Here is a 55,631-nt window from a genome sequence, read left to right as displayed (position 1 = left end):
CTGCCTGTCTTCTATTTCATTTGGACGATTATTGCATAATGAGTCCCACAACAGAGATCATTATTCATGCTCCAAGATCTGAATTAAATTGATGTAACCAAAGAGTAGAGGAGAAATGCAGTAAATACTACATAATCTCTTATTACTTCAGTCAGCCATTTTGTTACATGTTGATCTTCCCCCATAAACACATACACTACTGTACTATTTAGGAAATGACAACGGTTCTGTTCAGGTCTCAAACAATCCTTTCCTACTCTGACACAAATACATTTATAATCACTCACCATTAGAATACTACAGAGCACTTACTGTTAATTTTAATGCAAATGTTAGGCTTTGTAGAATTTCAGTAGTCTAAACCAGAGGCACTAACCCAACAGACATGTACTGTACATTTGTAAGTACTTGTTCATTCCTATTTCCATCAAACCCGAGGGTTACAATATTTTTTGATGGGTGTACAGTCGGGGACAATAGTTCTCTCTCCGTGGTGAAAGTCACGGAAACGAGTTTCCGAACTTACTAACCCTTACTGTCATCTGGTGAAGGTGTGGTTTCATCCTTTAGGGTCAGTGCTGCTTCATTTTGGGAAGGTCGAAGTCTGGTCTTGAAACAGTACAAACTCCGTGCCATGATAAAGCTGTCTGGCAGGTTGTCCAGCCATTTTCTCAAATGGCAGTTCATGCCCTTTTTCAGGAAGTCTTTTAGATTATTGAATACTATTTTTGGCTTAACCTATTCTTGATTTTATTTCTTTTGCACATCTACCATAATTTATAAAGATGTGTATTGGTACTGCAGTCCCATATCCTGCTCTTGCATGAATGCACACAGCACAAGACTTTTTTTTGGATGATATCTCATGTTACGTAGGGACTACTTGTATGAAGAAAACCCATCCTTACCTGTAAAATCAAAGCAATTATAACCCAATAGTAACAAAACCAAATTATATAAATAATGTACAGAGGTGCTGAACAAAGTATTGCCACATTCATAAGTATCAGCGAACATTCGTAAGTTGAGGCAGATTTTTATTATGGATATAAAATACCCTGTAGGAGCACGTTAGTAAGTATGGGTGTTCGTAACACAAGCATTTGTAACTTGGCGATCCTCTGTATGGAGATTGTGGTTGAGTGTTGACACTTTGAAAGTTTATTTGTAGACAAATAACATGAAGTGTTGGGGAACAATGAAGTAAGTTAGTGTACAGGTATCTGCAGTAACTAATATTATAACCAAACTGACAAGTACTCAGGATTATTATATGATTTCTTTGGACACGTTCACAAATGTACCCACTTTATGTAATTATCCATTTTACAGAAGCCTCTTGGCTCCAAACTTTTTGGTTAGCAGATACTTTACTGTACGTATTCACTTAGGGAATCTGCAGTCAGATTATCCTCCTCCAAAGCCAGCCTGTTTTCATCCTTTACAGGGTCAACCTGGATGTATGTGGGGTCTAGGATGAAATAAATGTTGTTAAGATCTTCAATACTGTACATACAGTACATTCATTTCATATACAAGATATGTTTTACAAGGATATTTTAATAATTAACAATTAGGATTTTTGAATGTGCCACTACTATATCGTAATATCACAAATTACTGTACACTGTAATAGAAAATTTAAAATAATATACAGCACAGGGATATTTTAAATTTTCTTAAAACTGAACTTCAACCAGCAAGGCTCTTGAACAGTGTGAGAGACAGGTGTTACAAGTGAGCTACCCAGTGCTTTAAAGGACTAACCAATTCAATTATGAATTAAATACCTGATCATCTTATTAAGCACTGTGGGTATTTCAATGGGGCCAGTCTTACATCAAGTGACCCTGAAAGGTCTTTTTACCAAGACCACAGGTACACTCGCAACAAAAAGTATCGGTGCATACTGTAGTGTGAACAATTTGAGACCAGTGACGATAGGTATTGGGAAAGGCGAGTTGTTCCAGCCGTATGTTGGCAGCCCTGATTGTCAGCCATATGGCAACACCTAGTGGAGGGGGGGTTTATGAGGATACACTTGCCAACATTCCCGACATATCAGTGTATATGTATCGTTTCGGAACTCGTCAATCTCACCCTGCACCGATACTTTTTGGTGCGAGTGTACATGCAGAGTATAGGTTTATACATTTCATGAAATGCGAATAACACCTGCACATCAGTAAAGCAGAACATACCAAACCTCAACCAGTAAAGCTTAAATTTAAGCTCACAGAATGGGCTTCATGATTTATCACTGAACTACTGCACCTGGCCAGTCCTTTAAACATGGCTCTTTGATAATGGACCATATATCCATTTACTGTATATTTTAGGCACTAGATCTCAATGAAGCCAGAGACCCATAATGCTTACTAGGACCCAGCACCCTTCCCTGTGTGACACATTTAGAAAAAATCAGTGCTATCATACTCTTCCATAAAGACAGAAGTACAACATGTCTTGTGAGAAAAATCCAAGTTAGCCATAACAAGCCAGCCTTGTCACTGAGAGCTATTGTACTGATGTTTGTAAACAATAGTGTTCTGATTCACAACTGTGCATAGCTTATTCAAAAAGGACATAATATACTGTATACAGCAAAATCACCACAAAAAAAAAGAAAGGGGCTGAACCATAAGCCCACATTGAATGGATTAGAGAACTGAATAGCCTAATGGTCATACTCCAGCCTCTCACACTGTAAGCAAATTGGGTTGGAGCCTGCAGGCCCCAAGCATCACTCATTAATATTTATTAATTATTATTTTATCAAATTTCTAAGAAAAGCGCAGAACAAAATTACCTGGCAATTTTCTAACATAATACTGGTGATTTTTTCCATTAGGAAGTCTGGCAACCCTGACTACAGGATCAGTATCAGCCCTAGAACAACCATTACCAGTCTGCAGCTACAGCAATCAAAACATTCCTATTAGATAAGATTAAAGTAAGTAAGGTGTTCTATGTCTGTGATCAGAGTAAATCATATCCAATCCTGTTTCAATAACAATATCAGTTCCACAATGTCATTACATAACTTTTATTAACACAAAAGGGTATCTGCTGTCGTAATGTTTTAAGTTTAAACGAATACAATCTCTTCAGTTGTTGATCATGCCAAGAAGAGCATTGATGGTCTTGGAAACACCGTCATGTATCTCATGAAACTTGCCCTCATACATGAAAGCTGGTGAAGTCACAACTTTATTGGCTTCATCAATTGTTACTTCATCAACTGCCTGTAATGGATAATAATCATTAATTCAATTATCATAATTAATCCAACTTGCAATATAGTATATCTTTAAGATATAAATTAATCTGAAATTAATTGAAAAAGTAGATTGAAACCTGAAATCCTATTTCATGACTGGGAGAAGCAAATGGCATGAGATTCACAGAATTTGTTAATCCACATGAGAACATCTCACATATAGGGGAAAAGCATTAATAAAACTGCTATCTTTCCAACCACATCTGGATTCATCCGTTCTGAAAGAAATGTCTCTCCAAATTATATCAATGCTAACACGAGAAGCAGAAAGCTAACTGAACCAAGACAACTACATCTGATCTGTGCAATAACACCTTTAACTCTCGTCTCATCACTACCAGATACCCTGTACATAAAACTATACAGTCCACTATCTTGATTCCAAGTTAATCTGCTACCTTGAAAAACAGTTCCAGGCTGACTATCTAGTCCAGCTGATAATCACAAATTTGAGGCTGTTGATCAGCTTATCACTCGTGCCTGGCAGTGTAGCAGCCATAAAAGGCGGCACATCATCTCCCTTATCATTATAGGCTGCCTTTTTATTACACATCTACCCCTCAGCTGTTAATGTTAATATAATTTTATTATAACCTGGTGTTGTTGAGGGATGTCTAAAAATTATCATTGGTAAAAGAAAAATGGCTGATAAGCTGCTTCCTCGACAGTGCTATCAAATCTTATTCTGCTTTATATAAATAGTTCCCTTATGGTGTTTCTACCCTTAGAAATAATTATCATTGAACTGAACATTTTTACCCAGCTATAAAAACTCACAAAATAATAATACACAATGATCACTGTTTATACTTAACAGTATGTTTTGTAACATCGGAACACTTGCTGTGGGTGTGACTGCAGCAGTAAAATATCAAGCTTCAAAATTTAGAACATATGTTTCATCACAACTATTCAATTTCCTGTATACAGTAATACCTCTTAATAATGAAAATCCTGGATACAGTCCCAGAAATCTCTGATAACTAGAATTGATAATGTGTTTCAGTATTTTTCCTGAAATCTTAATCATTTTCCAGTACTGTGCCGCCTTTATATCAACACGTGGTGTATTACATGTGTACAGGTATAATATAGAAGATGCCTGGGTAGTGTCTCCTGCACTCACAACAGCTGACGATATTTATGGGATAAAGACTAACACCACTCCTTGAGCTAACCTACAGTATATATCTATCCTGTTGAATAAACTTGACAATGACACTTGTCTGAGCTCCTGTGGCACTTATTGTTTGTCATAAAAGAAATAATACACCGAGATGATTAAGTTGTCAAACAGCAGAGACCTGTTGAGTGTAACAGTAATGAAAAGGTTACGTCCTTCACACTCTCTCTTTTAAACTTGTTTGCCAACCCCTCTTCAGCCCTTTAAATACATGTGCGAGAACTAGTTTTGTCAAAACATACAATTATCAACTTCAAAAATTTTTCATTGACACAAACAAGAGGATGACTTACCTTCTCAACTGTAGTAGCCCCCAAAGCTTTAGCTACCTCAATGGAACCTGCATATGGCCACTTTCCAGATCCATCATCTGTTAAAAAGATAATGCCTGTAATGTTTATATATTTCTCTTTAGACTCTCATTACAGGGTGGTCAGAATGAGGAACAAACAGTGATTACCCCTAAGTTGCCATCATCTGTTCACTCTTACTAGAGTGCAGTGGTTCCCAAACATGGGGGCATGCCCCCAAGGAGGTGGGTACAAGGAAGGTGTGAAGCCATCTGCCAAAATTTGCTATGTTTTGCTCAAAAAGAATATAATGAAGAAACTCTTTCAGGAGTAACTCTCTCTCTGTTTGAAGCTTCCACACATCCGTGAAAAACCAATGTATAGCAGTCACCCCTACCCATTTTCTATCATTTCATCTCTCTCTCCTTACGTGTCTTGTACATGTCATGGATACCATACTGACTCTCAAACTACTGTATCTTTCACAACACTACCAGCCACCAATCCTCCCTGGTATTTATGTTTTATTTGTTTTCATTCATGTTCACTATGCAAGGAGTTATCTGATCCTCAACAATACTAATACTGTATATAATTATAATAAAAAATAAAATCTATGTAGATTTTACATACAAAAATATAAGGGGGGGGGGGCGTGAGGACTTCGCAAAAAGCAAAAGTGGGCGTCATGTTAACAAGTTTGGGAACCGCTGCTCTAGTGTCATTCCCATAAGCCACTTGATTCCACAATCTATCACACACAGACTCAGCTGATTCCTGGCTGACCATCCCCCCTTACATCTATTGTATCCTGCACCCAATTCTTCCATGTACCTCGAGGTCTTCCTCTTCCATTTAACTCTAAGTAAAATATTCTTTTACCAATCTTACACTTCCATTTGGAATAACTAAAAATTCCACAGCACTGTGATTTTGCTGTGGGTTGGCTTCAAATGTTTAAAAAGTGATACCTTAGAACAATTACAGACAAAATGTCAGCACACTCAGGTTCAAAGCTTAATGTCTCAGCTTAGTCAACTGATGCTCCCCTCACTCTTACTCATGCCTTGTCAGCAATATTCACACCTCCAAACATTTCTTCATTTCCAAATTCCATGCTCTCGCTTGTACATAATTAGCATGTAAAAATTATAAAATACAGATTAATATTCTTTTACTTAATTTTTCTGATATTATATGACAGTAAATGAGGAGAAAGTGAACTGGCAGCTGGCTCAGTGACTGTGTGGTGGAGAGTGATGAGTCAACTTGTCCACAACAGTTTGAGGAATAAGTTATAGGGTGATTTTATGAAAATGACGACACATTGAAAACTTAATTGTAAACTTTACCCTAAATGTGCAGATATCTCCCACAGTTTATGGGAGAGTGAGTGTGTTTGTAGCAATAGCTGGCAAGGTTAAGTGACTGATCACATGCCTATTTATTGACTTACTACCTGACTGACTGAGTTATTTACAAACCCTTTTATTTGCTTTACAAAAATATTGGTACAACACATATTTTTAACAATTTACTCAAAAATTAATAATATTTTCCCACTCTACCTCACTTACTTACAGTGAGTGTACAGTATAATGTCTGTGTAGAAGTGTTGTGTAGCCTGTGAATGGAGGCAGAGTGTTGGGTCCTGGGAACCCTAGCTGCTGAACTACAGACTTGCTGATAGTATACGAGTTCCCAAATCATTGCACAATTTATAAAATGAAGTTTTGCAATTTATCCCCCATTTTCACAAAGCTTTGTGAAATCCCCTTTGAAATTCTTGAAATAGTTGATTTTACAAGTTATTGATTACCAACAGACACTCTTGTATTAGTGCTAATTAAGTGAAGAACAAAGCAACTTACCAGCCTTGCCAAGAGTAACAGTAACACCACTGCCACCGAGAACTTTAGCAGCTAATATTGGGGCAATACAACAGAAACCGAGGGGTTTCTTGGCACCGTGGAAATCCTTAATGACTCTTTCTACTTCACTGATGACAGTCATATCTGCTCCTTTAACTGCAAAGTCAGATCTGCAACAAAATATAGTAATCAATCTCAAAGTAACATGCAAGAAACGAATATCAAGCGAGAGTTCAAACCAGACAGTTATGAACTAATGACAGGGAAATGTTTACAGTAAAATCTCTCAATTTCAGTCAAATTAAGGTGGAAATCCTCTGAAAATGTAAATATTCCAAAATGAAGAGGATCCCCTCATCCAGAACCCAAAAACTCAACTTGTTCTATTTATCTAAGTCACCAAGGAAGAATTGCCCAAGCCCCAACAATCCTCACCCCAAAGGCAGAAAAACCCTCATCTCCACCTCAACACACGCTCTCATCACCAGCACTATATATTACATACAACAGTAAAGCTGCTATGCCTCACCTCTCCACTCATCTCAACATGCAGATTTTCTGCTACATTTTAGTTACTACCCTGTTGAGGGTTAATGTTTTTTTTAACAATTATTTATCTATTTTTATTATTTGTGTACTTTAATTTTTATTTCACTCCCAATTGAAATTTATGGAAAAAACTACTCGATTTATGAAATTTTTACAATTAAAAGATTAAATTAAGACAATTACTTTGCATGATTATAAAACCAATAGTAAGGGCATCTAACAAAGTTTCACCTCTTTCTCACAACACTTACAGATTTTTTGCAGCTCCAAATCCCCCTGGAAAGAAAACAGCATCTGCCGTCCCACTTGTCAATTCTGTAATTGGTTTAACATTTCCACGAGCAATACGGGCAGATTCTGTTAGTACATTGCGAGTTTCTGCTTCAGCTGGAGAGCCCTGAAAGGCAAAGGTTTATTTAATAAAAAAAAAAAAAATTATTTTTACCACAATACAGAGCAGTACAGTGCATTGAATTTAGAGGTATCATAGGTTAAAAGAATGATTCACATGGATAAAGAAAAGGTTCAGTTTAATAAATTGGAAAACTAATTTCTCAAAACCCATTTTATGACTGATGATATAGCAATGACTTGTGATTTACGGTCATTGCTAATTCTTTGCGAGAGCCACTTTACTATGTTTGCTTACTGCTATAAAATGTTGCTGAAACAGCTACCCTTAACCAGATCTCACTATGTTCTGTATTTCTAAAGTGAAGGTTCTCTCACAAAAGTCTATTCCATTTGGTCCCTCAGAGGTGTAGCACTAAGTGACATTTCACTAGGGAGGGAATAAAGACTAATCTTCTTCACCATATACCCTGTACATTATTGATTTCCCTGACTGCATGTCCTCCAATGTGTACATTTTTTAAGAGGATATAAAACATTTCAAAATACTGTATGGATTAACAGTTGATAAGATTCCAAAATTAACTTAAATATTAATTTGCAAGTTAATTTTACCAACCCTGCTGTACATCATGATAATAATATGGAACAGTAATGATTTATATAACAAAACCAAAACCAACCTTATGCTCACCTTAGTATGGTCAATAACATGCATCTGTGGAGCATCAGGAGCATAACAGATGACATCTGCTCCACTGCGTGTCAAGCTCACAAGAGCAGCAGAAGCTTCATGAATTTCTGAACCATCATAAACTCCTGATCCAGACAGTACCTGTCAAAACAATGTATTAATAAAGTTACCCAACTTCAAGAATAACTCGAATCAGGTGAATTAGTGCTTTGCCCTTTTCTTTGTCACCAGAAAATGCCATTGTTACACTTCAACTGTTTACAGGGGCAGGAATGTTTCACCTGATTTGGGTTCTGCCCCCGCATGTAAACTTAACCTAACCCAACAGGAAAAAACAACAACAAAAGAACCAAAAGAAACCAAAACTGAAATGTAAGTAAAAAAACCTAAAAATATAAATTGTTGACCAAAACACGAGTAAGTGCATGTGCACGAGTATTAAATGTCATTCACACTTCTGCTGATTGGCTGAGTAAGACATTAACAATTTATAAATATATTATACTGCATATATAATAATCAATATAAAGTTCTGTGGAGTCACTACGAAATATGAACTGATGAATATCCTTAAGGGTAAACGTTTACTTAAGTGCTGCGAGCGATTTCACCAGCAAAAACATTTTTTTCCTCCATAAATTTTGCTGCTTTTTTTATTGGATAGTTTTTTTTTTCTAGGGACAAAACAAAAAACTATTGTTTTCCTTGTTTTACCTAACTTAACCCCCTAGCAGGGGGAGGTTCGCCCCCCCCCCCCTGCTTGGTTATATAATGTCAATATTTAACCTAACAAAACGTATTCCCATATTGGGGAAAAGCTATTTTTTCAGAGTTGGATCATGTATTATATAGAATGGTAATGCGATTCAGACGACCCATGCACTACACACTCCCCCTCCCATGGCTCACCGACGGTATTATAGTATAAACTATAAAAAAGAAACACTTCCTCAAAAGAGAACACTGTCACTAGCAATTAACAATAAAAATTATGGTGAAAAATCAGTGTTCTTGCTAGAATCGTTGCCAGCATTAATCTTCACGTTAACCTCCTTAAGTAGCTGGTTCAGGCACCCAACCATCCCTCAGTCTTATCTGAATATGTATTTAAGTTAACAAAATTCTTGATAAATATCAGGGTAAAACCAGAAGACAAACATTCCAGACATGACAATGCTCTATGCTCCCCGTCTAATATCCTATACCCCAAAAATAATTGAGCAACAGAACTTGGCCTTTAGTTGCAGCTTGGAATTATATCTGGGGTAAGCACTTCATTTACATTTGCCAAATCAATAATTTGACAATATTACAGCAATAACTTCAGGTTAACATGTCAAAACTGCCGTCCGGCCACGCCAAACATTAAATTCCCTTTACTTCTTTAAATAACTTACTACGGCCACAGTTGGTGCCTGCAACGAAGCACTGTTGTTAAACAGACGTGCATAAATGTTCCTAGACGCTGTCCTTGCCACATTAAACATTGTAGCAACGATTAAATTCTTGTGGTGTTCTAGTAGACTCTCTGCACACTGACTGGCCACCAGCTGATGGTCTGAGTGACAGTGTCCGTTTGCTATACGTGACTGCATTGGCTTCCAGTAACTTGGATTTTCATCAGGTCTTATTCCTTAATGGTCTCTATTTTTTGTGATTTTCTGGTCAATTTCCTTAAAAGCAATATTTCCGGAAGAATATAATAAGCAAAAGGATGATGTGAGATGAATATGGTAATGCAAACGTTGTCTGCCTAATCGGACACATGATAGCCAAATAAGTTGGGAGAAAAGGAACTTCAAAGATAAATATTGGCTGTTTCACAGGATCTACATACCGTACTATTTAACTTCTTTTAATTATATGACTATAATTCTTCAGCGGAAATCCCCCGCCGTATAACACAATAGCAAACTTTAAACACATGTATTCATCCTGAGCATAGAGTTTTCGATTTATCGGCCACCAAGCCGTTTATTGTTTAACATGAACATACTTAATCCCCTAAAGCATTAGTGAAATATATAGATCGTCTTCAAGTGAACTAGAGGTAATGAAGAGTGAGAGAGGCGGGAACACCGCTCATAGTTACCCTAGTACGGGCACCTGTGGTTATGATTCGTTTTCCTTTGTCTACATTGTAAAGAAGCACAATAGCAAAGCATGTATGTTACACATTGGCCATATAATCATCAATTAAGGCTTTCTATTTAATAAGAAACTAAGAACAATGAATTAGAAGAGTGCGCATGCGCATATTGTCATTGAATCAGGCCGGAGTACAGTGCAACTTGCACTATATACAATAATTTTTCTTTATATATTGTCAAAGTGAGTGTATTATATCCATTATATTTTATCTATTATAGAATAATGAGTTGTTATATGAATCTCAACTGTGAAATCATACTTCATATATTTAAATAAATTATTAAAATAATGGTAACATGCCCACAAGTAATAATATAGCGTTTTTTACACTTCAAAGCTAGCGAAGGTGAACGATAAATAGAGTAAATTTGCCAGAGCTCGGCACCACTGTGGTCCTGAGCCCAGCAAAGATGGCGACACTGAAATGAAGAAGAAAATGGAGGACCCACAATCCTGTAGTATTGATATATGTAGGGGTCAAAAACTCATAGTTACGGTGGAAGAAGCCAAACTTGACCTTCTCCTCGTTACCTATGAACATGGCACTCAAGTTTTTCAGGGAGTTTTGCTTGATTCAACCAAAGGGTAAGGAGATATAAGGCTTTATATTTGAGCGGTAACGTCGCTACCAGCCATGTATTCCATCTTGGTCCCAGAAATAAGCATGCCTGTTGCTTCAAATTTCTCTTGTTTCAGTGAGGTTTATACTTTCATATATATGCCACATTTATCAGTAGTATGTTGTGCAGTGGATGGATAGTAAAGCTTCCATCAGAAACTTGTAGATCAGATATTGACAAAAGGACATAAGGTGGGGAGTTTTCAGTGGCAAGGATGACCTTTTACTACATAATTACTATAGTTATGTTACTTTCTCTTTTTTACACATAATGTTTCACTCAAATTATTAAACAAAATATCAAATGTTAAGAGAAAAATTATGGGGAATATCAAATAAGGTGACTTAATAGCCACCAGATTGCTGTATTTAAATTTGACCACAAAATTATTTCATATTGTCATTAGACATTTGTGTTAGGAATATATTACATATAACTATATATACACTGTGAAGTTTTGTTATCAAATGGAAATGAACAGTTGCAAGATGGTAAAAGGCTTGCAAAGATTTAGTGCATTGTTGTACAGTAGTGTGGATAATGGTCCATGCTGTGAAAATGAAGTTTAATATAGTGTATAGATTTTAATACACTAAATGTAATGATACAGTAGTAAACAAAAATGGTAAAGTGGCCATGGTATGATAGAGCACTGGTTAAGTGGGTATGGTATTATATTGGTAGTGGCCATGACATTAATGGTAAAAAAGTAATGGTTTAATAATGATAAAGTGGCCATGGTATGATTATGTTGTTGATTTTAAAATTATTAAAAATAATATAAAGGCAAAATGTCATTGGTTGATTTTGACTTACTTCATCAAAGTTGACACTACAGTACTGTACATAATAGCTTACTAGACACCTGACACTGGATGACTTTGCCAGATGACAAAACACTTCAGATTTGGTATTTACAAGTTATTTTAGGCACTACAAGTGATTATTGAGACTTTAAATTATCATCATGATTGTTAGTTGCATTAAAAAAATCATGTTCAATTTATATGCTCTATAAGTTAAAAGGAGTTGAGGATAATACTGTATTTCATGGTAACTACAGTAGTGCATTCTGTGTACTGTATTCTAGATGACTGTATCGTGCAGTACAGTGATTCTTATTGTCTTGAATCAAATACAGTAGATACATTAATGTAGTGGTTCTAATGGCAGCTGGAACTGAGTGGGAGTACCATAGTTGTGATGCTCAGTTGTAGCCAAGAACAACATGGGTCACTGAGTGGATGTATGGTATCATGTTGGACAGTCATAAGCTTCTCCCTCCTTGGCAACTGACAATTTCGATTACCTACCAGTACCCTATATTACAGGTGGTGATTGTGTCAAGAGAAACAAGATTTTATTTGTATAATTTCTGGAATTTATTCTGAGTCACACGTAACATATTGAACGTACATGTGTTGCCAGACACGTGCTTGGTTATAAAGTAGGGTTGTACAATCAATGCCTTGTTTAAGGCTGAAGAGATGCAGGAGTGAGCTGAATTCTTCCCTCCATCCTAGAATGAAGCTCTTAAATGGCAGGCACTGTAGTGAGAGCTGGAGTCCAATCTTCCCATATGGTTGAGTGGGTCTAGAGGAAATGCTTTTGACTATTTGAACATCTGACTTAGATTTCTCACTGGTCTCAGAGACAAGTACTAAATGTGGGTCTGAATCTAGAATCAACTTGGAGAGTAGATTCCATCTCATCAGTACAGGTACTTGTATAGTAGTAAAATGTGTGAATAACGTCATCTTGCTGTTGAGCAATGTATGTCTTTTGTACAGTAGCAAAACAACTATCTGTGCAGGTGGGGGTCGATATGCTCCAAAATTTTATGTGTGACAAGTGACAGCCCTCATATGCCTAAATTTATTGTCCATGGTCTCATATTGCTTCCTACAAAGTATGCACAGATAGTTGTTTTAGCTACTGTACATGACATCTGTTTAAGAAAGTTGTTAGTGGTCTGTCTCTTTGGTCATAAAAAGGGATATTGTGCCTCAGTCTTCTTTTTTTCTTTTTTTTTCTGTATCATTTTATATTTTCAGGAGACTTCCCTGTGGAATATATCCTCCAGGGGGTGAATTCCCACCTAAGCCACCAAAAGACAGCGTACTCTTGTGTGAGAATGATGATAAACTTCACTCGGTAAAACAGCGCCACACTTACTTTCAACAAGACACTACACCAGTAGTTGATCCAAACTCAAAAGCAAAGAAGGGAGTACAGCTCAGACAGTCTATCTCCCTCACTCAGCGTTTCAAAAACTCTCGCATGACGGTACGTTTGAGACCAAGACAAGTGCTATGTTCCAAATGCCAGTCTATATGCAATGAAAAATCTGAAAATGTTAGTGGAGCAAAAGGCCAACGAGCAACTGAGCCACCAACGGCAGCCAAGTCGGTTACTGAGACTCGTGGAAGCACAAGAAGCTCGCGTGACAAAAGTTCCCAGGAGCATCATGGTAATGGTACATCACAAAGCAAAAGAGCAGAACGATCACCTCAGAAGAATGTACGTTTGGTCCCTAAATTGGTGAAGTTAAAACCTAGTGAAATAGAGGCTGCAACAAACAAAGGCGTCAGTTGTTTAAGAAAAGGTTCACAAACTCGCAATACCCGAAGTGATTCAGATTCATGTGATAGTGAAGTAAGTGTTGGTTCAAGTGCTGCCTATTCTGTGTCTGGAAATAATAGTACTTTAGGTGGCAAGGTGCCAAAATTAAAATTATCAACTAACCTTTGTGCAGCCGATTCATCAGAGGCAAGACGAAAGGGTCGCATTCCAAAGATGACTATATCAACTCTTAACCTTGCCCTGCAATCCAGTGAAGCTTACAGAGAAAATTGGGAAGGTGAGAATAGTGAAATGAAAAACCAGAGTATACCTAAAATGATATTGTCTACATCAGGCATTATGTCAGAAAACGTCAGTGATAAAAAAGACAAAGAGAGTGGGAAAATTAGAAAACAGTCGGACTCAAGTGAGGCACAAATTGATGCTAAGGAATTGAGATTGAGATCAGGCAATGTACACAAGTTGACAATCACAGCTGCTGGACATCAGGACTTTGGAGAATCATTAGCTGATAGGGTATCTCCCATACCAAAGTTAACAATCCTTCCTTTAATTCAAAAGAAAGATAGCCAAGAGGAGAAGGACCTTTGTGATATGAAGCATCATAAAGTAGGTAAGATATCCTTAGAGGATTCCTTACCTGAAAAAATGAGCCTAAGAAAAAAACGTTCCTTGGGTTCAATGGAAGATTTATGGGATGAAAGTGTCTTTGATGAAACTGCAAAGAAACACAAAAGAGAAGACACAGAGGAAGGTAAAGAAGGAATTGATACTCAGAAACTTACAAGTGAAGACAAGGAGGGACTAGAGGGAGACAAACCAAAAGCAACTCCAGTACTTAAAATTTCTTTTGGACCAGAAGGAAAAGGAACAGTTCTGAAGATTCCGTCTAAGAGTACAGTTGTTACTATTAATACTCCCGAAGTAGATACGGAAGAAGAGATGACAAAAAAATATAAAGACATGAATGCAAAAGCAGCTAAAAAGGCATTGAAAAAGGCCAAAAAAGAAGCTCAGAAGAAAACTGTTCTTGGTGGAGCTTCACCTGCATACATTATGGGAGGAATGTCACCAAGGTTTGGAGGCATGTCACCTCTGAGGCTTGGTGGCATGTCTCCAGCAAGATTAGGAGGTTTCTCACCTGCACGATTTGGTGGTACATCTCCAGCTCGATTTGGAGGTATGTCCCCGGCTAGAGCCGCTGCAGTTGATCTTTCAACTCGTGATTTGCCTCCAAAAAAACACAAGCATAAAGTTAAACACAAGAAAAAGCATAAAGATGAACGTAGACATAAATCACCGGAGGAAAACAAATCCCAGATAGAACTCAAAGAAGACCATAAAGATGGCTCCTTACATCTATCTGACCCAGTTGATCCAGATATCCCAGTTGAAAATATTACTCCAGATTTACAGTGGAACACATCTGAGGGAGTTGAATATCCTGTTGATCAGTCTTCACAACCTGCTCTTGGTCTTACTCAAGCTACCTTAAACTTGCAACCAGCTTCTAACTCAGGGATTCCGTTGCAACCTTCGCGACATAAACTTTCAATATCAATAAAAAGAGTGAGTAATGCTAGTTATGTAGCATGTGATTCGAGCCATTCTGATGGGGAAAGAACTGTCACCCCAACTAACACTAGTTGTAATGAAGACATAATTGAAGATAAACCTCATGAAATATCCTTTGAAGTGGATGACATCAGACAGGATAAATCTCAGACAGTAACATTGGAAGCAGAAGAGTATGGTAAAGAAGCTTCTTCAGAATTATCTCAGTCTTATGAATTGGAGAGTGCCAGAACTGAAAACCTGGCATCATTAATAGTCGATGCAATTGATGACAGAAGTGATCGACCTCCAGCAACCACATATGGAATGGACACCCCAGAACCATCCCTCCCAGGTAGTGATTCTCCTGGTAGTGATGATGCATGCAATGGGGTAGTTCCAGACTTTCCCAGCAGCGCTCCAAATATTGAAGGAATTGATGGCCAACCAAGTGCTGCTCTCTTGATGAAACTCAGCTGGCAAGAGGTGGAGCAATGTGAGGTTGGAGAGGGAAGAGTTATGGCTGTTGGAGATGTCGTTTGGGGAAAGATTCACGGCTTTCCATGGTGGCCAGCTAAGGTACGTAAATTATGATAGTTTTCTGAAGTTTCTTTTCAAGCTGATAGATAATATGAATCTCAAATTCGTTTATAAGTTTTCCAGGGAGTACAGTATTTAAATGACTACCATATCAACTTATCTATGGCACTTTGCAAATTTAACCCCTAACCCTCTGGTTAATGAATTGAATTCACATACATACACTGTAGTCCCAAATGCAGCAAAGTCAATATAGTAGTGTAATTTATTTTTTGACTACCTCATGTGACACCCTGTCAATGCCTTCTCTTAAGTCTACAAACACAAAAACAGCACTGTCTCCTTCTTTGGATAATTCTCTTGTAGATGCCTGGCCATATTACCTCTGTAGTTCCCCTACCTGGCATGAACCCAAATAGTACTTCATTAATACGCACTCTCTCCCTAATCAATTTCTTCGTTACTTTCAACAGCTTTTATAATCCAGTTTAACAGCCCTTTTAATTTTCACATTCAAGTGCTTCAGCTTTTACCCTTGTAAGTACTATTCACGATCACACTCTTCAGCCAGTCAACTGGAACGGTACATTCCATCATGATTGCATAAACTAATTTGATCACCACTGACATATCATCATCTGAGGTTTTCAGCATTTCTGCAGCCATAGTGAGTGAGCTTTACTAGTTCATGAGATTTATATCTTTGGATTAACTCTTTTGACTGGGTGAGAATGTGGTTTTTGTAATGTTAATATTATTCAACATTGTAATTCTGAATAAAATATCTTGCTGTTAAACATGTCAATCCCTCTGACAAAGGCAAGTTTTGTCATTGCAGGATTTAGTGGTATGGATTGCATAGGTTACTCATTAAAATTGATCATACATTCACTGAACTCATATTATCCTTTTATTATGCTGAAGGTGATGGCAATCCGTGTATTGCGTGAAGGAAGTGGTGATACCAAGTGGCAGCAGGCACATGTCAGTTGGTATGGCTCATCTACATCTTCTCTTATGCCAGCTAATACTTTGCAGCCATTTCTTCACATGTTCAAGGTGAGAATATTATGTTACATGCACTTGTGGATAACTGTTTTGTTTTTTTATTAGCTGTGGGTTTTGATCAAAACAACTTCTGGAGGATTTCATCTCTAGTTATATACTTATACTGTACTGTAATAGGCTTCATTGGAAAAATTGATTTCACGTTAGACACAAGAACACATCCCTTCCGTAACGTAAGGGATGCCTGTGTATTTTCGCTTGTGCATTTAATGTACCCAGCAAAATATAATGATTTAATTATTTCAGATGAGATATAACAAGCGAAAGAGAGGACCATACAGAGAAGCCATCAAACAGGCAACTTGTGAAGCAGAGCAAACTTTATCTAATAACTTAGATTTTGACGATAGAGTGGAGCAGCAGCAACATCACCAGCAACATCAGCAGCATCAACAACATCAACAACAAAAACAGCATCAGCCACTACAACAGCAGCAGCCACAGCAGCAACACCAAACTCCTGAAAACCTGCTTAGTGCATCCCCCCGTGAAGTGGATGTTGTTAGCTGAGACATGCATGTGGTAAGATTCAGGATGGGTTAGATTTTCATCTTGTTTACTGAAGCAACAAATAAGCTTTAAACATATTCTTATATATTACATTATTTCTTGAATAATTATTCATTTTCATACAGTGTTATAAAGAAGAGTATTCCATATAACATCAGTTTTAGTCCCCGTGGTGCTGTTGAAGGTGTAAACTAATGATATAGACATAATAAATGCAGTCTTCATGTATTATTTTGCTAAGTATTGCAAACACAAATGTTTACTTGAAGTCTATATGAAAATATTGCAATTAATTTTGGTGCTTAAGAAAATTCCTATTCTCTTTGTTAACACTGTGATAGACAATATTAAGTTTCAGATATCAGTTCCTAAAGATTTTCCCCCATATATCAGTTTATTGATAACTTTCACAAATTTATTGTTGACCTTTAGTTTATTATTAAATACCCTGTAGTACATATTATTTCTTCAAAATTTGTTTTTACAGCAGATATCTGATGATCACTGTTTCTTGTTATATTTCTTTTTCTACTGTATGGAATATATTTTACTTCAGTAGAATGTGTTTAGTTTGCATTAAAATACTTTTGTGACAGACGAAATGTTTATCTACAGCAAGTATTGATTCAATCAATCAAAGACTCTAAAATTCACCAGAGATCTCGATGTCTACCATTCAATTGAAATGTGTTGCCCTTTTGCTCAAACATCCATGCCCTATATCAGTTGGTAGTGCATCCTTAAACATTAATATTTATTCATGTGTAAATATGATGTGAACTGCAATTATAAATATTTGTACTCAACAGGCCGAAGAAATATTAAACATACACAAGTGTGCACATTCACCCTTTGTGTTTTGATTCAGTGAATATAAATCTTTTTTGTTTCTTCATTTGACTGTGATAAATAGAACATAAAGATTAAGAAGAGTGGGACTAAACAAATAAAGTATTTTTAAAGTACAGAAGTATTTCTAGCACACTTCGATGAACATCAGTTAGATAGTCTTTTGAGTTGCTTTAAGGGCATTGCATTTTTATATTTTAGGAGTGGTGTTTACATTTGTCATTAGCACTCTTTCAAGTTTCATGTTTGTGTAATACTGTCCTGAATTGTGAGGATGCCAGAAGACATATGTTTATTTTTTCAAAACTTTTTAGCTACAAGATAATTTACCAAACTGTGATTTTTCCAGATGACCGGTAACTTTAGGAGAGTCGGGTGTGCTGCAAACTCAGTTTAGCACACTCATCTATTTTATTACTGTATTATTGAATTCAGTTTTTTTTGCAGTTTCATGAACAATATACTGTACATGAATTTTCCCCTGCTAATATAATGGTCTTGATATGGTTTAAAGGTATAGAAGTGGTGGGATAATGGAGTTTGAGGCACAGGAACCAGATCAATGAACAGGATATCATGATTAGCAAAAATCCACTGTGATCAAGTGGGTGGCATGCTGCAGTATTAATAATTTAGAAGGAAAGATTTAACCTTGTTCTAGAGTGATTCAAGTCCATTGCTAGGATGGTACTCTCTGTGTAGTGTTCAGTACAGGTAAAGCTCCCCATTGCTTCTTTATGTCTAATCTTAAGCCTATTTTCCAAAGGAGTATATTACAGATTTAAGGAAATGGGATAAAGTTTCTTTAAGAAATAAAAGGTGAAATTGATTTTCCATGAGTTGGGCTTGATGGTTAATTTGAATCGTGGGTCAGGTAAATGTTAAAACACGTTATTTTACTGATAGAACAAGATGTAACAAGTTGAGCCATTAACACAAGTGCCATATTGCATAAGGAATGAAGCATTTACATCATGGAAATATTAGTTGTCGGGGTCATATAAAATATACATAAAATGAAAATTAAAAAGGCTAAAGAAAAATATGTAATGCACTGTACTGTATTTATACTAAATGACAGTTTGTAGATAGATAAGTCATACTATTGTCCCAAAAGTGAGTTACAAAAAACACCAACAATTAGATGACCCAAGTCTAATGTACGTTATTATTCCAAATCATAGACCTCATTAAACATAATGTATAAAGTTCAAAAGAGTTATATAGCACATTCATTAGTTATAATGGCATTTATGTACATATACAGTAGTCTTATATAAAAATATGTTTTTTAAATATATCTAATGTTTTTTATATTTGACATCTACTGATGTCATGTAGCAGTGATATATATATATATATATATATATATATATATATATATATATATATATATATATATATATATATATATATATATATATATATATATATATATATATATATATATATATATATATATATGAGAGATAGTGTAAGTTGTTGTATCAGCCATCATAATACATGACCTTCCTACATATTCTTTTGAATGTCATGCTTACCATCAAATCGAAGTTATATTTTATTTTCCCTAATATAGCTGTGCATTATTCAGATCTTTGTTTTTGTTTGAGTACATGATGACTAACCAAATTCTAGATTATATACGGTATAATTATTTTGTTTTTTGGTTGCATCAATACAATAGATATCAGAATCCTTTGTTATAAATATACTGCTCGAGGGAATACATTAGCGAAATCTCTAACTTGGACTAACTGTGACAGCACCCAGACTGAGGCACAAGTACATTAAAGCAGATACCAGAGTATAGAGGACGAGTTCCCCAAAATCACGGACACAGAATCATTATTCTTGACACCTATAAATGGGAAAGGAGTCCTCTCTTAATACAAAAAGGTAAAAATAATAATTATTAGGCTGTGCAAAGGTGTTGAGGTACTATCATGTAAGCATATACTGGACTGTACAGTATAGTAGTGCCAATGCAAACCTCTTGGTGCACTCACTTGTACAGTTCTCTGCTATGCCCAAACAGTACTTACTAGATGATATGTGGTGGGCTGAGGCTCATGTACACAACCACAATGCTTCTCTCTTCTCAGGTCTAAAGTCATGTCTTTGCCTCCATTATTGGATTTTACTTTTATCACCTTCAGGCATCAAGTTTGACATGTTGCAATGTGAACTGACCTCTATTTCTTTTTCTTCCAACTTAACTTGATTTGATCTTATTTGAATAAATAGTCACTTAAATCATACACTCACAGGAAATTGGAGTCAATGACACTCAAGTCCAACAGTTTACAGTCACACCACATGTGTGTGTGTGTGTGTGTACACATGTAGATGCAATGCAGTACTGAACTTACAATAAAATATACTATTAAATTCCAGTATACTATAAAATATACACTTGTATAATACCTGTCACCTTTGCCAATTTTATAGGATTCAATAATCCTGTAGGTATCATATGGAGGCACATCACAAAGCTCAAGATAAACAGCAGGAAGTGCAAACCTCATTTTCAAGCATATATGCCTTAAAGCCAAGTGGCTCCTGCAAATGCCTGCTTTGTTTGGGATATGTAGGTTGGTGACCACACCATAATATATCAGCAAGGCTAATTGGTTAATGTTTTAAATAATTAGTCCTCCATATTACACCCATCCACTTTAAATGGATATCAGATATAAATGTTGCCCCAAGAGGCAAGAAACCTTCTTAACACTGAGTCCGCCCAACCAATGCTCACTGCATTAAGACTTACACACAGTTTTAGGTTAGCTTACTGTTTTGAAATTAATTTCCAGCTGGCCATTAGTGAAGGCTAATATTCCAAACCAGCTATCCCCCAACATGTTTACTTCTTGAAAAGCTAAGTAAAGTTTCATTACACCTCTTGCAGCAACCCTCCTGAGTGACCATGCTGGGTGGCAAAGCTTGGCTCCATTCATGATGACCCCTACTTTTGTGTGACAAACAGGAAACAGTTTATGGGGTCTGAAAGTTGTGGAAAGAGTGATATAGAAATTGAAAAGGGATAAGTGTGGATGATATTGAAATGCAGTTTGGATTAATGCCAGGCTAGGGAAAGAGAGAAAACAGTAATTTTTAGATTTGAGAAGGGTTTGTCAAGGTGCCACATGACGGCAGCAGAGATATTTAAGAAATGGGAAGTTGGAATAGAATCAAAGCTTGAGAGTGAATGTGACCAAAACAAATGTGTATAATGGAAAGTGGCCATAAGCTATCTGTAAGAAAGGTATTGGTAGCAACTCGATACTATGCAGGGAAGGTGGGTATACAAGAGGTGCTGTGATGTAAATAGCAAACTGCAAGATATTCTTGAGTTTTAAGTGATCTGTATGAGCAGTTAATTATTTGGCCGTAACAAGGCTCAGCAAAATTGAAACATGGAAAATTTATATTTGGCCCACAAATAATACAATGCTACAGTTGCTGGATATGTCTAATGAGCTGTGACCCTCCATACTTCACCTCTGGCAGTATATATCTGCAAAAGATTAAAAAACTTTGGGAAAGACGAGAAAGTCATGCGATTCATTGCCTCCTTTTGCTTGTAATAGTTCTAGACCTTTCTTATATCATTTCCCAGTTTAGGATACTGTATCATGCTGCTGCTTTGATCAGTTGGAAGAAGGTACAAGGGATCCACAATCACCTCATGGGATTTAGGAAATTAATTTGGGTTCACTCGAGCAAGCAAAGTGAATGCATGATCCCTGGGCCACTAAGGAGACAGAAGATTCATAGAGGAATACTGTACAAGGGCTCTTCACCATAAGGTTCAATAGCAACTTGAATCAGAGATTCTTTGGTACATTGTATACAAGATATACAAGAAGGTCCCACTTATTGAGTGTCATAGTACTTAAAGCAGTCTCTACTAACAATTGCCTCTGCCATATCTCCCGAGCGTTAAATTCTACAGTACTGTATTTACATACAGTAAACTCAGTTAACCGACTCAACATTCTACAAATTGTTCTTACCTATAGTTGTAGGCTGCAAACTGACAGCTCTTGCTATGTCCACAGCTGACTGTCCTCCTTCAAATATCTTTACATCTAATTTAACACTTTTCCTCTTCTTTTCGTGACCACAAGCTGTAGTGGGGCATAATGCACATTTAGTACTCATTGTTCTAGGGCTTAAATAAATTTATAATTGGTTTTAAGTGAATGTTGTTTGAGCATCAACCAACTGCCAAACAATAACAAATATGGCACCCGTACTGGTCACTTACACAGCCGAGCGCCTTCGTACCGAATCTTTAAAATTATCGTACATTTACCATTTTCATAAAATTTTCCATTTTTTTGTACAGTACAGTACCTCGATTATCCGACATCGGCTTTTCTGACTCGCCCCTTCCCCATATAGCTCGGTTAAACGAGGGTCTACTGTAGTATACTATCACATTTCAATGCATAAATAAGGCTTTGCTAAAATGTGTTTTTTTATACACACAATAAGAAATATGAGATTTGCTCAAAGCTGCATCTCTGCTGCAATCATCTGTTGTATTACTGCCCAGCACCATTAATTATTTGTAAATGATCCTAAAACCAAGATACAGTAAATAAGGAACAAGACAACTCAAGCCATAAACAACAGAGTTCAACAATCAATTCAGGGAGGATTAAAGAACTCCTAGGGCTAAATCAACACCCACAGCAGCCCAGACTGATACTGTGGCAGCTGGGGGCAATGTAACACAAAGTTTTCAAGACGATTTGCCAGAGCAATTAGAAATAAACAAATGCAAGAACAACCTTGTTATAAAGCATCTGCAGTTGAAGTAGAGAGAAGCAGATGAACCAAGAGTTAGACAGTTGCTCAGAAATCAGGTCAACTTTGTAGATGAGTTGCACATCACAAATGTGGATGATTTTATAAATGCACAGTACAGTTAGTAAAAAATACCTCCCTAAACATGAGCAGAGGGGTATCTTGAAGAAATCACAGAAGCTCCAATAAGCAGAACACAACAATGTCTACATCACCCATGACAGAGCTCAGAGACACCGGGGGTTAGGTTACACATCGGTCTGCCCTTGAATGCACCTCTGGGCCGGTCACATGCTCATGGAGGATTTAATTTCAAAGCCTGTCCCTCACAGTGTTGCTACACTGTGATGGAGATGCTGCACTTGGTCTGCTGCATCTTTGTCACAAAATGGGCATCCATATCATAATATATCGAGGGAATTTAAGTCGCCATGCCATTGCAAAATCCCATTATAATGCACATAATTGTGCAACTACTGTACAATAAACTGTTAAAAATAGGATTTCAGGATCAGTTCTTCATTTCTTGACTTGTACATTTTCCAGTTTAAAAACTGCTGAAGGTGTGCATCAAACACTTGCTTCACTCGTACTGTCTCGTCACCAAACACAACACAACAAACCCCCCACTGAATTTTGGGAAAATATATTCAGTACTTTATGTAGTGATGTAATAAAGTATAAAATTAATCCACCTTTACAGTGAGAATCCCTAACTTATTGGGGTAGTTGCCAGTGGCCATTACGAAACACTAATTATTCTATCCTAAAAATATTAACAAACTCCATTGAATTACGACAAAATGTGAATACTATACAGGTACAGTAATTTTTCTTGTTAGCCAGAACAATTGGTGCAGAGCACTTCTGGGTTTAAGTTCAATTCTTTTATGCTCGGAAAAAATTGCACATCTACGGAATTTTTCATGCACTGGTGAATGTTTCTACGTCCAAACTACGCATCTGGCATGTAACACCATTAATACAGAGGCTTAACTGCAGTTGGACAGACAGAGAGCAGTATTTATTTATGCAAACATTACTGTACATGTACAATGTTGCAAACACAAAATACTCATGTACTGTACTACAGTCCTGTATACTCTATGCTCCCACAGATTTTTTTCTGTCTCTTTCAGCAATGTACACATGCTGTATGTGTACACACCCTCTACACACTAGGATGCAGTATGCATACACTGTCTACTCTGCTATGCACAGTACTTAAGGTACTCTCACACTTAATGTAGTGCAGAATACGTAACTGTAATTACTTTTTACGTCAACACGGTTTTTACTGTATTCTTGGCTGATTGTATCCTGGTACAGTACTGCATAACACAGATTGTTTATGAAAACTGCAGAGTGAGTGAGCAAGCTTGTACAATGGCAGCAGACTGAACTAAATGCACCATGATGCTAGGGTTTGAGGAGATAGGTTGGGAGATGCTTCGGCCAATCACTGACATCCCATGCAGTCACATGGCAGCAGTAGCCAATAACAGCACACAAGCCTATGGCTTAACGGACTAACCCCAAGCAGCTAGCCCACCCACAAGTCCAGCACTGGCGCATAATGAAAATCTCTTGGAAATTCTTTTAAATGCCTGCAACATAGAGATTTTTCTTAGAATACAGAATTCAATTTTTTTCCCCTGGTAATGGAAAGTTCTGGGTATCGAAGATTTCAGCTAACAGGGATGTTACTGTATTCATGAATAGGTTAATGGGGGGTCTGGAGTTTGCCGGTCTTGCACCATCAACTACTGTACAGTTCAGTATAGCCAACTGTGCTGTGGCGAGTCCAAGATGTATACAGCTTGAAAGCTTTAGTTGGATTACCACTTTCTTGACCACTGCAAATTATAAGGTGCAGAAGATGCGAGTTAGGGAGTTGCTATTATATGTAATTTTACAATGCAATACTTAAAACTGTGTTAATACCATACTGTACTGTAGTGCTTAACGCATAAATTTTTTAAGACTGTTCAATACCTGTTCATTACATTTTATTTTCCCATACTATAATTAGTTTATTCAGTACATACAGTATAGCCTAGTATTGTGTGTTTATAGTATAGCATAGACAAATGTTAACGTTTGCAATTTCACCTAATGTTACAAGTTTTTCCCCAAATCTGTATAGTATTTATTTTCTATTACTATTATTACTACTGATAAATACTTTAATCATATATACATATATATAATTTCTTGACTCCATAATATTATGTTAGTACATATATCTCTAAAGTTAATTTTCAAGAGCTGATCATCTGTTAACCTGGATACAGTGATCTACTAAGCAGGGTATTACAATTAATGGACCTCATTATGAACTCACTTCATCAATAAACATTCTTCAAGTATTATTGTGATTGTCAGATGATTTGTGCCATTCATCAAGTGTATGTGTGTGAGTAATTATTTACAATAAACCATGTTAACTAATGTCCCATACTTAAGATAAATATACACTTTCTTCTGTTTTTTTTTTGCTTGTCACCTGCACTCTCCAAATATGATAGTACATGATTTTGATCAATAAAATGGACACAGAAAAGTGGAAGTTAACAATAGGGTAATGCAAGGAGCTCTTGAAAAAATTAATAAAGGGGTAGAGTTTGAGTGCTCAGTACAAGGCTGTGTTAATAATAAACTAGATATAAAGAATGGACGTGACACTGGTGGCTCAGTGAAGTGATAAATCAAGAATTGAGAGCAGCTAAAGTTGAACAGGTTCTACAATCATACTAGTATGCATCTCCATCTACAGCAGCCAGCAGGAAGAGCCCTTATTTATACAGTATGAAAGATTAGAATTACCACCTTGAAAAAATAGTGATATTACACATGAGATAACATTCAAGTCTCACCAAGAACCAACACTCAGCCATAAATACTTCGAGTAGTGAGATCCTTCCAAGTCGATCTACGAGTATATGGGGCTCGAGGCTGTCCGACTCGTCTAGAATTCCAACATGCATAACCTCCACTTAGGCGCTTTAACCATTTTGCTGAAAATTAATGTTAAAAGGATATTTAAACTGCACTTACTTCTATTGTAGCAGATGATGTTGAGGTGGAGATTGATGGGGGGCTGCTTACTCTTACAATGTACTGTATATTCACACTTACAGTATGTTTATTTACACTTATATTTAGTATGCACTTAAATCTAACTGATATCATAAAAAGTACTCTGCTTCAGAACACACTCCTCCCTTATAATGTACATGGAGACCCCAGCACTTGTTTTTATGTATAATATCTTCAGTTTCTCTTCAACTGATAGTTGTGAGCACCATTCCCTTTCTCCCAGCAGTGTTGTGTCTTTGGTACTTGTTTTACAGGCCATAATAATACACTAGGAAAGCACTAAATATGAAGAAAACACTGAATGTGAGGTGGGACTGTAGTCACAACAATAAACATGCGGGATCTGACGTCCCACATGACTCCCTTAAACCGGAACTTCTGACTTAAATTCTAAATTAAACAATTATATAAACTTATACTTTTATTATAATGGATACTTAATTAAACAGAAAACAGTGGGTAATCAGACTTGCCAGTGTCAAATCTAATCACCAAGGTGTCCCCTTGCCAGACAAAATATCTGAAGCAGGATGTTCAGAAACAGGTTATAATGGACAGCACACTGGTAGGGAGTTCCACAGAAGTTCATCAAATAGAATTACAAAAGGTAAAGCTTGGGTACTACCAGATGCCTTCATAGGCAAATGGAGGGTATGTTGTGATGTTACTAACTCATCAAAACACTGACTGGAAGTAGTTATAAAATATGTCAAGTAAAGAGATGTCCCTGCTCATATACAATCTTGACAATGTTCTGTTCTTATTACTAAATTTCCCCTGAACATGAGACACTGGTGTCAAGCATGGGTAGTGTTAACAATTTCTTGATCATGTACAAAATATGTTTCAATATACAGTATATATAAAAATAAAATGCAACCAGTTGATGGTGACATCCAAGGTGTTTCCAACTGTGAGATGCATACATAACACACTTCCTTGACCACTTACATAAGGAAGACCATATTGTCTGCAACCATTATTTTGTTGTCCTCTGTCATCTTTTCCACAGCAGCATCAATTTCCTCTTGTGAAAATGGTTGAGACGAGTGCTCAGTATTGACGAATTCAACCATTTTTGTCAAGTCAACCATCATTTTTCGTTCCTGAAATTCAAGAAATTAACTCATTAATAACCTATAAGCAAGGCAATGAAATTAAAGAAATACTTTACAATAAACTTCTGGACCAGTAAAACTCAACTGTATGGGAGCTCTAACTTGGGTTCCCAACCTTTTTAATCAGATGAACAAGTCTTTTTCTAGAGGGTTTGTTTGATGACTGTCAGCGAAGAGGTGTAACATGATGCCCTAAATCTAGAATTAATGCTTGTGAACATAATGTTAAACACTGCTAGACTATCAGGGAGCACAATGGTGCTTGCCAGCATCAGGTTGGGATCCCCTAATATGTTGAGTTATTTTGAATTAGTGTACATAAAATGGATATGCAAACATTTTTAACCTTCAAGTAAAAGATATCATATTTATTAACACCAGAAGCTCTCCTGGTTATATATGAGAACCAAGTGTGTAAGATCTATTGTGATAAAAGATAATTTCCTAAAATTCTTGTCTATCTGCTCAATGTTTCCTCCATAATACAGCAATGCATAAATAAAAACTAGGGAGTGCAATCTAGTCTACCATACAAGCTTTTTCCACCATTGACCAGTGTTTTGAGCCATTATGTCTGATCTACACACTAATATTGGTTAATACTCAATGCTATTTGCACACATGCAAAGATGGACAGACTGAATGCATTCATTAGTCCCCTCAAGCTGAGTGGCTGTGAACAGCAAGAAAAGGTATACATTATGAGGTAAGTTATGGCAGATGTGTATGAGTAAGGGAAAAAGGTCATAAGACAGTAATGTTATGACGAGTGTAACCAGCAGTACAGTATTTGAATCAGTCTCTACTGGATACCAGGTAAAGGCATACTGTACAAGATAATGAAAACATTGGGGTTTTAAACCTCAATCAATTCAACACTTTCACTTTACCTCCTTGAATAATTTTGTTAAAGAGCCCCTAAAGGCTGTCATTCTCTCAACACTGATCTCTTTAGGTGTAGACACTGTTGCAGGAACTTCACCACTGCTTTTAGAGGCTTTGCTGACTGTGCTTTGTATTGTTGCTGGAGTTGGTGACATAGGTTCCCCATCTTCCTCTGCACTTGCAATATCATATGGGTCATATCCTTGGGAAAGTACATTAAAAAAGTTATATTATGGCTTCAAACAAAAGAAAAATATTGAAAGTGGCTATAACAAGATACTGTACCTGTGACCATATATACAGTATTCCCAAAATATAAAAAAGCCAGAATTAACAGTTAGCTAACTATATTATCAGCTATAAAAGGGAAAAGCAAAGATGCACTACAAAGCACTGTAAACTGAACTATGCCAGTGAATAAGAAAATAAACTTGAAAGTATTCACTGAATAAAACTACCCCCAGGATGAAGGTGATACACTGTACAGTATAAAGAAGCTTAAACTTCACTTCAGAACATGTGACAGCAACAGGACATGCTGTACCTTCATCACCCGGCTTCTTCTTTGGTTTCTTTGATTTTTTCTCTGCATCACCAGTAGCTCTTCTTTTCCTCTTCCTTCCACCTTCCTCCTCTTCCCCTTGCTCCGCCTCTCCCTCTTCTTCGGTTTCTGTCGCACTCCCTTCATCATATTTACGTCTCTTTTTCTTCTCCATCACCTGGCATGAATAACTACCTTGTAAGAACTAAACTATGAAGATCTTACACAATAATGATGGTAATACATACATGAAAACTGTAACTTTGTGTGTAACCATTGAATAAAACATAAGATTAAAAGCCAAACTACCTGTACTTTAGTTTTCAAGTTAAACCAACTCACAAGGGTCTATTGACAACAAAGATGACGTGGTAGGTGATGACAAACCTTTTTGAAGTATGCATAAGATACCATTTCAATGGCTGCTTCAGCATCCTCAATGTCTACAACACGAGATAGTCTGGCTTTTGCATGAGCAGTAGACAAACGAATGAGAGTTTCCAGAGCACGAGCAGTTACAGGTTGTGTCTGGAAGAACAAACAAGATTAATCTGGAAGAGTGGATCTGCTAACACCACGGCTCTCAAATTACAAGTCAAGAGATGAGCAATACACAAAGAGCACATATGAGGAACTCTGGACGAGAACAAGACAAGTGACAAAGTAGCCTGAGAACTGTTTATCATACCATTATGATCTTCAAACTTTCCTCTTTTAAGCAGAAAGTGACACATCTCCAACTGGTCGTCTTGTTCTTGGCTGCTGAGCTTCATACATTTATAAAATGTTTCTTGTGGCTGGTTTTGTATAATACTAAGGTATGCTGATGGCAAATGAACAGTACTGTACAGCATTTCTTTAATCTTTAAGTGAGAGCGATTTTTTTTTACGGAGACTACTGTACTGTATTTGCTGACGGGGAAAGATGAGTTTTTTAAAAAATGGGTAAAATTATAATAAATTTTTTTGACAAAGTGCAAGATTTCCTCACTGAATACAGTGGTGTAATCAGATTTGCTGCAAGCCTAACGAGGGCATTTAGGCCAGCTTCGGACCTGTTTTTATTATTGATTCATTATATTATTGTATGATCAGCCTCTTATGGTGTACAATTCATCATGAATAACATAGCATCTTCAACAAAAGAAAAAATACTGTGCAATATATAATGTGTTATTTGATCCCAACAATATATATTCACTGAGCAACCAATCATATTAACTAGCCATTTACACTCCCAGAAATTTCAAAACTCCTGCCCACAACACTCACCCTCATACCTAAAGTACTCTATTACATACTCTAAGTATACTGTGTAATAAACCATTATTTACCTTTAGCATACGAATGAGTTAAATCACTGAGGCTTTTCACCACTTACCCGTGCCATATCTGCATGTTCTGTATCCTGTGATCTGAGGCGAGAATATTCTTCAGCAATAACTTCGCAGGCTTCCCGAGTAAGGGTAGGCTTGATGCTCTTAGCAATGTGTATGTACTTCCTCATGAACTTCAGGCTGACAACTTTTTCTCTGCAAGTGTCAATACAAAAACAAATTTATAACAACTACTGTCTATAATTAGTTACTACCCCAAAAACACATATAGCATGTCATTCCTGCACAAGTTAGTATCAAAACTATAGTTAATATTCATTCCCTACTTCTTTGTTCGGAGACTGCCATGCAGAAGACTATCATATTTCTCATAAATGGGAGTCTCTGTTTCTTCATCCTCAACAACATCTGGGTTGTGAGTTGAGAGAACATCCACTCCAATGCCCATGGGGAGTGTTTCACCATCTTGTTCCTGAGGAGATCTGTAACAATAGTAATATCTTCAGCAAAATCCTCCCCCAACATGAAAGTAACCAGCATACAGGTCCAGTATACAGTCTGTTGTTTATAAGTGTCACTGGTGGCCAGGCTCTTTATCATACATCATATATACTGGTAACTGACTGGCACCTTTCAAATAACATCCTGGGTCTTTATGCTGTGATAAGTAACACATATTTCAAATATAGTCAACAATCCATAGTTAATAACATCATAATGTAAAATTAGAAATTTCACTCCAAGTGACATGCATTAAGGATACTATCCCAATACAGCAGCAGCACTTGTATGTATTCAACCAAGTGTCTCGAGCAGGATTTACTTATGAGGCAGTACTGTACAGTACTGCAATGTTTACGATATATATACTGTACAGTACTGTATTGGCATACAAGATGACCTTTGAAGCTTAAAAAATAATTCCCCTAAACTCAGGGTCAACTTATACACCATGTACTGTATAAAATGTGAAGCTTAACTCATATGATGTGGGTAGGTTGTCATCATGGGTGACGAAGATTGATGACAAGTTTATATAAAATACCCAAAATATAATACAATATTGTATATCAGGACTTACCTATAACGATGCATGCGTACCACATGATCTGAAATCTTTCTGTCACTTTCAGGGTCAGCAATATCAAGCATAATGAAGAGACAATCAAAACGTGACAGGAGAGAGTCCTGCAAACCAATATTCTCCATGGGCATCTTATATTGATCGTATCGACCATATACAGGATTAGCAGCAGCCAAAACTGAGCACCTGGCATTGAGCCTAGCATGGATGCCTGCCTTAGAAATGGTTACACTGCCTTGCTCCATCACCTCATGAATAGCAGTGCGGTCCATATCACTCATCTTGTCAAATTCATCAATGCAGACAATGCCACGGTCGCCAAGAACCATAGCACCAGCCTCCAATCTGTTGAAAAAAAGAGAATTAATCCTAACCCAATTTACTATTTATCCCCCACCCCTCAAAGTAATTGTTACTGCATTCATATTTACAAGTGCAGTTGTTACATAATAAATCTATATTCATTGCTATTTCTAAAATTCAAAATAATGATCAAACTATATTATATTCTGCAAATGATTATTGCACAAACTTTACAAACAATTTAAATATCATTCAGGTTAATTTACACAAAAGTACTTTAAGCAACCAGGGTTAGGAATGTGAACAATACCTTCTTTCACCAGTTTCATTGTCTGTTGTGACGGCAGCTGTCAAACCAACACCTGAGGAGCCTCGACCAGTTGTGGTTATGGCACGTGGAGCAGTGTGAAGTACATAGCGTAACAGTTGAGACTTGGCCACAGATGGATCACCAATCAGCAGGATGTTTATGTCACTAAATCAGGTAAAAGAGAAAGTTGTCTTATATACCACATAATCCTAATACACGATCAGTTACAAATAGGCTGCTATGAGAGAGAACCAGAGAGCCATACCAACACCGTATAATTCATTTTAAAATCTGTGCTCATCATTATTCAGTGCACTAGAAGACAGTGCCAGGAACAGCAGTGTAATCATCTACCAAAACATGGAGAAAAATAAGTGCAACTCTCCAGTAGTTATCTCCTTTAGTCTTATGATTCTAACTCCTTGATTACTTCACGGAGTTGCAACTCTGCCTTGCCAGCTGTTCTCACACTGTAGGTTGGCATTTGGAAGGACATTCAGCTGTAAAGCTTGGCTTCAACAAGCCTGATCATAAACAAGTCACCCAAAATAATATACATGTACATCATGTACTCACCCTCTTAATCGGGTGCCATTAGGTAGCACCTTCTCAACACCCCCAAGAAGCATGCATAGAAGAGCTTTCTTGATGTATTCATGACCATGGATACTGGGTGCTAGAGACTTGGACAGCAACTCGAAGACATCTATTCCCTGTAAAAAAAATTTTTTTTTAGTAACATCACCATGAACAAAACTCATTATATGGTACTGTAGAAGAAAACACTATATTTTCCTATTCTTATTTAGGAGACACTACGTACCAGTATGTCCACCAAAGACTATGATTAACAAAGGTCAAAATTGAATAGAAAGTGGAAATAGCCAACTAAGCTATTGAGCTATACTGGTACTGTACAGTACTTTTTCTTTATCAACCTTTTACTTCCCATTATCCATAAATGTCAGGCTGGGGAATATTCTCAAAATCAATTCCAGCCGAAGACAAAAATCTTACTAGTACACATTTCCCCTGCTTGATACTAAACATTCAGCCATCCTACCATACCCGAAAACCCCCCCAAATGAGGCTCACCTTTTGTTTAGAGAATTTCTTGCATTTGTGCACATCATCAGTGGAGATTTGTGGAGAAACTTCCTTATTCATAAGTATGACATTATTTGCCAATAAGATTGTTCGGAATGTCCCGCTTGTGAAACTTCCCTGCTTGTTGGGCAGACAGCGATATATACCTACTATCTGAAAATTAAATATTTATACATTATCACTCAAACAGGCCAGCTGCCAAACTATGTAGACACCACATCCTTGGCTTCACAATAACTTCGTTGGTAAAATCCAATAATTACATTGATACCCCATATAACTCTGCCTTGTAGAACACAGTTTTGCTATAGTGCTCTTTGTCGGGGTTGTATTTAAAAAAATTCTGTGTGGCTGGCACTACACCAATCAGTACTACTCATTTACACAGTTTCAAATTCTTTCCACCTTTGTTTACAAACTCTGCTGTGTTCACCACTTTTTTTTTTGCCTTATTTTACATTTTGTGTAAAAACCTGTATGTGAAAGTGCTGGTGCTGTGGCCAAGAGGTCAAGGAAAAGCATCATCATGGATATAATATTGCAAGTGATAGGGTGTGTGTAGGTGGGTGAGCATCAGGTAGATATTGGTCAAAGCTTGAAGTTAGCTACATAAAAAAAAGAACCATTCTTAAGAAATATATATAAGCTTCTACACAATCAACCAGTTCCTTCATTTTACTGGAGAGGAAAAACACTTGAGGATCTTGAAGAGGTGGACTGAAGATAGACACAGTATCACATGCCCTTAAGCCAGGTGATCATTTGACAATACTACAAATATCTTCACATTCAACGCTGAATTCTCCGTGACCAAAGAAAATTTAAAAACTCATATAAAAGTCTTTAGGAACATTTCTGGCAAACTCAACCAATAAAAGTGGTATGAACAATGTAATGTACACCCCCTATGCCATGACATGAACAAAATATATATTAAAAAAATACAGTACGGTAAGTCCTCGCTTAACGTCGGGGTTACGTTCCTAAAAATGCGGCGTTATACGAAACAACGTTTAGAAGATCAATTTTCCCCATAAGAAATAGATAAAATACAGGTGTTACGTTCCCCAGCCTCCCTTTGCCCCACGAAATACATTACATATACAGAAAATCACTGCCATTTCTACAGAAAATAATGCATATATATACAACTACTAAGTTTGTATTGGTACTCACCGATGGGCGGAGGTGGTAAAGCGAGTGTGTGGTGGGCAGTGAAGCAGAGGAGGCGGATGGTGTGAGGGGAGGAGTATGGCAGGAGAGGAGGAGGCCAGGGAGTCACTGAGACTGCGCCAAGCCGAGAGAGCATAGCGCGGCCAGACGAGAGAGGGTGATGCACCGTAAAATGTAATCTGTGACGACGCAAAACAATGTAGTATTGGATCACCGGGACGTTAAACGAATTTTTGGTCTCTAAAAGTTTAGCGACGTTGTACCGAAACAACATTAAGCGGGACGACGTTAGGCGTGGACTTACTGTACAGTATTTGGCAAAACACTTGGTCAATATTTCAATATTGTGAGCAACTTACAGGGACTCAAAGATTCCCTGAAAATAGCCTGGACAAGCAACCAAGAAAAAGAATACAAATAATAAGGGGGGGGGGGGAATTGCCAAAGTACTTGAATCATAATTGTGTACACCACACAAGTAAGAAAACCAAACTAAGCAACCACTAAATATACTCCCCACTAGTGCTGTGTGGCAAAATCATTACACCATTTACTCATTCAACCTGTATCAAGTTATCAAAGCTTTTAACCCCAAAAAACAGATTCAGAAAAATCTACATACGTATAATCATATACAGTACTGTAAGTGTTTTCTCCTGAACTGAATATTTTACTTATGAAAAGAACTTACCTGAACTCTGTCTCCTGGTTTACATTTGTCAACTAAGTCATTATCCAAGACAATATCAACAGACCGTGGTAACTGACCAGCTGGGGACTTCTCTGGCATCTCTTGGATAGAAATTGTTTGATGATCCTTGTACACACATAGTCCATATTCAGTCTCCAAGAGATTGCCTGGAAATTATGACCAAGAAAACCAGCTTACACAACTTTACTAGATATAAATGTTCTTATTGTTCACTGCCTTGCACTGTTCCCTAATATTAAACTCAATCATTTAATTCTTCAATATGTCATATAATAATCATTATTACGTGTGAATAACACATGAAACATGACACAATATAAGTAATAATAATATACCTAAAATAAATGTACTGTACCATCATCATCCTTTGTAGGATAAATTGCCGTCGATGGATAAGGATCATATGACGTCATATCTGTGTAGCGTCTCTCCAACGTCTTCTTTGTAGTCGGACAATAATGCACAGACCGCACCACCTTTGGTCGCACCAGGGAACCTTGAAAACTAACTCTAGTAAGAAATAAACCAGTCTCCATTTGACCTGGAACTACTGTATACATACTTAGCTAAATGTTGTGGAGACAAAACTTCCTAAGCTTTTAACACATGGATGCAAGACAGCAAATGCAGAGAAAAGCAATTTTGCTGCATAAATCTAACTAAATTCTGAGCTCATTAAAACAGACTCATGATGGAGAGCATTCAGGAGCCAGCCACCAATACTGGATAGAAAACAAAAGGATCCAAATTACTGGTTGGACCATATACAGTATCAATAATGATGGGTTCTGACAGTTAGCAGTCATGGAAAAATAGAGATACAGTACACACAAAAATTAAGGTACTGTACAGTATGAAGACACACAATTTTTTTTTCAGCCCATAAAAAGGAAGCTGAGTTTTTTAGATCTCTTGAGGAACATGAAGACTGCTGCTGGGAATCTTGAAGGGACTTGGTTTTGTTTTTATGTGATGTAGAAGTAGAGAGATAATAATTGATAGGCATTAAAAGCCTATTTCTTTACTGGGGGAAAAAATAGAGGGCTATGCATGAATTTATGAGGCCAAGAAAAACATCACTAGTTTTCTACAAGATGACTATTGACAACAGCCCATGAGACTAAGTGACTGAACCTCATTCCTTAAGGCTCACAGTACAATATTTATAATTGTCGCCTCTAAAAATGACTCATTATAACCATTGATTACTAGTATATAAAAACAAAAGAGCTTGAAACATACAATTTCATTTAAAAACCTGATTCCGTATTGCAAATATTGTAATCATAAGTCTACAACAAACTTCCTTAAAAAATAAATAAATAAATAAATAAAACAGATCAACCAAGTTCTTTTAAATAAACGTAACCTGAACACAACCACTTACATTTTGTGACGATGCCTTCAACACACACTAAATTTCCAAGATTCCTTGAATTCAATGTCCGAGGAGAAACATGTTTACTGCCAAAACTTCCTTCAAACCCAACAAACATTTCTTCTTGGGTCTTAGCATAATTGGTGTCAACTGATGCTACATACTCCTTCAGTGCACGGTGAAATGCTGGTAATTCTTCATATGCAGAATTCAAAAGTCTGAAATCATTTTATCCATTATATTCCTGCAGTCACTCCTGTCTTTTTACAAACCTATGCAATACATTATAAAATCCCACTCACTCACTCTTTCACTTCATCACCACCATTCTCAGTCTTCCTCTCCTCCTCCATTTCACCGTATTTATTATTCACTCATCTTCTCCCTGGCCCCCACTAGAAGTCACAGCCTCAGGATGAAGAAACCACAAGTTTAGAAAATTGTCAGGGCAAACTTTTATGGAATAAAAGTTGTGAACTCCTAGAATAATTTGCCAATGTGTTGTGACAGCACTGAATGTGAGCTTATTCAAGACCAGGCTTGGTCAACACTGGTGCAGGTTCAGATCCATCCTGGAGCCAGTACATGCCCAATACTTGCCAACAATGTGTAAAGTTTCTGTTCCAGACAATCTGAATAAGCCCTAATGCCAGCTGTATTGGTGAAAAAGGCCAGAAACAAACTTAAAATGAAAACCTTGCATGATTGGATATACCAGTAGTGTACTTGTCCTCTCAAAAAAGATGCAAAAGGCATTTCATCAATTTTACAAAACCTCTTTGAAAACATTTGTGAATTTAAACAACGTAAGACTTCCAGCCATTTAACATGCTCATCAGATGAACACTCATTAAATGATACAAACTTGGAGATCAGCAAAATTAGGATTCATTTGCCTATGTACAAATCTTACCCTGTAACTCGCTGATGATTCTTCTTCCTCAGGTCATTGATGTTGACAACGAGGCGGCACTCCCCACTAGCCACCATATCATGCACCAACTGGGTATACACTCCGGAGTCTTCCTGCAACATAAAAGAAGTTTTTACCTCAGCGTTAATATTTACAGCTTACATGTCACACACTGCATTCCTGAAGATCTGGCTCAGACTATGAGTTATGTAACTAATTCTGAGACATTAGAAAAAGGAAAGCAATATTGAGTATGTATGGTAATATACAATAGCTACTTTATACAGTATATACAATACTAAACAATACACTAGTACAGTACCCTGTACATATAAGAAATGCACACTGTGCACTGCATATCCAATGTGAATGAAAGGAATTCCAATCATATTAAACTGGATACTATATAAATAAAATTAGTCATGTTGCTTTGTTTACACTGAGGTTAAACCACCATGGAACAAAGTCAACTCTAACACCATGACTTATTACACAAAAAAAAAAGACAAACAGCCCATGTTAGGTTTAGCTCCACACTATAACGGGATCTTGGCTGATATATTTGTTTGGAACTTAGAAACAAGACTAAAAGAGATATAACCAAGAAGGTTGAATAAATAAAATAAAGTGGCAACAGCCAACATTAAGTGCTTTCCCTCTTACACCAGCATATGAGTTAGGGTCATAATCTGGTGTTTGTGGAATATTAGCCCCCAAACCCAGTCAGAAGTTCCAAGTGGTTCTTTGACCGAGACTCCTAGCCGAATAACCATCGACTATTTGACTGGAACCTGCAGGGATTGTGTATGATTTTACTATGACTTTAATGGGATTCTGGTCAGGATGGCTGTGATCATTACAATAATGTTTCTTGGAGTCGTCATTACTTGATCTAAAATTTGTTTTGTGATAATATACTGTTCCTTTAACCCTCTCTGAATGCTGTGTTAACTATACGTGTATACCACATATCTAGCAGAGTTAGTAATTAGTTTTAATTTAGACCCCTTTAAGATATTTTACTTTATAATATAGTATAGCATTATATTTATAAGCTGTCAGTTATTAAAGTTACAATGGTAATTTCAATTAGTAAGTTGGTAAATTTGTATTTGTTGCCACCAACTAAGTCTCGGGAATTTTATTTTTTGCAATCAATAGCTTCAACAATTCTAAGACGCTTTTCTTTTATGACGTTTCCCTTGCAAATGACCAAACCTAACCTCCAGGACCACCCAGCATATTATAGGTCATTTGTGCAGGAAATGTCATAGAAGAAAAGTGTCTCAGAATTGTCTAAACTATTGATGCAATACATAATACACAGTAAACTAGCTAATGGCTATTCGACCTGGATCCCGATAAAACAAGTGGTTATTCAGCTGGATACCAGGCAAATAACAGCAGCCTAGAAAGTCTTGATTAAGTTTGGTAGGTTAATGTACAATCCTGTAAGAACTACGGATTTATATATACAGTATATATATTTTAGAGGATTTATTTATTAATTTATCTATTTATTTACACAGCAACTGTTCACCACATTAACTCCGTGGCCTAATATTACTTTCATAAATGTCCGAGAGATTACATCCCACTTGGACGATTCCCATTTGCACGAACGTCTGTTTTAGGCTATTTAGCGTAATCTTCCCTAACCTGATCATTTAACTAAGCTGGTAAAAATCAAATAAAATAGACAATTGTCCAGGTGGGATGACACCATCTAAGTCACAGTTCAAGTAACACTTAAAACACAATATACTGCACCAGTGTATTCACTCCCAGTCAATCTTACCTTTTTGCAGTCACTAGTATAACCTTCTCCCCACCTAGTTATTATTTATCATATTAGTATCACTTATGTTACTTGATATTATTTGTCAATCAAGTGACCCATTCCCAGATTATGTAGCTGTATATTTTCAGCCTTCCAGCTGCCATGTTTAAAAAAAAAACGTTAATTATTATTATTACCTGTACATGCAGTCTATAAACAAGCACTCAAGATATCAATTCCAAACTTCCGAATTTCCTCACCTAAAACGCCAACAATTGTCGACTAAATGCCTACTCACAACCATTAAACGATTCCCAATATATCACTACACTATCTCTTACCACAGGAGGAAAGACAATGAGTGAGATGGTAGAGAACTGTACGATTGAGATCATGTTGTAGGAAGTCGCATTTACTACAATAATATACCATTAAACAAACTTACATCGTCTTCTAGAAATTCCAGGTATTCTCGCTGAATGTCCCTGATGCGCTGGTCGATAACAACGTCAGTAGTAGCGCCCATTATGGCAGTACTTCACAGTGTTTTAGCAGGTTACTTCCACCTCTCTGTCGGTGTACTTCATCAAGTCAACAATGAAATGCGCGGGAAACGTCCAGCATATAATCTTATAAGAATACCACGAACAAAGTAATTATTTTTTTTTAAAGTAAGAAATCCAAAATTTAATATTAAAATAACTAAACTTGGCTACATAAAGTAATTTTAACTAACTCAGAATCGCTTTGTAAGATTATATCTCTTAAAAAATATATGGTTTCACGGCTTTGTTCGAGGTAATATTTTAACAGTAGCAAATTTTGCCGGGAACTCTCAGCATCGTTCGTGTAGTCAGCCTAGTATGTGACGTCATCATGGCATCATTTTTGTGTAAATATTATTATGGCGTTTTTCAAATCCTGATGATTCCATTAGCCTCCTGTACTAATATTTAGTTGATATTATTTTTGTTTGTCAGTAGATAGAAGAAATCATATTAATTAAAAAGTCCTGCAAATATTATCGAATGCGCCAGATAAAGTGAAAGTCCAAATTATATACTGTAATATTTTCAAGATTCAACTTTTGAGTAATTATGTCCAAGAGGAGACAACATAGAGACACCCGCCAAGCTGTCGGCAGCCTTTGACTGTACCACCCCACTAGATGCTGACTGTACCACCCCACTAGATGCTGACTGTACCACCCCACTAGATGCTGACTGTACCACCCCACTAGATGCTGACTGTACCACCCCACTAGATGCTGACTGTACCACCCCACTAGATGCTGACTGTACCACCCCACTAGATGCTGACTGTACCACCCCACTAGATGCAGGTGAGAATTCAACGCCGCTGGTAAACACTTTCTTTACTTTTATCCTCTTCACCTCTGATCGCCTCGTTAGCCTCTTGGGCGGTCGGTCACGTCTCTGTTGGCAAGTACTGGGCAGAATAATAATGAATGTATGAATGTATTATTCTGCCCACCATAATAGAGTCAAACAGTCAGTATTTTCATCAATGTTTTTACGTGCTTTGAGAATTTGCAGCCCGGAATTCATTGATGAGGAATATAAATATATCTATAATAATGGCTTGAACCTTAAGTACCCTAGATCTTTCATAGACAAATGCCTTAACATTACTAAAAAATCTTTCTATGGAACCGATCCCAAGCCCACCCATGACCATAAGAATCTCTTAGTATTGTGGGGTTTCGAGTTATTGGTTCACACTGAGGATGGGATGGAGAAAGGAAGCTCACAATGTGCTCTCTGTATACATATTATATTGGATGTACAATAATGCAGCTTGGTGACTGGTGCTGGGAGGAGGCAGCGTGGTTACAAGCGTGAGTAGGGAGAGCTGGTTGGTGAGGGTGCTCAGAGGCGGTGTTGCTTGCTGCGGCTGTAGCTAGAAGGGCAGGTCACGGCCAGGTGTGGTCTTATATAGCGGGGGTAGGCGTGGCTTGATTGTAGACCTCCCTTTGTTCGGGGAGCTGGTTACCTGACCTTGCCCACGAGGTGCAGGCTGGTGAATTGGCGGGGGGTCGGCTAGTCAGCGACACACGGCGTTTGTAGGGGAGGAATCCACTACAGTATTACCATTTCACAAAAATTTCTCTCAAATTCCTTTACAACTAAAATCCTGGAACGTCAATGTGGCATTTAAAAACTCATGCACTGTTAAACAAATGTTAATCAAGAACTCCCCCCAACAATACAGGTGGCTGCATTTATAAGGTTCCTTGCAAGGAATGTAATATGTTTTACTTAGGCCAGGCAGGTAAAGATCTTGCAACTAGACTTAAACAACATAAATATAGTGTTAGGACAGGCCAGGAATCCAATGCTCTGTTTGTTCATTTGAGGGATAATAAGCATTGCATTGACTGGGATAATGCCTCCTCAATATTACCTTGTAATTCAATTGACAGTAGTAACATTATAGAATCCAGTCTCATTAAACATACCGAATCCGTCAACATGAATTTGAGTAATGGTATGTACAAACTGGATAATTTCGTAATTAAGATTTGTAAGGTGGTGAGAAGGATGGGTCATCTTACCCTCTGACCTGACTACCGACTGCTGCGGCGCTTTTTGAAGATTAGTAGGGTCATTACCTAATACCTGACCATTGTGGACCTGATCTCACCCTCCTCTGTATACTATATACACCTTGTTTTGTACTTCTCCTTAGTCTGTCCTCACCCCTGAAGATGTGAATCACACGAAAGCGCTTGGGAACTTCGTGTTTTCTTCTTTCCTTGTGGGTTTTTTTTCTGAGAAAATAGAAAGTACCGAAATGGTTATTTGAATATCGTGTAGTATTACCTTAAGCAAATCTTCAGGCAACCTAGTTTATAGGTTGTTACACTACACTAGACTACGTTGCTGAAAATATTAAATGATTGGCTATTCGAAGTTTGTTTACGTTTAACAGGCTACAAGAGCACTGCCATTACCTAAGGCGGTATACCAGAGTTTTCTTTCTCATAATTCTTATTGGTTGGTGGATTAGTGTAATTACTTACCTAGATGCACGATAGATCAAGTTGTTGAAGAGGAGCAATGACATTATAACGTCCAGGCCATCAGTCTGGCAACTATACTTTCGTCCCTTCTTTAAATACAATTCACAGGTAGATATAATTACCAACCATCTGCCAAACAGCAGGGTTTAAAGACCCTGACAAATGAAGCAACAACAACGACTCAAATTAAAATTATAACGCACACTGCCAAAATTGCATAATGTTACCATACGTTTACTACACAAAGGTGAAGCATCACACGTATAGTATACACGGGTAGTATTACCCGATGAGTCACCCACCCAGTTGGCACCCGCAACTTATCCGAACTTATACAAAATATAAATTATTATGTCGAATTCCACACGTGGGGCATTCTTTTTTTACTTCATAAAACAAACTGATAAATCATCAATTAACTGAAACTTATAATTCATTAAAACAAGATTGACAGGATAAACATCTGGTAAAATTCTGACAATGTTTTTGATATGTGTAATGTTGTCTCGCTCAGACACGACCACTGTCTGACTGCCTCGAAGCGTCACACCTGAACTGTAGTGAAACCAACAATTCTCGCTGTATGTTTGCTACACAACTCTTGTATCATTTTATGCATTACACAAATATTTTTCAGTTAGAAATTTCTTTACAAATGATTTAAACTTGTAATTGGAACACACGTTGCAAGACAAATGTCGTTTCATTTCAAACCTAGCAATTACCAGCCTAAGTCTAGGCATCTCGAAGGGTGGTTTTACCAGTCTCGACCAATTGTTTTTTTGTTCCCAAGTTGCCAGTTGTATGGACGGTACTGTAAGGATAAAATCATAAATATTGAAATCACCGCAAATTCAGATAGTAACTGTGGACATTTACTCGGGATATTTTATTACACAGTAGCCTATATAATTTTTTTTAGTTTATAACTTCAAAAAAGATGACGTTAATCATCTAATTTTAAGTCAGCTGTAAATTAATACATGGCATCTTGGCGTGGCATCACGGAAGATGGCAACCCACCAGCAGACCAGACTCACCAGAGCGGCAGAGCCAGTGGCCCACAGTGCTGTATCACCTATTACCAAGTGTTACTATGTGGCTGCACTTCAAGAGATGATGGATTAACACTTCTACACAACCACTGGACGATCATAAGTACAGGTACACTTTGTCTTGCTCTCGCTGTAAGGTAAGAATAAGTACTGTCACCCTGTCTGGTCCCCAAGATATGCAAAGGACGGTCAGTTGATTGAAAATGTTCAAAGGAGGGCCACCAGACTGGTGCCTGCACTTGGGCACCTCAGTTACCTTGAGAGATTAGAGCGCCAGTAATTGCCTAGCTTATACTACAGACGGGCAAGGGGGGGACCTAATTGAGGTGTAAAAACATCTCAAAGGGCAAGTGTCCTTACCTGGAGCTGGCGGACGCTCGCCCCACAAGGGGTCACAGCTCAAAGTTGAAGTAGCCGCAAGTCCAGAAAACTGTAAGAGGTAACTTTTTCGGAGTGAGAGTTGTGAACTCTTGGAACAATCTGCCAGTGTTGTGACGGCACCGAGTGTGAGCTTTTCAAGACCAGACTTGACAATCACTGGAGTAGGTTCAGATACATTCAGGAGACGGTGCATGCCCAGTGCTTGCCAACAGTGCGTAAGAGACGTGACCGATCGCCCAAGCGGCTAACGAGCCGATCAGTGGTGAAGAGGATAAAAGTAAAAGTAAAAATACTATTAATAAAACACATATGCATTCTTTCAATAAGAAATATTTCCTTTTCGCTCGCTAACTGCCATTAGACTGGGAAATTTCTTATATTTATAATTCATGTTAAGAAAAACAGATTAACAAAAAGCCAAATACTTACCGATAACTGTAATCAGTAAAAATGATAAGTGAAAATGGGGTGTGGCATCAGCACCGTTTTGTTGTGTTGTGACTGGTTGTGGGGATCCTGGGGTAGGGGGTTTTCATGGGTGGGAGGGGGCCGTGACGGGTCGTGCACACACCGCCAGGGAAGCAGGAAGCATCATATCTAACTACTAAATTTCGCCCTTGACGTGTTTTGTTCCTACCAAGAGGAAATGACTTTTGCAGATCTGTCGACGTTACATGTGCATATTTTCCTTCTCATTGTTTTTTGCATCTATCTATACAGTGTGTCTATTTACACTGCCCTGTAGTACCCCACATGTCACAGGTGATAATGACGATTTTGTGCCTTTAATTACCACGCGTTTCTTGCAGTCGTGTAGAAAGTCTCTTATCCACGCTAATAGGTTAAAAGTAAGAGGGATGTGGTGTGGACTCTGAGGATGGATATTAAAAGAAGGATGAGGAACATGCATGTGTACAGTTATATTTGTAAGTGTGAGTTGTATGTGAAATTGAGTGCATAATACATGATCATACTCTCTTGCAGTCTGGCGCAACGACATCGGAGATGGGAACATATTCACGATCGTTGGGTGTTCACCTGGAGGACTATAATCACCTCAAGTACACCATCAGCCTTACCCGGGTGGGGCAGCGGGTCTTCTCCCATGTCTTCTCCTGGGGCTTTATAGGAGGTTCAGGCAGCATTAAGGAGGCCATCTTCAGTCTCCCTCAATACTCTCAAGGCAAGTTTCGCAAGGACTTTAATGCCAGCCAACGTGAAAAGATCATCAAAGGCGGACCAGTCTCTGATTTTGACATTACTTTGATTTACAAGTTGTTGCAGTTAGTGTGTGGCTTGAGTAGTGCCAGTGACGTAGTGTGGATAACAGAGACTTCAGACTCACTGGAGTACTATCTTTATGCTATAAAAATTAAGAGAAATGAAATAGCACATGAAAACATAAAACTGTCTCCTACAGAGATGGTTGAAAAGTTAGAGGCACTTAGAGTATTATTTGTCAAAACAATTGAGAAAGCTGAACAAAAATATGCCATTGACAAATATACAGTGCACAGCTTATTAAATACCATAAACCAACAACTGGATGCAGTCAGAGACTCTCGTGTACCTTTGGAAACAGAAGCCGAGTACAAGAAAGAATTATTTGCAAGCAGAAGATCTCATGTGATTGAAGAAGGATCTAAAGAATCTCAACAAACTTTTCATGGTCTTTGTCAAGTAAGTGTGGCTCCTTGGCTGATGGCAGGACAAACTGTGAATGTCGAGAAAGTATTCACACAACCAAGATTAAAACGAGATGAAACACAAATATTACAGAGACAGTTATCAGCAGAAGAAAGCTATGTGGCAGTGTGTGATGTCCTGCAGGCAACGGAGTGTGACGGAACACAACCTCAGGTTACTTTACTTTCTGCTTTAAGTGGGATGGGAAAGTCGACTCTACTAAAGTATATAATTAACAGGGGAGTAAATGATCCAATTGCTATCAAGAACATAGACAATATTGACATGATTATCTTCCTAGACTGTCGCAATGCTGCATTTTCCTCCTTAAATGCAATGACTGCGCTCCTGCTACCTCGCACTGCTGCCATGTTACAGCAGTCTGAATTTAAACAAGTACTCCTTTCACTTGATTTGCTTCTAGTATTAGATGACGTTGATGAATTGGACCAAAAGTCTTTCTCAATATTACAAGAATTTTTGAGAGTGATGTCACCAAGAACACGAGTTTTAGCCACAGTGTCTCGAGAAAAGACAAAGTTTGTTCGAAGAACAATATCAGCACTACACAAAACAGTACTTCAATTGGAAATTGAAGGGATACCCGATGATCAAACTCTACCATTTTTGCAACAGACTTTATGTTATGTTTCCCCTAATGTTACCTCTGACCAAGAGAGTGAATCAAAGCTCTGTCGTCTGATAAGTTCAAAACGTCCATGTTTGCAGGAACACTTGAGATCTCCCGAGATCCTGAGTCTTCTCGCTCTGAGCTGGGCGTTTGCTCCTGATCGCCTCAACACTTCAACCACTGTCACAGAGATCTTCATGTTAGTGGAAGACCTTCTCATCCACAAAGTTTTACAGAGTTTACCAGGAGCCTCACTGTCTACCATAAGTACTCAGACTGCCATTAGGTCAAATCTAAAGAAATATCTGATTTTACTGAGTGGTGTTGCAGCTAAATGCTTGAGAAATGGAAAATTTAGCATTGATTCCAAGGATCTCCTAAGACTGGCAGATGATTGTAAAAAATTGGGATTACCAGAGGATTACCTGATTTCAGCATTTTTGAACTACACAAATGACAGTAGCAGTAACTTTTCTTTGAGGAATTGCAAGGTGTCCTTTCCTCGGCATTCCAGCCTTCAATATTATGCTGCCTGGCACATCACTCAGAACCTTCGGGATGCTCCACCCTCTGCAACTGTACGCCAGATCCTAGGACTACCATTGTCTGGTATTGGTCAAGTTCATGAGTCAAGCTTTCAATCAATGATGAAGTATCTAGTAGGAATGTTGTCTGTGTTTCTCCCTGGACAGCTAAAGTCCAGGACAATGGAAATAGTTGACCTTTTGAAAGATTTGGGGGTAAAAAAAGCATCTACTTGGTTGCAGTATATTGAAGAGGCAAAGGAAGAAGCAACTCTAACAGGAGAAATATTAAGAGAGATGGGTGATGAGTGGGAAGTGGAAGACTTTGCTATATCTTCAACTCTAGTTAATATCCTCAAGAAAACTAAACTTAGCAAGCTAGTTCTTACCACAGTTGAAAATCCACACAAATACCCACATTTACAAGAAGTTTTGAAACTTTGTGCTGGATATCCGAAGATAAGACTGTCGCTCCATCTATACAAACACTTCTGGTCGGATAAAACTGAGGTGTCTGACAAGTTCTTAAACACAGTGATGAATGAGGTGTCACCATGTATGTTGGAACACTTTGCTGGACGTTTGAGCTACTCAGCCATAAGCAGACTTCCAGCCTCCCTCACTAAGTTAGCTCTCCACATTACACCAAATATGTTGGAAGCTTTAAATGGTTCACTGCCATCCCTCAAAGCCTTACAATTGCTTTATTTAAACTTGGATGCTTGTGCCAACACAGATCCAAAGACAATTCCATCCCTGAATATCATGGAGCGACCTGTTATTCTCTCTGTGGATATGTGGAAAATTACTAAAGCAACTATCGAGTGGTCGTGTGATGCTGCCAAGGCAATATCTAAAACTTATGCGCGCCTGGTGCTCCGAGGAAGTGATCTTGATGCTGATGGTTGTAGTGTGTGGGTGGATAAACTGCACCAGCGTGGGGTCACAGCTTCCTGGGTCGTGGTGGGATCTACTTGTGATGTGAGCAATGACCAACTTTCGTGCTTGCAGCAGTCTGCCACTAAAATTGGGTGTGGAAAATTTGTGTGGTTTAAAGTTTAAATTTTTTCAGTGCTTTAAAAATAAAAATTTAATCAAGGATAATCTTTGAATTGTACAGGAGTATAAGTAACGAGTTAAATTCCACTTGTATAATTCATAATTATGAAGGAAGTATTGAAGGAACCGATACTTTTAGTAGAATCTCTCAAGGCCTTAAATGTAGAATTCTAGTAATTACTGTATCACGAACAAGATATTTGAATTAATTTTCACTTGAACCTTTATATTTGTACCTGAACAATGTACTGTACTACTTTGGATTTTGTAAATCTATGGAGAATATTGCTTTTAATGAATTAACAGTAATGTTATGATACTGTACTTTATATTTTATTGTTTAGCTGCTGCTGAAGTATATAGCACAGATTTTACAATTAAATGGTTTAACAGATTGTCTTGTTCTTCATAATGACATGTTTTCACTTCAGTTACTCTTTTAAGTAAATAATGTGTCATAGGGATGTAGTTTACTCAAAACACAATTTACTGTACCATAATGTGCCCGAGGGGGTAAAGACTTCTTGTTCTCACCATTCCCTTGACAAACCTACATACACCAACAAGCAACATCACTGGTGCGCACCGACATTCTTTCGTGTATTGTTAATTTCTCTGCCATCTTAGTTGATCTTAAGATTCCCTCAATCAAAAAAGAAAGAGAACATTAATTTTCCGATGGTACACAATCTATGAGACACTTGGTACAGATTTCTATAGTTGGGGCAAACAGAGTACTTGAGTGGATGACTACACCAACATGTATACAACTGTTGACTCTGATTTATAGTTTCCCAAATGTAATACTCTAAGTACACTACATAATCATCCCATTCTTTTGAGGAAAACTACCATAATAATCCTAGCTTTAGGGCACAGAAACACACATAATGAACAACTTTATTTATTTATATCCCTCTCCAAAAACCATCATATCCTGTGCCCAACCTTAATGCTCAAGTCAAAAGGAGTATTTCTTGACTGCTGTGGGGTAGTTTTGTAACCTCATATATAAACCAGATGATATGTAAGAAACGACTATAGAAACTTTGTCCATATGATATGCTACCAAGTAATCAATCAAATAAAATTAATATGGGGAGAAAATGCTACAACACTTTGGAAATATATAGAATACATATACATTATATATATTTAAAGATATTTATTATCTGGAATGATATATGTTGTTTATCAAGATATGGTTAAATTTCAAGAGTATCATTTAATGGGATATGGCCTGCAGGAAGATATTCAGGTAGGGATACTTAGTCCCCTTATACACAGTGAGATCTAAGGAGTAAATCATCAGGTGCACATTCACCTTCCCATATGAAGAGCTTTAATACAAATTTAGATAAATTAGCAATTCAATAAAGTATTGTACTCGTTTTTCAAATCCTACCATCCAGCTGATATAAGTATAAAGTACAGGTGTATATAAAAAATCTAAATTATACACTATAGCTCTTAAAGCATAGCACATGTGCAAAACTATTGGGTTAATTTAGTTGAAAATGGCATTTGGGAACACCAGAATGAAACTCTTAACCACTTCTATACAAAATGGATTACCAGCTATAGTGTGAATAGGTTTGGGTGTAAAGGGAAGCTCTAAATTTTCATTCTAGTACAAAGTAAAAGACGTAACAGTATTAGTATTACCAAATACCAATTTGAAAATTTTAGTAACACTATTACTCCAGACTGAAATCCAACAAGATTTTAGAATATGACATGAAGATTGTAACTACTTTAAACAAATACACAATATCATAAATAAGAAAAATTCACAGCATTGCAGAAAGAGCCTAAAATACAAAATTAAGTTGTTCTTACGTTAAGCAAACAGTGGATGTGGAGATACCACGTGCTTTTTGGCACATAATATAACCATAGCCTTTGTATCAGTTACTAAATACTGAATAACTTACAAACTGAAAAAATTAAAGCTATTTTTAGAAATGGAATATACATAAAAATATTACTTTGTTGACTGTTAAATGTTCAGTGTGATTTTAGGTTATGACTAGGCCATGGCCTCAAAACCTCATATTGCTTTGTGTTGCTGGTAGTTCCACTATTCTAAATGATATCATGTGACTGCGATATGGTACAATAGTGGCAGGATATGTGAGTGTGGGGGCACAGGACATGTTGTTCATGAACATCTATAGCCATGGACTTAAGAGACTGTATGGTGCTGCATTACTTAAGTTCTGCGACTGATAATGCTTCAGTTGCAACTGCATTAATTTTACAGTTTTGTGCCTAACTCAAGCCAGTTATCAAAATTTTTCTTAGTTTGTATACTGTAGGTCTCAGAACATAATACCACAGTTGTGACCAAGTGAGACTCTCAACAAGAAAAGAGTACAACCTCAGATACTGTTGATTATGAAAGAGATTCTGATTTAAGAAGTACAATACTTAAATCTATAAAGATTTACAGGAATTACATTTATTTTTCCAGAAAAAAAAAATGCTGAAAAAAAATTTCAATCCCTGGTTACTGAAATTTATAATACTTAACGTAATTCCAATTAGTAACTCAAATTTACAATAGTTCCAATCCTTAGTATTTTAAGAAATATTACAATAAAGTCTTCATTTTAAATTCTTTGTTGTTACTACCTCAAAATATTATCCAAAAGCATAAAACTGTTAGAACTCAAAAAGCTTGATCCAAGGGATTATACAAGACACCATTTTCAACAATCGAGGATAATCTGTGCATACAATCATTTTTTTTTCACAGGTTCAAACACAATTTAGGTTTGAATTCCTAAAAAAAAAAAATTTGTTTTACCCATTCACATACACAGTAGCGAAGCTATGATGCCGTTATTGGCATATATGAAGAATTCTTCCTCTGAGATTTTTCTAAATGAGATTACCATGCATTGTAAAGGTATGCTAGCACCATCACAAGTCACTGATGGATACCACAGCCTGTCCCTACGTAGTTGCTCATTTATCACCACACGTAAGAAAAGTACAATGTATGAGCAGTTTATAAATAAATTATGCAATACATGTCTCACCAGTCCTGTGGGAATGTTATAATAGAATCAGAAAGGGTCAAGCACTGTAACTTTACCAGTAATACTCATTAATGTAAAGCTATTCATATGGCCACATTAGCTAATTGACATAAGCCTATCATCTGCCTCACAACTAAAATCAACAAAATGGAATTTACAAATAAAAATTAACTAGCAAAACAATCTGGCAACTTTCATAAACTAATATAAAAGCCAAGTTCTCTTACTTATACATCTTTCAACACATGAAGAAGGAACAAGCATCTGGCACACCAGCTGTAAGAATATGTGGGTCAAGGCACTACTAGGTGGAGGTGGAAAGTGGTCAATAAGCTGATTGTTCCCACCTCCATCTGTGCCCCTCCACATAACTACAAAACACCACACATACTGTATACCCATCATCTGAAAACCAACCAATATCAATCATTCAAGTCAAACGCAGCTAATTATGTCCACGCAATTGGTGTTCGTCTCCACCAAAAAGATATTAAAAATTATTAAAATTAAAATAAAAAACATTAAAATTAAAGACGAATATCTCAATTTTAACCTAGTGGGTGCGATGGGCTGCCCGGATAACTTCTCCTCAGACCATGATCATTCACCCAGACAGCTAATTCTACTATCCTTTGTTATGGTCACATGTAAGAAATTGGCCAAGAGCATTCTGGGCATTCCATTCATAAAGTATTTGAGGTTATCATCAGCTGAGGGTCTCTCCCAGTGATCATGTTTGCTGGCCAATGATTAGGCAAGATAATAATGACAATCTATAGACAATTCTATCTTTGCTGCTAGCAACAGGGGCCAGCATACAAGCTGAGCACCACTCCTGTAAAATTTTGTATTCATACTGCAAAATATGAAAACTTTTGCAATGGTGTGACTCTTGGTATTCATAAAAAAGAAATTCATAAGTTTAACACATTCATTTTGCCACATTTTTGATGAGTGGTGCGACATGTAACTTCATTTTGCAACAGTTCTTAGCAACAAATAAAAAGGTTAATTTATAGTGATCATCAGGTTGAATAATTGGTGAAGTATGAATGATTAAGACAGTAAACATGTAATAAAAAAGCTAGAAGGGATTTATTATAATTAATAGTGACTTGTGGAAGGGAGGGGAGTGGAACCACGTCACCTGCTTCAAATATTACCATAGTAGGACAAAATTATAAGTATACATTATGTTAAGTGTTCTTGTGGTCATTTTAAGTATGAATGTATTTTGTTACAGGTAGATATTTTTGTACGAGCACTGGTATATCAAGTTTAATGATTCGGAATGGATTTTAACAAATTAGATTTTTTATAAAGCCCAAATATCACAAGTGCTTTTTGTTATATCCAATAAATAAAAAAAATATGAAGGTGTATCCATTTTTTATCAGAACCACCACCTACTCAAGACCATATACAGTTTTACTAAAATATTTTAATTAAAACTGTTTAACCAAGAGAAAAATTATACTAGTAAGATTGTTTATCAACACCAATCAAATAACACATTGCACCCAACAGGTTAAGGAAGAAGAATTAGTAACAGGTAACCAACTACTAAAAAGCTTCAACTCCTTCAAAATGGCAAAGATATCTCAGCACTAAGTAAAACCCAGAGTTTAAAACTTCATCTAGTGTCAACAATACACCACGACCTTACACGACCATTCCCCAAGTAAAAATCACCAGAAAACATCCCTCACCAAACACCATAACCATTCACTATATATTCCTTAAACCATTAACCATTCACTATACATTCCTTAAAACATGAAGTATGTTACCGGCAGCAGTAGAATTGTGCAGGAATGAAAGGATATTCTCTCGAACTGTTAAAGGATAAAAATAAACGCTTTGCAATTACTAAAAAGAACCTACACGTTAGCTACAGTTCTGAGGTAAAGTACATATTTTGATTCGTATTTCTAGTTGTGAGGATTAACCTGGCTTCTTTGCTAAAGCTTCTGACAAAAATAAAGTTCATAAAAACTTCCCCGTCAATTTCAAAATTCAGAGATAAATTACAAGGAAGTGAACTTAATGAGCACACAACGGTGGTATAGATATTGAACTCCAGTGATAAAACAATGACCCAATCTGATCCACTTAAACCAAACAGTGAAACTACAAGTGAGAGTCACCTCCACATGCTTGGCATTTATCCTCTCCTAAGAATGAACTTTTGTCTTTGCTGGCCCATTTACAAATTGTAAATTTAAATCTAAATGGATGAAATAATAAATATGGCAGCAATTTGTCAATAATCTGAAATTTTTACAATAAAATGTATTCACATGACTAAAAATAACTTTATCTTAGGTATAAATCCAAAAGAGTATATAACTGATATGCCTTTGTGTATTACATAACAAACATTTTTAGGGCAACAACAACTTACCTGGGAAGTTGTGCCCTTTTAGTGCCAAGAAAAATTTGCCAGTCAAGCATACAACTACACCAAAACATTTAATCATGGATTACAACAACTATATTAAGATCCAAATTTTGTCCATTTAAAATTTTCAACATTAAAACAAGCATGAATAAACACGAACAATAACCCCCCCACAAAATCATTAACTACTGTACTAGAAAGTGAAAAAGCAAATAAATGATATTACCCCAAGGAAAATTATAAGTTATGATATGTTAGCCAAAACTCAGCCAAGGTCATCAGAGACTGCCAGATTACCAAAGAACATCTGGATTTGTTGATACTGTACTAAGCAGTCTGTTTGTGTGAGGTGCCATTAAGTTATTGCTTGAATACAACACAATAAACACGACATTATTCCCCATAATGCATGATCTGACACTGTAAACAAGATACAATTCTCAAAATTATTTTTGTTGTGCTTGAGAGGAATTAATTACAGACTTATCTTACCATGATTGAGCATTTAAGGCTGTTTTAATGTGTGTGTGTGTGTGTGTGTGTGTGTGTGTGTGTGTACACGAGTACAATGTATGTACTGTACATGAGAGTGAGGTTTTTCATTATAAGACCAGGTACTCTATTTGCTTATACCTGTACTGTACCATTGTATGTGTGTGAACAAGTGTGTAACGGTGAGTGTGTGTGTGTTTATGGGTGAGTGAAAGTGTGTGTGCATGTATGGGTGAGTGTGGAAGTGTGTGTAAACATTTCTGTGTGTAGGCGAATGTGCATGTACTGTTGTGTTTGGGTGAATGTATAAACTGTACATGTTTGTGCACATTACTGCATGTGTGAACACTCATGAATGAATGCATGTGAATCTTTTGTTGATGCATGCATGAATGAGCATTCACAGGTGCCTGTGCAATTGAAAACGAGGGGTATGGTGGGGCCTTCCTACAATAATAAGCGACGAGAGAAAAATGGCATTGCATTAGCAGTCTATAATGCAACTACATCGGGCGATCTCACTCATGAATTAACAATACAGTAAACCCTTTTGTAAGTAAGGGAATAATATTGGGATTCTGTCAATTGTGTTTGACTTTCACAAGGAAAACTATCATCTACTCAAGTGATACATACAGTACCACATCTAAAGACTTGCCAATGCCAAATTATGAAAGAGGAAAAATATATAATAAAAATCTGTAACATTGTTCACTTATATCTAAGCTAAAAATAAAAAAATGGCATACTGTATGTACTCCATTGTCCTTTGATGTAAACCTTGTTATACAATCTACAGAAACACCGAGAGAAATATTAAATTCATGTTTTGTTTCTGGTCTGTGATGTCTAATGAACTACGTTGATCAGCCATTTTGTGTTTCACCCTTGAATTCTCCTTAATGCTAGATAAATGCTATTCTAATTGGTTAATGCCTTTATCCAATTAAAATAAAACAAATTGTAAAACAGTTTTTAAGTGATAGAGTAACATATTTGCATCCTCAATCTTTGGTCACACCCAGATTAACAAATAAATTAAATTATAAAAAGAAATCCTCTTCCCCTAGCTAAGAGGAGCACAAAACCTAAAGCAAAGATTAACTGTCCCACAGAGAGAAATACACACTATATAAATATCCACAAGCCCACAGATATCACTTTCACAAAACAACTAAGCATGAGAGAAGTAATTGGCAAGGGGCCATTTGATATTGAAGTGTGACTGAATTTGCTGCACTGGAGAAAAAATGGGCTTAATTAAAAACCTTTAAAAAATCTACAATCTCTATGACTACTGTTGCATAGAGGTTGGAAGAAGCTGAACTGCCCTTTATAAAACTATCAGGGTATTAGGGACCGGGTCATCATCTTTACAAGCCAGACGTACTGTACGAGATGCTTACTAATGCCACTCAGTCAATTCTGGCAAAAACCGTTTATTCTTCCTTTAATTCTCAAGAATAGTAATGGTCTTGTACTTACTCAAATTCAAATTATCTGGAGGCAGGTTTTTACCGCATAAATTGGAAGACAACTCGGTTCTAAGCAATAATTATTATAATAAAAAAAACATATTAAAGTAAATTGAATATACTATATGAGCATAACAACTCCAAACAAAAGGAAAACGTTATTGCCCATTAGACAACCCGGTAACCCCCCATAATACCTGGACGAAATATTTTGAATGAACACTGTAAGGACTTGCTACCAGACCTATGTGGACGCAGCTCTACTGATCGTTATCATTAGTATGACTATTCTGGTTTTCAGTCTTGCTAAACAAGATTGGCAGTTTTATAAGAATTTACAATGGGTTCAGTTTAGCCATGGCAAATCAGTTAAACTGAAGAATTTTTTAGTGACAAAACTGCTAATCCTGAAACATCCAATGTGGATGGAATATGGTTAGCTAAAGAAAACTAAAGAAAATATACACATTTTTCTATCAGATGCAGCATCACAACAACCTACTTATTGGACAAAAGTTTGTCTTTAGAACTACCAATCTTGAATGATCCCATACATCAAAGTGAGCACTCCTTCACGATGCACCTCACAATGACAGATTAACTAAGTTTGAACTCCCATGTTAAACTTCTTACTTTGACTGCATATTTGTGCAGATTTCACCTAAAATGCATATAAAACTTCTAAAATGCTCTCATTACTGGACCCAATATCTTCAATATTGAAGTAATTTGTATATGAAAAAGATATTCTTTCTACCCTGGGGTTTGGTAACTACATTCAGGAAGACTGGGGATCCGCACACGATCTTGGCGGAGTAGAGTTGCCGTTTGCTGTCGTACTAGAATGTAGCTGCACCTTGCCTCATGGCATCACATGAGCTATAATTATATGGCACCCAAGCCCAGGCTGCTCTTTGTGAATTGTAATGTTCTGTCGCTTGAACCATAACATGCATTGTCACGTACTGTCTCGAAAACAAACTGGTGCATATTGCAACTTTGCCTAATACATATCTGTGGCTTTTATGCATGTTACGGTTTCAGACCAGTACTGCTGGACATCACTTGAAGTTTGATGGAGAATAGTGTTTATGAATTATCATATCAAAATACCCTTAATGGGGTTTTTGGAAAACTGCAAATAAAACATTCCTTTTGAAACTGCACCAAACGTGAAGCAAATGTTTGC

At 37.0% G+C, this 55,631-nt stretch overlaps 4 protein-coding genes across 4 annotated transcripts; 2 read left to right on the top strand and 2 right to left on the bottom strand.

Moving 5' to 3' along the window:
- Positions 1–1,491: 1,491 nt before the first annotated feature.
- LOC121876359 (ES1 protein homolog, mitochondrial-like) lies at positions 1,492–9,799 on the bottom strand. The gene is made up of 6 exons (XM_042381433.1): positions 9,616–9,799; positions 8,219–8,359; positions 7,425–7,570; positions 6,625–6,794; positions 4,757–4,833; positions 1,492–3,245 (listed from the first exon to the last, which is right to left on the bottom strand). The coding sequence occupies exons 1-6, from the start codon at positions 9,703–9,705 to the stop codon at positions 3,108–3,110; spliced, it is 762 nt and encodes a 253-aa protein (XP_042237367.1). The 5' UTR covers positions 9,706–9,799; the 3' UTR covers positions 1,492–3,107.
- Positions 9,800–10,769: 970 nt separating this feature from the next.
- On the top strand, positions 10,770–25,398 carry LOC121876338. The gene is made up of 4 exons (XM_042381412.1): positions 10,770–10,954; positions 13,044–15,705; positions 16,591–16,725; positions 16,981–25,398. Exons 1-4 carry the CDS (start codon positions 10,794–10,796, stop codon positions 17,242–17,244), a joined length of 3,222 nt encoding a protein of 1,073 aa, XP_042237346.1. The 5' UTR covers positions 10,770–10,793; the 3' UTR covers positions 17,245–25,398.
- Positions 25,399–26,418: 1,020 nt separating this feature from the next.
- Positions 26,419–39,255, bottom strand: LOC121876349 (zygotic DNA replication licensing factor mcm3-like). The gene is made up of 15 exons (XM_042381421.1): positions 39,097–39,255; positions 36,872–36,984; positions 35,968–36,176; positions 34,936–35,076; positions 34,560–34,726; positions 32,684–32,848; positions 32,165–32,301; positions 31,589–31,753; positions 30,973–31,320; positions 30,218–30,373; positions 29,936–30,086; positions 28,942–29,082; positions 28,558–28,732; positions 28,019–28,215; positions 26,419–27,116 (listed from the first exon to the last, which is right to left on the bottom strand). Exons 1-15 carry the CDS (start codon positions 39,175–39,177, stop codon positions 26,958–26,960), a joined length of 2,505 nt encoding a protein of 834 aa, XP_042237355.1. The 5' UTR covers positions 39,178–39,255; the 3' UTR covers positions 26,419–26,957.
- A 3,457-nt stretch (positions 39,256–42,712) lies between these two features.
- Positions 42,713–47,425, top strand: LOC121876309. Its single transcript, XM_042381366.1, has 2 exons — positions 42,713–42,858; positions 44,115–47,425. The coding sequence occupies exon 2, from the start codon at positions 44,136–44,138 to the stop codon at positions 47,031–47,033; it is 2,898 nt and encodes a 965-aa protein (XP_042237300.1). The 5' UTR covers positions 42,713–42,858; positions 44,115–44,135; the 3' UTR covers positions 47,034–47,425.
- Positions 47,426–55,631: the final 8,206 nt, after the last annotated feature.

The sequence above is a fragment of the Homarus americanus genome, unplaced genomic scaffold (genome assembly GCF_018991925.1).
Source record: "Homarus americanus isolate GMGI-L3 unplaced genomic scaffold, GMGI_Hamer_2.0 scaffold33468, whole genome shotgun sequence".
In the NCBI taxonomy this organism is placed as follows: domain Eukaryota; kingdom Metazoa; phylum Arthropoda; class Malacostraca; order Decapoda; family Nephropidae; genus Homarus; species Homarus americanus.
The sequence above is the reverse complement of the archived record's forward strand: the minus strand, read 5'-3'. Positions and strand labels throughout refer to the sequence as shown.

Excerpts from the sequence above, each read along its gene's own strand:
- LOC121876359 (XM_042381433.1), bottom strand. The coding sequence starts at position 9,705 with ATGTTTAATGTGGCAAGGACAGCGTCTAGGAACATTTATGCACGTCTG. Across the intron at positions 8,360-9,615 it reads AGGCACCAACTGTGGCCGTA|GTACTGTCTGGATCAGGAGT; the intron begins GTAAGTTATTTA and ends TTGTTTTGACAG. Across the intron at positions 6,795-7,424 it reads TTTGGAGCTGCAAAAAATCT|ATCTGACTTTGCAGTTAAAG; the intron begins GTAAGTGTTGTG and ends ATTTTGTTGCAG.
- LOC121876338 (XM_042381412.1), top strand. The coding sequence starts at position 10,794 with ATGAAGAAGAAAATGGAGGACCCACAATCCTGTAGTATTGATATATGT. Across the intron at positions 10,955-13,043 it reads TTGCTTGATTCAACCAAAGG|GAGACTTCCCTGTGGAATAT; the intron begins GTAAGGAGATAT and ends TTATATTTTCAG. Across the intron at positions 15,706-16,590 it reads TTCCATGGTGGCCAGCTAAG|GTGATGGCAATCCGTGTATT; the intron begins GTACGTAAATTA and ends ATTATGCTGAAG.
- LOC121876349 (XM_042381421.1), bottom strand. The coding sequence starts at position 39,177 with ATGGGCGCTACTACTGACGTTGTTATCGACCAGCGCATCAGGGACATT. Across the intron at positions 31,321-31,588 it reads AATGAAACTGGTGAAAGAAG|ATTGGAGGCTGGTGCTATGG; the intron begins GTATTGTTCACA and ends TTTTTTCAACAG. Across the intron at positions 30,374-30,972 it reads GTACGCATGCATCGTTATAG|ATCTCCTCAGGAACAAGATG; the intron begins GTAAGTCCTGAT and ends CTATTGTTACAG.
- LOC121876309 (XM_042381366.1), top strand. The coding sequence starts at position 44,136 with ATGGGAACATATTCACGATCGTTGGGTGTTCACCTGGAGGACTATAAT.